Source organism: Grus americana, chromosome 1, assembly GCF_028858705.1.
Source record: "Grus americana isolate bGruAme1 chromosome 1, bGruAme1.mat, whole genome shotgun sequence".
Lineage (NCBI taxonomy): Eukaryota > Metazoa > Chordata > Aves > Gruiformes > Gruidae > Grus > Grus americana.
The window spans coordinates 184799933-184872021 of NC_072852.1; the positions used below are offsets into that span (position 1 = coordinate 184799933).

The 72089-nt window shown below is 42.3% G+C and overlaps 1 protein-coding gene across 1 annotated transcript; it reads right to left on the reverse strand.

Moving 5' to 3' along the window:
- Window positions 1-18053: 18053 nt before the first annotated feature.
- OLFM4 (olfactomedin 4) lies at window positions 18054-42050 on the reverse strand. The gene is made up of 6 exons (XM_054812610.1): window positions 41807-42050; window positions 39461-39538; window positions 35566-35718; window positions 29318-29530; window positions 28216-28369; window positions 18054-20292 (listed from the first exon to the last, which is right to left on the reverse strand). The coding sequence occupies exons 1-6, from the start codon at window positions 42017-42019 to the stop codon at window positions 19499-19501; spliced, it is 1605 nt and encodes a 534-aa protein (XP_054668585.1). The 5' UTR covers window positions 42020-42050; the 3' UTR covers window positions 18054-19498.
- Window positions 42051-72089: the final 30039 nt, after the last annotated feature.

Below are 72089 nucleotides of genomic sequence, written 5' to 3' on the forward strand. Positions count from 1 at the left end.
GTCTTGATTCCAGTCAGAAATAAACACATATACGCATTCATACACAGACACACACACAAAAGATGTGCACACTTTTCAAAGCTGTAGAGGAATACAGAAAGCATATGAAATTGTTCTTTCAGTGGTCACAGTGACTGTAGTCTCCACAAAGAATATAAAAAGAACAAGATAACAGATCTCAGGAAAACTGTCGAGAAACATTAGGATTGTCAGACTGCATCTTTCAATCAGAAAGATCAAAAGACGTTTTAACTGAAAATACTCTGTATGCTACAGTGAGGTTCAGGGTTGGAGTAGGAGGACTCTGTCTGAGCCACGAAAAGAAAATAAATCAACTGTTGAATCAGAAGGTGGTTTGGATGTCACAGTGAAGAGTCAATACACCCTGACACACCATGTAAATCCAGACGGTTTGGACTGAGAGATTACACATGAGAAGGTTTTCTTCTAATAACAGCAGAGAAAGCAGATGTGAAAATGAACTACCTTTGATGAGTTTCTGCAAATGTCAGCAGAGGAAGCAGAAATTCTATCCTGCTCTCTGATCCGGGATAACAGGTCATCCGCCAGCAATTGGTTAAATAACAGGAACGCACTGCTTTCCTGAAGAGTTTTACAAATACTTCAAGACTCCTTTTCTGAAGAATTTTCTTTGCAGTCATCAAGGAGAGATGAAATACTTTTCAAGCGTCAATGTGCTGGTAACAATCTGAGCTCTACATGACACATCTGATTGCTTGGGTCAATTCTGAAACAGTCTCCAAAGCCTTGAGAAACCCTAACTGGGAGCTAATTGGGACAGATTAAAGATTCAAGATTAGAAATACAGAAAAGCAAGGTAGGTCACTGTAAAAAACATCCTAACTAGTCAGGCTGCTACTGTTTAGACCATCGAGAGGTATAAACTGATGAAAAAACAAAGCAAGATGCCTCATGAACATAGATAACACAACAGTAAGTGGCCACAAGCAATATTCAGGAGTAAAGCTGGATATCAGTATCAAGTCTAATTCCAGAATTTAAAGTCATGGCTGTAAGTCAGAAGGGGAAAAACTTATTTCTGAGCTACCAGACAGGAGATGGACTCAGAAACAGGACACCTGGCATCACAAGAGGCTCTTCAGACTAGTCCCAGCACCACAGCATGATCAACCAAGTTTGTGTTATTCTTCACAGATGTTTGTTCAGCCTTAAAAACCTTCAAGACACTTTAATATCCCCAGTCAGTCTCTTCCATGCTTGACTGTCCTTCCAGTTAGAAAACTTTTCCAAATCTCGAGCATACTACTCTCTTGCTGTAACTTAAGTCTGTCACTCCTTGTCTGATGTCCTGCAGACATGTAAAACAGTTCATCCCTTTCCCAGCTGACACAGCCCTTTGCCTATTTACTTTTCCCCTCAGTCTTCTCTTCTCAGCACCATCTATCACCAGAAAGGAAAAATCACTGATAGAATTGGAGGTTTTTCACCCACTTTGACAGTTAACACATGTTTAAATAGGCCAGGTGGGCCATGGAAAGTAACACTTGTGCATGGTGAAGTGGAAGGAAGCACCCAGCATACGGCTGAGAAAATAATAGCAGAGAAGTTTCTCAAAGATAGCCAAACACGCCAGCTATTTGTTCCTTGCCAAACATACAACAGGTCACTACATAAAAAGAAAAAGCAAGTGATATGCCACAGACCGTGGCCTGGTGACAATAGCCTTTACACATTGCAATTAGTAAGGTGGCAAGTATATTGTATGTGCGAAGAGCACCATAGAAACAGCACCACGAGACAAGATTTCATTCTTTTCCCTGCCTTTTTAGCTAAGCCACAGCAACAAACTAGTCCAGGCTCCATTTGTACTGCTGCAAGATCCTGCCCCAAGCGCCTTGTTGGAACATTCAAGACGTAGCAATGTCTGTTGTCTCCGCTCTCCACACCCACCAGCTGCTGGTGGTTCCAGTTAAGGTCAGTCGATGGGTAGAAGCCAAGTCCTGCAACATACCAGTAGCACTGCTATTTGACCTGCACAGCTGCAAACTGGAACTGTGGCTAATATTTTGCTGAAAACTTGGTCCCAAATTCCAAGCCAGCACCAATTTTACACTAAATTTTCAGAAATTTTCCTGAGGTGGCTCAACACAGTGATGGTTTGTGAAATGAGAGCTGATAAGGGCCTAGATGGGAAATAACTGGGGGCAGTGGGGAAGGGAAAGGACCACTATTATTGATATTGCATAGGAAGAAACAGAAGGATTTTAACATGACCTGTATATTGGGATTTGGAGAAAGGGTTCAGGTGAGAAAAAAAAAGGTTATACAATGCCCAGTGGCAGGGGAAAGGAAGAGAGCTTCAGGGGGGTTGCTAAAAGCTCCATTTTGTCTGCATTAAGCTTATGCTGATGGTTTCAAAAGCATAATTGCTTCTAAAATAGTCAAATTATGCATTATGAATACATTATCTCATGCATTTAGCCCTCTCTTTCTGCTGACAAATAATTCACAAAACAATCCTGATTTCTGCAAATGTATCCACTTGAAGCTCAGAAATTGGTCTAAAACCAGATCTTTACAGCACTGAGAGAAACACCTAAGCTAGTTCAGCTACATTAGTAGGTCAGATAGATCTTCCATTAGAGAGTCTTTCACACACACATATACACACTCAAGTCAGTACATACTATCCTGTGTCTATATTATGGCAGCCTCCTGAACGTTTCTCAGCTTTCAAGAGCAATTGCCATGGAAATGTTGTGACAATCCCCTTGAGGCAAATGAGTGGTCTACACAACAGCATTTCTGAGCTCAAGAGGTCCCTTTTCAAGCCTATATTGAATTGAGTAAGTCACACCATTACTGAGGCAGTCTCAAGACTGGCAGTGCAAAACTATACAGTGATTTGCCAGTCTTAATCGCTTTTCAGCTCTATGCAGCAGCCCTCTGGAAGTCCTGAGACATGCTTTTCCAACACTTGCGCAGTATAACTGAAGCATCCATTGTTAAGGGGCTGTTTTCAGTTTTTCTTAGCAGTCCCTTTTGTAGCAGGGTCAGCTTTTTACGGAGGGCTAACACTCCTTCAGTGTCAAAAGGACCCTGGTTTCCAAGAAAAAGATCCCACAAAGTAAAAAGAATTAAACAGATTATTTAAATAAAGTAATATTGTATAATCACAGCTCAGATTATTTCTGTGCTCATTCTTCAGGACAGCTAACCTCCTCTCCCATTTCATACAGCTTTCAGGTATGAGCTTTTTAGGGATTTAGGATTCATTTTATCCTTTCCATTCTTTACATCTTCACATCTTTTCTCCTCCCAGGTCTTCTCCCTCTCCTATCATTTGTGTGGTACACGGATACTAAAAATTAGTGCATATCACGACCTGCTGTGTACCATCATCCTCCCACTGCACTAGAAATTATATAACCTACCCCAGTTCAAAGTATTGTCCTATATGGATGCATTTTATATAGGAGAGACTTAAGCTTTCAGTTATTGCTTCTAACCAATACTCCTAGCAGACCAAAGTTCAGGAGCATTGAACCAAGGAAGGGGAGCTTGCTGGTTATATAGACCCAGCTGCAACCTCTAAGTTCATGTACGCTTACATTCCTGTCCATCTCCCAGAATGGAGCACAATCTATGTCTGGGGTCTGGTTCAATGCCACCTCTCTCTGTAAGGGGATTAGCTGCTTATTAGAAGTGTGAGAATTACAAACAGGGAATGTAGGAGACTTGCTCCGGGACAGAAATGACATAGCATAAGTAGGAACATGACAAGGACTTCAGTTCATGGTATGCATCAGTGCTGAGTTTGAGGGAACATGCCCATAGGAACGATACACATTCATTCTGCCCTGACTTCTTTGCTGATGTGACCAACAGTGCAATGCGTTGTGGTGACAACACTGATAGGGGGATAACTGTTCCTCTAAGAACCAGGCTAAAAAAGAATTAATTTTCCATGAGCTGCCAAATGGCCATTTCCACAGTCACAGCCCATGGCATGTACATGGAGGCCTTCATATTCAAAATGGACTTACAAACACCCTGCTCATCACTGTTAGGAAATTATATATACTGACCCTGTTTTAAGGAGAGGAATAGCAATGACAACAAATGTGAATAACTTGCCCACAATGAATTGATTCTCATAATTCACTCTCAGGATGTGCCTCCTGCATTGTCACTGGAATAGTCCCTCCTCACCAAGTGGCAATGACTTCCTACATCATGGCCCACAAAAGAACTGCCTGCCCCTTCCCACTCAGCAGAACTATTCTCACCCCTCCAATGTCTACAAAGCCCATGCTTGCATCCTTGAGGTGGGCAGACCTGAGACAGTCATGATAAGCTCCACTATCCATGTGTCCTCTGCCCGCACTCATAGAGGTGGTCTCAGCTTAGTGTGTCCACCCTGTGCTTAGCCAACACCAAACTCCAACCATCCTCTGTTGCTCCAAGCTGTCAAATTCCCGGTTCCACTGCAGGCAGATCCATGAGGAAAGTGTGAGCCCATCTTAAAGCCATGAGCCCGCTCAGCTGTCCCTCCCCAGAGAAATGTGTATCTCCACTTTCTGATTATAAACAACGTGCATGAAGGGGGAAGTGGAAAGCAGTTTGGACTTCTGTGACCAAGCTCGGATCTGCAGTTTTCTGATGTTTCAAATTTGCCTTGCCTGCCCAAATCCAATATTGTTCTTCTTGAGAGACTCATTGCTAATATTATAATCCATGCTGGCAAATAAATGTCCACATCTCATTGATTACTAGAATGACTGCAATGAAATTGCTTCCTCGTGTCTTTCTGTCGTCTTTCTTAGCTCTGCACATGTAATTTTCCACGCTATTGTACTTACTCTGAACTCCGCTTTGAAGAGCTTTTCCATTTACTGAAATACTAAACAGTCACAACAATTTATTTGCACTTCTATTGTGCCTGCCTCCCCTTGGAGAATATCAACACAAATTACAAACATCAGTGATTTTAGCCTCCATTCATTGCAGCAATATAATCCCCAGCCTACAGATGAGGAAACTAAAGCGTGACTTGTCCAAAGTCATATAGGAAACTCACTCCAGAAATCAGCAATGTCTTAAGGATGCTGGAGGCCGTGGGTACTGTGAGCATGTGCAGCAGAGACACTCTCTGTACATGCAGTGAGACCAGCTCCCTGAACAGAAGGTGTGGATTCACTCCATCTGAGTCTCCAGACTTCCAGAGCCATTGCCCAGAAAGTCTGACCTATTTGGCTGCAGGGCTGCCTTTGAAGGAAGGGCTCAGAACCTGAGCCTTATGGTGCCATAATTTAAGACAGCACTGCCAAAAATAAGAACCCGATTCTTGCGCAGGTTCCTGCCTGCAGGAGTTTTAGGTCACAGTTAAGAAAGCAGTGTGCACATCAACAGAAACTTCTTATTTCAGTTTCTTTTCCTCCTCATCTCAGCAACATCACAGGATGCAAACAAGTCACCTGCACCCTGCAAAGCTACTAATGCTCCCCTAAAAAAGGTCCCATTAATGAATGCTGCACTTCCACTGGCTTTTGGGTTATTTTAGAGCAAGGAGAAAAAAGTTCTACATGAATCATGGAAGACTCAGCTACCATTATAGGAACATGCATGATACAGGTGTGTAGAGTCCTACCTCTAAAGCTCACCAGTTGGCTGGAAACAATGTCGTTAGGCTGTTAGAATAAAATCCATCTTGCTGATCTTGGCCCTTAATTTAAGCTTTAAATATTAGGCTTATAATGAGTCGGTCCTCCTAAATTGTTTCTGTCCATACATAGTAAATATGGAAAAGTGAAAGCTTCAACAGGGAGATGATCTGTTCAACTCAAGTGATCAAGTATAGACAGACTAATAACTTTTCAGAGTTTTTTCAGAAACACTTATCATTCCCAAATATCTACACAGAGGGCACCCATATAAAAACTTAGATGACTACTATAGAAAGATCATTTAACAAGCAGCTTAAAATTTAAGCTAAAGTTAAACAGACAAAGTAGGAGGACTAGACCTTACCTTTATCTTATATGCCAAGTTCAGTTTCTTTTTGTTTTCAATTCAAGCAAAAACATAGTCCAAAATTATTTCTTTGGAAGTCAAAATTAGTTTCCATTCATAGTTTATTCAGTAAAAATCATCATATAGCCAACCTTTTTAACACAAATATTGTGGGACCTGAATTTTCAGTCATTCTTTTACAATGTTCAGAGTCACAGAGAATGAATTTTCATCTTCTTCTTCTAACTGAATTCACACTGTGCTAATTTTATAAGTTGTCTGCTCACACATCAGAAATAGACCTATCCTGAAAATATAGGTGAATAATAGATTTGATAAATATGTTGTTTTCACATGATAGAAACTATGTAAATTTGATTTGCATTTATTTGACATTTCATCTGAAAAAACAGGAATGAAACTTCCAAAATGGCACAACATTTCATTTCAACATTTTCAAAAGGAATCTTTTGCATTTTTTATTTTGAAATGGCTTTTTCATATAAAAATTGACCTCATTTAAAAATAAGGGGATTCAACCGTATGTGGGACATGGTTTTAGTTGACTACACACTTTAGTTATGCCAGTATGGAGCAAATCATGTTATTTTTGGGTGCCTGCATCTCCCCTCAAAAAAAGAAGGAGACGTGCTCCAGTTTGATGTGAGTCGTGAGTTTTATTCTCACAATTATTTTGGCTCAGCTTTCAAGTTGTGAACTCTATTACTTGTTATTTTCTCATTAGATACAAAACCCTTGGATCACATTTACCTCACCCAACTTTGTTTCCCTCGAATGCAACAGTGGAACTCAAACACTTGCCCACAGATGTCCAGGATGCAGGTCTGTACGTGTGAGGTGGGCTTCCTCCATGAGGTAGAGTGAATATAGCCAACAGAGTCTAGAAAGGTACTGAGCACAACCTAGAGTAAATGCGTACATCTGATCAGATAAAGAAATCTCTAGCTTCATTGACCATGATGACTGAGGGACACACGTTCAGGGATTCAGTTGCCCACCCTGTAAGCACCTAGGGCCATTCGAGATGCCCTAGAATAGGTACCTATGACACAAGGGCTACAGGAAATGTGCCTCACTAGACCAGCTAGAGGCAAGGCAGTATACCCTAAGGCACTTCAAATAGCCCTTAAAATATCGGTATGGTCCACAGAATTAAACCCCACATGTTTCATCTAATCCAATTAACTTGCCACAATAGTCCAGAGCATTATCCAGCCTATTTTTATTACCACATTTCCCTTAAGGAGAGGGTGAATCACAGTTGGACAGTGCCTAACTCTTTCTATGGATAGTGCCCACGCAACTAGCTTAGAGTAAATACATCTTGTAGATTGATAAAGATGCATAAAATAAAATCCACTCCATCTGATTCCTGTGGCTTTGCAGTATAATAGCGACTGTGAACTTCAAATATTCACAGCAAACTTATCACACTGAGAGGACCATGAATGAAACACAGCCAGTCACAACGAGTACTTCATGGGCTATTCACTAACATTTTACAAAAAGGAAAAGTGTGTTCAGTTCTATAATTAAAGCATCCATGCCAAATCATTTGCTCTCTTGAAATAAAACTACTCGTTATAGTATCATAGGCAGCACTTAGCTTCACTTGTGGAAGCCCAGGCAGTGTTCTAACTGGCACTTGGGGGATTCACATTGCCAGCTCTAGGCATCCCAATGAAGCACCTAAATTATGAGGCCAATTTCCCTGGGCTCCCTGCATAATCCACAGAGAAAGAACAAAAGGAAGCAGTCTCCCTAAATGCTACCTAAACCTCAGACAGCAACCCATTCTGCAGACTTTAGAGGCCTCCCAACCCTATAGATGCTTAAAATCATTAATAAATTGGGTTTGGTTGCTCTCGCATGGATATTTAGGAACATGCAAGATACCCTTGGGTATCATGACTATCAGATAGGAAGCATAGACCCCTCTGGAACATCTGTGGGTCCAGGCACAGTACTATTATGCACCTCAGACAACTCTAGACCTAAATTACATTAAGGTCTAAGTGACTTCCTACTGCACCTCAAAATTCCCAGAAGTTTAATTACCCATGCACACTGAAAAGGACCTCTGTTTTGAGGCTAAGCATTTATTGACTGCTTAAAGCTCTATTGCAATCCAGGATTAGGAAGACAGGTGACGTTCAGAAGACTAAATCTCTTGGAAAAGCTCAGTTTATTCTGATCTGGCAGAAATTCCATGGGAAGCCAAACGTCCCTCTTGCTGAAAAGGCTTTTTGGTGGCAGCCGAAAAAGGTAATGTAACGATTTAACGGTAATATTTGAAATTCACTTCACTGTGATTCGACCTGTTCCCCCCACAATTGCCTCCCCCTTGTCTGGACTGAACAATCCCCCTGAGGTGACTATGGAGGTCCTTGAGATGTGCACCATATTTGGGGCAAAATAATGCTATTATCATACAAATGATGCTGAAGAGCTGCCTCTGTTGTGCAGGCTACACTAAAAAATGAATGAAAAAAAGATTAGATTCTGTGAGATCCTTCCTTGCAGGAACAATGTATTGTAAAGGAGATTTGCTTCATTTCCTTCAAAATCCCTCAGATAATGCAGGACAACGCTTTTCAATGGTTCCCACTATAAGCACTGCGTGTCTGAGTAAATGGGAACATGGTACACTTCAGAAATCATTGTAAAGAATTACTGTTTATCTGGATAAGGAAGGGTAGTCTTGAGACCTGATTATGCCTGCTGATCCGAATGCATTGAAAACTCTGTTCTCATTTTCACATTCCTCAAGTAGCAAAACTTGACATCTGTGCAAAAACTGTCCCGCTGAACAAAAAATATGGCTGCTACTGCAACTAAAAGGGCTAGAGTTTGTTGCTAATGAAACTTTCACCACATTTTTATCTGTCCTTCAGAGGAGTTTGCGGTTATTGTTTTTTTAAAGTTCCCACAGGAAATCTCAGCGGTTTTATCTGCACTTTGAGGGTCATGTAAAAGGTTGGGGCGTGTTTGAACGCTGAAGAAATTATTCAGAATGCAGATTTGTAAATGAGAGCGATTATTTACTCAGAACAATTGAGCCTGGGCATAAAAGCCAGGAAGCACATACACAGCGAGAAGGCTAGATGCCAGCTCTATGTGTTCGCTGCCTATATGGGTTTCTGAGCAGCCGTATCTCTCGGTCAGTGACACTAATGAGGGATGAGGATTTTCAGCATGTCACACGCTCTGACTGCTGCAGGGCTGTTTGCATGGACCATCGTGGGGCTTGCACGCTTGGCATAGCTCATGGAAACATGGCAGTGGGGATATATCACCTTGCACCTGGACCTCTGCTCTAGTCTTAAATATGTGGCACTGATTCTGACTGCCGTTATTTGTTCATCTCTTTAACACTAGGACTGCCACAGCCGTAGCTATCCTGTATGACTTGACAGTATCCTGGCAACAATTTTCGTTAAAGGATGTCAACACTGAATTTTCCTAAACAGCCCTTCCATCCTTTATAACCTCACTCACATGCACAGAACACAGCTGCTATCTCCCCAAAAGATTTGTATCTGTTTCATGTAGAGAAATTCTGAAGTCAATTGTTTGGTCATTTGTGTAGTGAAATCAGTCATCGACCGTAGTAGGGAGCAGGCTGCAAACAGTGCTGTTTTCATTATGCACAAAGAGCAGGTATTGAAATGATGGAGCGTTCAGCTCTGCCTCCTAAAGATTCCCCACCGCACAAAGCAGAGTAATATAATTGTTAAGAATGGAGGGGTATATTTTCAGAGTGCATTGCTCAGCAGTTTATTCTCCTGACTCTGATTAAAGTTAATGGGAGCCATGCAGCTGAAACCCCATGGATTGCACATGGTTTGATGACACAATACAGCTGCAAACGAAGGCAGGATTCTGAAGAGTCAGGTACAAAATGGCAATTTTTGCTCCATTTAACCATCATCTCTTTTACAGCTCTCAGCACATTAACCACTTTTCTGCTGATCATGTCTGCAATGTCTAAACTAAGCACCCTATTTCAGCAGTGAAACTGAAACCTTGTCAATACAGCCACTAGTACCTATGGTAACACCTATCGTGTTTTGTTACCAAAAGCAGAAGGGTTTTTACAACGTGGGCTAATGCAGGATGGTTTTCACCCTGTTGCAGACTACTAATAATTCCTCACCAAGGTATGTGAAGGATTAACTCCTGGGAATGCTCCACAGGTGCTATTGCTAAACCCTGTTCAGTGCATTGTTCGATTAACAGCATTTTTTACTGTATGAAATAAACTTGTATGATTTATGGGTACAAAATAATTCTTGGCCAAAAGTATATTGTAAGCTATTTTACAAGCTGTAAACACAGACTATTTATTTAAAGGAAAATCCACTAAAAGCTGACTTAATGGAGTATATAAGTGTCAGGAAATTTTGGTCAAGCATTATTTCTCTTGAAGACTATGAGTCCAGAAACCTTGTGGTTTGTCATCATTATTTGTTCACCCCCAAATGCTTTCAAAGCCAAGCCATTCAAAACCCTTCTTTCTGTTTTGGTAACATCCCTTTGTTTACAGCTTTCACTTTTATCCCATTAATATCATCTTTGGACTGCCTTGGACATGCTACTTAGGATATCCTGTCCAAAACCCTACCATAGGCTGCCAGTGGAAAAACTTCTAGTTCATTTTTTCCAGATATATTTCATATGGACCTCAGTTTCCATGACCTGCCTGTGAGTCATAGAAATCCCCGTGCTGGAAGCTGAAGCTATGCACTAAGAGAAGATCTATACTACTAAATAATGGAGGATGAGGAACCATGCTGGACTGCTGATGATCCACATCGTGTTTCCTCACTTCCTGGCTCTGCTCTGAACCTCTCTAACTAGATTTCTTCAAGACTTAGCTATAAAAGTCAGCTTGTGCCACTTGCACTCAGACCTATTTCCCTTACAGTACAGACAGTGCCAGTTATTTTTCTGAGGGTTGCAAATATGCATTTTTGTGATCTGCTTATGAACCCACAATTCCATTTCCAGGACATGAATAGCTGCACTTAAAAGGCCATTGATTTATGAATCTAATAATATTAAAATGCTTTTTGGAAAGTTGTTTTACAATAGAAAGAGGTTCCTTGCTCGTATTTCTCCATACGGAAACATGAAGAGTTAACCCCGGATAAAACTAAAAATCAACAGAAGATCATTCTTGTATCTTGAGGTTCTTATGTTGCATCACCCCAGAGTCTCAACATCACTCCAGAAGATCAGAATGAGAAAAATAATTGCCATCCTCCTTAAGCCTGATTCTGTGCCTGCAGACGCGCCTCTCAATCTCTCTGGGCCGCTTCTCTTACTGCCAATACAAAGGGAAAAGCAGAAATTAGTCTGAGCTAGGGAAAAGAGAAAATACTTCCCATCTCCCACAGAGAACAGACACACAGCTAAAGCCCCCAGGCCCTCAATAAGAAGACATCAAAGAATCACTTCCAAAACATAATCCGGTTCCCAAAGATTTGCACTAAGAAATCCCTGCAGGAGCTGGCGATGCCAGAAGCAGTACCAATCCCCATACCCGTTCCTGTCCTGCGTGGCAGGGCATAGTGTGAAGCTGCACAGACTGCACCCCAAAGTTTTTAAGGGAGTCAGGTTGCTCGAAGGGAAAAGACCCCAGCAGAGAAGAAAGCCCAGATGTATGCCCTTCGTTTGACCTACAGAAACCTGACTGTCCCCCATTCTGCAAAGCTACACATTCCTCAACGGGAGGAAAGCTATAAAAGGAATGTTTTGCAGATAAAGAGATCTTTCACAACTTCCAGCTGACTTTTTCTCCTTACTCATTTGTAAAGGCACAGAATTTAGCATAAATATGAAGAGTATTATTATATCTTCCCCTTCTTCGCATTGAGGTTTCCATGCTAAATTACTGTTAGTGAAAGACTCTGTGGCTCACAGATAAAAGACACTATACGAAGAGCTAACCATTATTATTCCCATTTAAAAAGCCAAACGAATCTCTTCCCCCCTTTAAAACACACCAAAAAGAGAGATGCAGAAAATGTTAAATCAAGGTGCATTTGATCACTCCAAACTTTCCTGAGTTCCAAAGACCCAGCATCTTTAACGTCACTGTTTCTTGGGGGTATTTTTCATCACAATAAAACGATTCAGCAGAGAATGTTTCCATTCAAAATGTTTCAAATTGCTTTCCTGTCAAACGTATAAAATGTCCTGCATTATGCATAAGAAAGATTTGTACCTCAGCTTTGCTAACATAAACAGTATTTCCAGCATAGGCAACTAATAGAACAGGTTAATGCTCTGGGGTCTGTTCATAATACAGATGGTAATGATTTGTGCAGCTTATGTATGTGCTTCCCACACAAACATCAAGAATCTGAGTTCTTTCATGCCAATCTTTCAAACACTGATCTTCCATCGCACGGGCAATGGCAGCAATCCTCCATCTCCTCAATCTCTCCAGAGTCTTCTTTGGCCCACCCTGATTACAGATCAAGAGCTAATCAATTCAGTCGCACAGATGCATGTAAAATTAGCCAAGAGCACAGTAGGCAAAGAAAGGTCACTGGGTAGAGCCCCAAAAGGCATTCTTACATCCAGTTGCAGAGTGCCCAGCACTGAGGAAAGGGCCTGTCGATGTACCCCCGCCACAATGCACAGAGGGGTTTGTCAGGTATTTCTAAACAAGCTGGGTCATTTCTGTGGCACAGTGCTTGCACTCTGGAAGCAAGTTAGTCACATTAGCATAGTCTGCTAGCCAAGTGCTCATGTTAGCATCATGCTAAAACAGCTATTCTGTTTTTCAGTTTAAAGAAGCTGTCTATACTGCCAAATGAAAGATGGCAAAGAGATTTCTGTCCTTGGTTCAAGAGGCGCTGGTGGCTTTACATCATCTCAGCTTAGGGCCAGCACTCAAGTGTCACTGTAAGGAGTTGCACCGCAGGGCACAGACATATCCTCAGTTCCCCATGCAAGCCGGTGAGAGACCTAAGCTTCTAGGAGGAGGATACGGAACAACTGACACACTAAACCAGCCAGAAGGAAATGCCAAAAACTGAAATCAAGTTAGTTGCCACTGCAACACTAGGAGTCAGAGCCAAACCCTGTACAAATCCATATAGCCCTCAACTCTCATCACAGCACCAGCCAGGAGTAATACAGGGGCTGGGGTGTGGGGTTTGGGTGCAAATTCTCCATCCCTCCTCTGAAAACTGTATTACTATGAAGGCAGGAATGCAATACCCCTGGAGCCTAAGGGATAATGACAGCCCAGTTCTTCTGTGCCTCTCTGATGAAGAGGAAATCTCAGGGCTAGCTCCTAGATCTTAAACAGCTTATGTACATCTCATGCACATCTTTCATGAACATTAGGCACAGGAGGCAGACCGTGGGACTCTCCATGTTCAGGGAAGTTGCTTGGACTTGGGTGTTAGCCTCCTTCTTGTTTCTTCTCTTGCTAGTTCCTTAGTGCTTTCCTTTCAAACCAGATGGGGCCCAAACCCATCGGCAATAGAAAAGATGATGCAAGTTCAAAGTGTTATACATGAGTTTTAGAGGTAATCAGTCCATTCTCCTCAATGACGATGAAAAGAGTTGTATGTCAACTAAAAGGAGAGATCAACACAAATTTTGCAAGGTTTAGAAAACATGACCTAGGAGGAAAGGGTGGGAATCTGGGCTTGCTTTATCTAGAAAAGAGCAGACATCATAGATACATGAAAAGCATTTTCCACTACGTAAATGGTTCTTACACAGATGAGAGTTAACTGCGCTTTGAATCTGTTGCAGGCAAACCAAGAAAACATTCCAAAACTTCAGGCTAAGGAAGTCCAGTGGCAGGATTATCACTGCATCCTTGTCCTGCTCCTATACACTTCTCTGAAGCCTCTGGTATTGGCCACTGTTATGTAGAGGATGCTGGGGAAGCTGAGCCTTTGGTCTCAGCAACATAGTCATGCTTATCTTCTTAAAGCCACTTAATTTGCAGCAGAGGAGGTTTATGAAAAATTTCCTCATTTTGAGGGTAGTTAAGTGCCCAAAGAGGCCACCTAGGGAGACTGTGAAATCTCCATCATCAGAGGTTTTAAAGAACAGATTACAAATGGCTGTCAAGGGCAGCTCAGACATACGTGATCCTGCCTTCAAGCAGAGGGGTGGACAAGGAGATATCCTGGGATATCTGTCGAGGATTCTGCCCCTCTTCTGCACAGCTCCAGCTAAAAGCAACACACTCCGATGTCTTCTTCCAACGGCCCCTTCTGCCATCGGCGGATCCACTAGCTATATAGCAGTATTGTCCATTTCTTTCCCTCTCTAGCATAATACACGTACCAAAGGCAGACAGATGTATGTGGGCTACTGCTGTGTCCTGCTAGGACACACACTCCCTGGGAATCACACGTAGCAGGCAGAAAATAAAGAAGTTTGGGAGCTGCTGAGCTGGGGACTGGGCCATCACTTTCCAGCCTGATTGCCGAGGAAGAGCAACAGTTTAAAGCCAGATTTGCCTTCACCCGTGGCCCAAGGCCAAGTACAGCCCAACTGGCCTGGAGAACGTAAGCCAGTGGCAGGAGCCATTCCCTGAAGACTCAAAAGAACAGTTGCCCGTGCAGCTTCGCTCACTTCATTTGCTTTCCTGTACATGGCTAACAGCTTGCAAACTGGCAGCAGCCCAGCAAGTACAGGGGAAGACAGGATTCCTGCTAGACGCACACATTTGCCCTCACACGTGCTCACTTTTACAAACCATAACGTTGCAATTCCTTAATTCTCATCTCTCCAAACCCAGCTCAGCTACAAAGCGAGTATTTTGTTCTATTGGAAGAAGAATTCCTAATCCTGCAAAATCACAGGTTGTTTTTCAGTATGAAAAAGATCATGGCTGCAGGCTCTGTGCATGGTGTACACTTGTGCCACTGGTCCTTGGCTTTCAGGGAGCAACTCCTGTGCAGTCACAAAACCGCAAAGAAAGAAAGGAAAGAAATCAAATATTTACAGGAGGAAAAGTGATCCTGCCCCACATGGTACAAATTTAGGGATGCATTGTAGCTACATTATGTGCACATAGCTACTGAAACAGTTTCCAACAGAATGTTTACACAGTTGTCTGGAAGCATATTGTTTGCCTACTTTTCAAAGCCAATTTATATGCAGCACACGTAGCAGCATGCATGAAAATTCAGACAAAAACACAGATGCATGCAACAATCCCTGGCCAGCTCTTGCTGCTCTTTGTTGTTTGCTGCTCAGAAGTACCTAGAACAGAGGAAGAAGGTAGCAGCTCGTTGTGCTAGGTGCTCTACTACCCCAAACTAAAAGACAGGTATTTCCCTTGAGGAACGTAAAATCGCCGTTTAAGACAAGATACAACAAGTGAATGTAACAGAGAATGAGGGAGTGACATACGGGAATGAATAATAAGAGAGTTTATATGTGCCAGATTTATGCTCTCATGTGCCAGATAATTGAATACATGATGCAAATAAATACCAATCTCCTACTGAAGGCAACAAGTTAGCTGTAATCAGTTGGCAAATTATCAAGATCTTCACAGAGAAATTCATGAGAAATTTGGAGGAGCCCAGGGAAGCTGATAGATCTGTTTGGAGAGGGCATCCTGGAGAAAAGTGTTGGTGTGGGATAAAGGGAAGGGTGTGTGACAAGGCAACAGGAGGATGAAGGAGGTTGACATCACCTAGGCAGCAAAGTAGGGAGGTTCAGGTAGCATGGTTGCTAAGAGGGAAGGAGTGAAAGCCCTGGACTAAAAGTTCTGGAATAAAGAGCTTGTATCTAACTCGTTAAAGAGAGGGTGGAAGCAAGAAGGACTGCAAAAGGCAAAAGAGGATGACTTTGTCACTGCACTTTGAACAGACTGGTGGGAATGAGGTCAGTGGTTGTCAGGAAAATCTGGGTGAAAAGGGTCAGAGTGAAACTTATGTCACTGCAGGCAAAAGCCACATCAAGCAATGGTGTGGAGCCACCAAACCAGTAACAGCCCATGCTGGGAAGCATGGGGGTGAGGTCTTCTCTACATCCAAGGAGGAAGGAGAGGAGGAAACACCTCCAAACCAAAGCAGAGATAGCACCAGCTACAGGATAGTTGTCAACAGGGACACAGAGTGAAGCCTGCTCAAGACTGTGTGCCATGGCCAGCTCAAGAACACTCTTTGATTTTAACAGCCAGCTCCACTGAATCACCTTTATCCAAGGCCCAAAAGGACAAGCCTAAGGGAAGTGAAGTGCTCCTTTGCAGAAGGTCCCTCTCTCCCCACGTGCAGTCGTTGCATGGATCAGAGCTGAGTCTCCCACCTCACATCCCTTGAGTTAGGTGGCGTGAAAACCACTCATCAACAAAATTGCACCAAAGTCCCTGTACTGCAGTTCCCTGTATCACCACGCAGACAGATGTCCTCTCCTCTGGGTTCTGTGACAGGTACTATTTATGTTCAATATTGTTTATATACCCCAAAACCTCCACGGAGAGATGCCAAAATCAATAGCTGAAATATAGTCATTTTGTGCCTTTATTTTTCTGTTTTTAAAAGGACAACGGTCTTTCTACAACTCTGCAAAGCCTCTTATAACACTAACAGAAGCACTGCCATCTACCAGGGCCCCAGGGGCACGTATGTGCTTCACTGCCCACCCTGCCCACTGCCCTGGGGCTCCCCCCCACCCTACTCAGGACCCCATGTCAGCCCCTGGGGCCACCAGCCCCTGCCACAGCAACGCTGCAGCAGGGCTGGTCTCCATCTCCCCACAGCCCTGCCCTGCCCATGTCCCAGCCCAGCCTCAGCCTGTCCCCATCCCCATGGAGGTGCCCGTTCCCTGGGGCTGAGGCTGCCCTGGTATGCCCCGGCTGCCCTGCTCCTGGCTGGGGTGGTGGGACGGGTGTTGGCTGCCAGGCCCTGCCCTGATGGACCCCAGGGAGCCACTTCTGCACCCTGGCACCAGCCATCAGAGAAATACTAGTGCAGGACAAAAATCAAAGGACAAGCTCAGCCTTACCAGAACCAAAACATCCTGGCCCAGCACCTCCACACAAGATATTTTAAGGATTTATAAGTGCTGGGATGTTTCTGCTTTCCTTCTGGTACTGAGCTACTGAGGTCTAACCTGATTGCGTTTTATCTTCTCTGCAGCGACATTGTGGGGTACCCTGAAGAGATGGCCACTGACACTATCTTCCCACCTCTGGGCCACCTCAATGAGGTCCAGCTGGAGCCCGGCACCAGGTCACACAGGGTCTGGGCCACACTGCAACCGAGCGAGGTGGGTAGTCATGGCATCTCCACCTCCATCGCCACTGTGAAAGCCTCCAGTCCAGGCTGACTGCTGTTTCCAAAGGTGAAAAAGCTAGACCACAAGGACCTGTCCCCAGGAAGGACTTGAGAATCACAGTCAATTCACCAGAATCAGTCACATACATGCTAGCATCAACTCCATCCCTAAACGGTGGTAAGCTGAGGAGCTTCAAGGCCCATGCTGACAGCATTTCTTAATAATAAGTAGAGAGCTGCTTACCTTCCATGACACACACGGATGTAGAGGGAAAAGATATTTTTTGCAGTATTTTCTTCTTCCTTTCTCAGCCAAATCCTTACTAGAGCTGTTACGGATTATTCACACTGCAGCCCTGCCTGTGCTGACTGATCAGATTACTGCACCAATGCCTCCATGGCTTTCAAATTCATTTCACAGGTTTCCAAGAAGCAGATGCTGATACCTGATAAGTGGCAGCACCTGGCTTCAAAACTTGTCATCAGTTCATCAGCCTCCGATGTCTTGAGTAACATCTCAGCTTGGTGGAGAAATGTTACCCTAACCAGCTAACATATTTCTGTGTGGGGAAATAAAGCTCCTCTTACGTACTTGTTGACACACTGATTCACACCTTTGCATTGTTCCCAGAGCTGTTTAAGCACACGGAGCCCAAGTGAGTGCAATGATCCTGTTTCAAACATTTGGTGCCCTGGCTTCCCCATTGTGTCCCAAAAGTTACCTGTTTGTCACAAGTAGCTTTACATGGCTCTATAGCACAACTGAGATTCTTTGAAATATTGTTTTTATTAAAACAAAAGCAATTATTTGCATATGTACTGATTTTGATTATCAGAGGACACAGACATGACTGCACAGGTAACAGAAGAAAACGAACCACATGAAATGCTTTCTTCATCATTGTAGAGCTCTGAATTTCCGTATTTCAGCCTGCTAACATAATGAAGGTAAGACATTGATACAGTGCACACACTCAAAAACTATTACGCAATACCCATTTTACAAAAAAAACCAAAAAAATCCCACATATCCAACTAGCTTGACCAGACTTCTGTTTTCCACAAAACCTCTTACCTTGCTGTAAGACAGAATTACCCGGGGAACAAATTGGTCTCTACACTAACAAGGTTTTCAGGAATCTAATTATGGAATGGCAAAAATGCTGAATAGAGGCACATTAAACACAGTTGTAATTCTATGGCAATGTATGATATATACCTAAAAGCCGCCCATGGCCAATAAAGTCAACAGGAGGATTTGCATCATCTTAAGGAAAGGAAAACAGCGTTTCTTGCACTGCACTGCTAGGAAAATGGAGCCATGGTGACCACAAAACATGGCTAGATTGCAATAAAACCATTCATAATGCCAGGTCTAGGCACAGGAAGTTGCTAAAGGCTGCAGAGTGGGACAGAAGGAAAGTTGATGAAAGCCCTGCTGCCAGTTTTGCCATCATAGTCACTCTGGGAAGCCAGCCTGGTGCTGTGGCACCTTGGGAGAGGCCTGAGCTGAGGGGCAGCAACCATAGGTAAAACCCCAGGAGCTGCTGTCCCATGCATCAATGATGGCAAGGGCAGTGAGCTCTGTCCCTGCCCCAATGCCTTCTCTCCCCTGCCTGTAGTAGGGCTTCAAACAGCAAAGTGCATTGCTACCAGCTCCCCTGAAGCCTTGAGCCAGATACTACTGCTTCTACCTAAAAAATGGGTTGCCGTCTTCCGACCGAGTCTACTTCCTGTACTATTTTAACCCTTCGATTAGTTTCTCTGAGGCTTCAGATCACTCTGATGAAGATCAGTGGAAATTCATTCTCAGTTTCTGAGTGCCTTGCCAGTGGTACACTGACAAATGCACATCAGTAGGTAATTAGCTTCTTGGTCCGTAGATAGGCTGTGCCCATCAATTTCTGTAAACAAAAAGCACTAAATCTATGCAGTAAATCTACCCTTAGAGGCAGGACAATTGTAAAGCACCAAGCACCAATAAACACCAATCAAAACCTAAAGAACCCAGTACTGCTAAACTCTGCTGCCAGCAATATTACTGACCAGAGTGGGAAATTCCTTTAAAGAGTATAAGTAATATACATAAGACCCACAGATACAGTACATCAGACCAGATGAACCCTAAACTGGCAATAGCATTGTCTAAAGGCATACCGGATCTCTCATTTTAGTTGCTGCCAATGTTATTGTATGCTTATTTCACTGAGATACTAAGACTGAAAGATCGCATCGTATCTTAGAAGGTAACCGTCATTGTAAACATACAGTTTCTGATCTGTGGGGTTATAATCAATACTATGTATTTTATCTAACTTTTTATCCATAACGACACTAATACTACCTTCTTGGCCAGTACTCGTGTCGTACATGTAGAAGATTTCCTCTTTCCTAGTGTTCATTGGCCTTGTGGCATACAGAACACCACATAACATGAAAGCGTTGGAAACAGATGGCTTGTACTGTCTTGTCTGCCAAGTATTTAGCACATCAAGTGTGGTCTCATTGAGTTTGCTAATCACAATGTTGCCCATGCTATTTTCTGTTGCATATATTACCCATAACCCACTTTCATCCACGGCAAAATCTATGTCTTTCCATGATGCACCTGCATAAGAGAAACGGTTACCAACAGCAGCATCTGGAAGCTCCTTTCTCAAAACCATAGTGTTTGTTTTTAAATCATGCTTCACCATATATCTTGAACTATAAGAATGATAGTACAAATAGCTATTATAAAGGGCAGCACCACTTCCTTCCCCATATCTTATGGTACTTTCATACATGGGTTTAAACAGCAGCAAATTATCAAAGGAACTATAAATTCTGTAGTATTCCAAGTATCTCCCATCTGTGTTCAATGGTGCAACCCAATAGAGTTCTTTCTCTGGGTTAGAGGGAGAGTAATCTCTACCCCAGGAACCATGTGTGTAGGAAAATCCTCTCCAGTTCAGCTTTACAATATAGGGCTGGCTAACATTCAGCAGTCCACGGTGAAGGCAGCTACCTGTAATTAAAGAGAAAAAAAATAGGTTTTCCAGATGTTATCATTAGGACAGAGGTTTTGCATACTGTAGCCTCTAGAGTGTACTTACTAGGGATTAGTTTTGTGGCAAAGCACAGACATAAATGCACAGTTTCATGTGTAAAAAGCTCACTGTTGGCCAAGGTCAGCAACTGGTTTGTCACTAAGTGTTCCAAGTTGACTCAGAAAGTTAGTAAAAAAAAAAAAAAAAAAGATAGGGACATCCATCCTCCGTCAGGATTAATTCACAGAAAATAAGTGCTTGCTGTGCTGTTCCAGACAAGGGACAGATTTCTGTTTCTACCCATTTGATGCATGCCAGCCTGATGCACTAGGAAATCCCTCGGAAAATACAATTTCAGAAGCATTTTAGGTTATTTGCTACCTCAGTGGAACTGAGAGCAGGGGAGACAGGAAAAAAAGAAAGAGGAGCATCTGACTTCTGTGTATTTCACTGAGGAGGGGAAGGAAGGAGCAGCAGCAGCAGTAATTTCAGAGTCACATTTCAGATTAGCATTCTGCTGCCAGAATCACAGCTTTACAACAGTGCGTCACAGCTGCATGGCGCCTTCCACCTCAGGCCCTCAAAGAAATCTGCAGACAGTAACAATCACAGCCTAGGAAATGGAGGCAGGTATTTCTCCAACTTTTCATGTGAGGCAACTCTAAAAAGAATATGAATTCAAGCTGAACCAGAACAGCTCTGTTTTCCACATATCAATTACAAAGCCGTTTCAGGATCATTAAAAAATCCTTTTTTTTTTTTTTTAATTTTTCTACACAGAATCTTTGGGGTTTTGCACCTACAGAATATTTTTCAAGATATACTGCTGGGCTGAGTAGAATTTTTTCCACACTAGGAGCAAACTGTTACTAGGAACAAACAATGAAGCGAAATGAACATTCAATTATGATGAACACTCTTTGGAACAAAAAAGTCCAAATTAATTTAGATACAAGAAATACTTTCCATTTACTCATGCTGAATAGCAGTGACATTCCTGTTTCTTGATAAATTCTCAACAACGTAAGTCACTGGTAGAAAAAATCCTCCACTCATAAATGTCCTTGGGCCTCTGATGAATCCAAAGCTGCCACTGGCAAAAACCAGCATGTTTTTTCCCAAGTTTAAACATTAGCTTTTTATATTACTGCCACAAAAGTGTCCCAGATTTTTCATTGTAAGGATATGCTCACCTGAGGTAATGAAGACAGAGATGTCAAGTGACTAGCACCGGCTCACAAGCTTAGTGGTACTCCAATATTTCCCAGTTCAGTGAGGTGCTCTAGCCACTAGACATCTTCCTTATTAAAGATGGAGTGCAATATGAATAGACCCAAGTCTCACACATCAGTTAATGGATAAATTAATGGTCACAACTGTTTGATGTTACTACTACCTCCCTCAGCACAGGAATTCCGTGCACAACCAGCTATGGCGTCAATGACAAAAGTCAAACTTATCTTTTGAGATTTTAATACTTTGCATGGGTACCGTGTCACAATTGCTTATAGCCTGTATGAAAAGAATGGCTGTTCACAAGCTCAGTCATATGAAGGAATGTCTAGTGTATAAGTAACCTATATCTTTGCACAAAGAAGAAAGAGAAATAACAAAGAGAGAATTTACCTTTTGCCCTCAAAGCCAGCCATCCCTAAGCAAGGCCAGACAATATTTACAGAGGTGAATTGAAAATTTCTAAAGCCACTGACAGAAAAAGTCTAGGAGGTATCTTGTGCTCAAAGGCATCCTAGTCTATCCCACAGATAGAGGGAAATGTGGAGACAGACCAATCTGAAGTACTCTACTTGGAAAAAGACTGGGAAACAAGCTATTTGGTGAAAAATGGACTGTTGCAAATGCAGAGAAATCTTTTTCAGATCTGCTTTGCCCAAGGGGAAGGTGCTCTACCGCTGCGACAAGGAGACCTGTGCCCTGAAATGTTAGAAATGTCCAAGCAAGAGGGCAACATTTGTGCCAATGTGTAAAGTCAATTTGGGCAGTGAAGCTCTCCATGTCTCCTCCTTTCTCAAAATGTAGTATTTCTCTCTTTCCACTACATAACACCTTCACCCCTCACAGCCTTGTGCTGTCTTGAGGGAGATGTGATTCACCTGCAGCCTTATATCAACATCTATGAGGCAGGTGGGAAAGAGCTTTCTATTAAATACAAATCACTATGCTGAGCTAAATCCTTGTGTCCCCAGGCCACACTGTCAAATTCCTTGGGGTCAGTATTGCCCATGAGAGTAGCTCTGCATCACTGAGTGCCCAGCTCATGGTAAAGAGAACGACATGAGTTGTGAACAACCTCATCACCTCCTCCGGTCCCTTTTGTGTGCTGGGATTCTCACTGCAGAAACATGGGATGACCCTGGGTGAATGTTGCTTCCCTCCATGTCACCAAGAATCACAGCAAATCAGCATTCCTGGCTCAAAGCAGATGAGCATTTAAGCATGCACTTAAGTGCTTTACAAAGGATGAGGCCCTGGAGCAGAACCCTCATTTCCAAATATAGCACACGGGGAAGGCACTGCTGTATGGCGAGCCAGGCTGCATGTCTGCAAGTGGCACGTAGCATGGCTAGGAACATGGCCTCACCACTTGGCACAGATACCAACGTTTGGAGGTGCTTATACCTCAGCCCATGCAAAGGAAGACAGGCAGACAGTGCAAAATGGCTTGCAGCCTGCCAACTCCATAAACCAATTTGAACTGTTTTTTTCTTATATATTCTTATATCTCTAGTATTGTTACCTCTGGCATGAGGGCTTCATTCAAGCTGGTGACATATTGAATATATTACTGTGTTTAAATCTCAATAAACTTATCTCAGAATTAAATGGCTATTAAATGCTCTAAAACTCTTGATTTGTTTAGAAAAATATAGCACTGAAGCTTGCAGGTAGTGCAGCACTACTAAGCTCATCTATATGCGACCTCAAATAATTTTTCATGTCATTAAGCAGAACACAATTCCAGATTTATTTTAATAATTCATACATTGTTTCATAAATAAAAAACAAACGTGTGTTCAGCAGAGAGACCTTTTTTTACAAAAGAAATAATAAATTATTATTTCTTCCCTTAAAGAGATCTCTCTGCTGAACACTTGTTTGGTTTTTATTTATGAAACAATGAATTATTAAAATAAAGTTAGAAGCGTGTTCTGTTTTAATGACATCAAAAATTGTCTGAGGTTTCTATAGACTATGTGCTTCATTTTGATTTCCTTGAAAACTCTCACAGAATTTTTTTTTTTTTTTAACCAAAAAACTCTGTGGTAGTCAGGGGGTGATCTGTCTTCTGCACAGGTTCAGAAGAATTCATTGTTGTTTATTTAATCTAAACTTGCCTCCCTGTCTGGATCTTGTGGGGAAAAAAAATGCACAAAGGAAATAAAGTGTCATGTAATTTTGTAAATATTAGAAGGTACTTGAAATAAATCCATATGCATTATTCAAACTTTCAAGTTTTTAAGTCCTTTCTCCACTGTTTTGGGCCACTGATAAATAACATCCTGGTATTTTTGCCTTCCTTTGTTTCATGCTTATGTAGCAAATAGGCGAGAGGAGGACTAACATAGATACATACGAACATACTTCTTCTCCATACATAAAGAACCAGTATCTCAGCTCCGTTTTTTACTAATCCTTCTGATTCACCAGAAAAGGACCTGGCACTTAGCTGGCAAGTTAGACTTGCTTGGCTGACAGGCTGCAGAACTGAGCATGAAATGCCTCCCGTTGGGTCTCGCTTCACCTACTTCACTCTGAAGCACTCATGGAGGACATCAGCTTCTCCCTCCAACAATACAGGTGCCAAAAAAACTCCAGCAGCCTCCCCCCACCAAGCAGCTGCATTTGATGGCAGAAGAGAAGGGACCACAGTTTGCCTATGCATCTGAACACCATGAGACAAGGTGGGACCCACATTTAAAGGAACTTCCATGAGAGGCACAGAGACCTGCAGCAGGCTGGTGCTACACTCTCACACGTGCTCCCAAATCCCAGATGTGCACCCTCCTCTCCCATCAGACGAACCACTGCATCCAGACGTGTGAGCTGTTACCAGCCTTACTGTGGCTTGAGACGCAGGAGACAGAGCTGCCCAGGGAAAGGTTCAGCTTTGCTCCTACTGTTTCACCGACATAGGAAGACCCACACAGGCACCTCAGTCTTCACCAATGTCACAGGGCACAGACACAGGCTGACAGCTGTGTCAGAGAAGACTTATGTCATCAGCTTCTAGCAGGGGGTAAGATAGAGGGCTGGAATTCATCTGACCTACCTTCAGGCAACTAAAAATTCAGGTGCCTCAGCTAAGGTCCCTCCATTGCCAATGGAGAAATGCATCTGTCTCCGGAGGCTATTCAGACAGTCCTAGAGAGGCGGCACTGGTGAGCTCTTTTCAGGTGTCTGTAGGCATGTGTCTCTCTTTGTGTAAGGACATACTCATTTCAAAACACAACCCAAAGCACTCAAAAAACACAGACATCTTGGGTACATAGGAGGTCAAATATAAGGTAAAAGTGAAATCACTGTAATAAGACTCCAATAGGATTGCCTGAGTTTCAGCATTAGGCTACACGAGGTCTTCCTCCTGCTGAGACCTATTCACCAATAACTTGAAATCCTTAATTTTTAAATGTATAAAAGCCAGAAAAACCAGCTTTGCTCTTTTTTTCCTTTATTTCTTTTTTGCCTTGGAGAGTTTCATCTGACTCACTTCTCCCTGCTGCCTCTCTCAGATCATTTTAGTGAGAAGTGACAAAGAATCTGCTGCAGAGTCCTCAAAGAACCATCCTGGGGTCTTTTCTCTCTATACCTGCCCTGATGCAACCAGATGAGATCAGCGCAAAAGAAAAATGAACGGATGAATGTATCTTTTCCACCGGAGTGGTGAGGAGCAGGAACTGCTGCAGATAGGAAAGCTAGTGATGATGGTGAGGATGATTATATATTTACTGAGCCCCATCTCAGACACTCAGATACCCACCTACCTCTCTAGTCAGAGAGAAAGGCAAATGGAGACCAGTGAATTCTTTCTGCTATGTTGTTTGAGAACCGGCCTGCTCACTCCAAGAAATACAGCGGCAAAAGCCTTGGGGGAAAGGGTCAGAAGGGCTGCATACTACAGCACTGAGAAGCAAGAAGCTTTAATTAAACTTGCCTTTAGACTCATGGTCTTAGATAGCTTGGGGATTAGCCAAGCTCTCTCTAGTTCATGTTGTCTACCCAAAATATGCTGGAGAGAGGATGAAGGGGGAAAGAAAATGCAGTCTGAAAACAGGACAAAGAGTCAGTTTAATACAAACATCATAAATATAAAATGAATATAAAAGCAGGGCAAGGCCAAATGGTTTGGCAGGAATTCAAGGCATTCAGGCTTGCAGAGAAAACATATGGAAATGTGTTCAAATGCGTAAATGAGTGCTAGAGAGCTTCAGAGGCCTAGGTGTGAGCATCCGTGCAAAGCCTGCAAAATGACCATCTAGAAAATGCAGCACTCTCACATACTTACTCCATCTTCCCAAGCAATAACCTCTTCCTACTGCTACTTGTTTTCAGATACAGTCTGCAGGACAAGTAATTGCTCTACAAAGTTCTCTGCCCAGAGAATATTTCCTCCTCCCTGCCAGGCACACAAAGTCAGGACACACCAGTCCTGGGTGGATTAGCAGGTATCTGAGCCTACATAACACCTGGGTTATCTGTATAGTTGGCATCTCCCAACAGGCTGGAAACTTGCCAGCGCTCTGCAGTTGCTCTGCCAGTGCCTCGTGCCAGCCTCGGAGATCACCCGCACCCTAAAGGTGGCCATGACAATACACCCACACACATCCTCCAACCCCTCCAGGGTTCCTATTGCTGTGGGCAGAAGATAAACTCACAGACAACATCAGAGGATGTCCTCAGCTGATGTCAGTGGTGGTAATTCTCTGGAAGTCAATGAAGCTGTCGTTGTTCATACCACCAGGATTTTGTCCTTCTAGTTTATTTTCCATTCTGCAGTTCCCACACAATGCAGCCACATGCAAAGGTGCCTGAGCTAGGTGGCACACCAGTCAGGAACAAGGCAATGCTAAAGCAATACAATTTCGGTCCAGATAAACTCTATCCATCTCCCCACCATGCCTTGAGAAATAATGCTAAGTAATTCCATTATGGTCGCAATCCTATGCAGTTCCATTTACCCATCCCGGAGCTATCATCCTGCTCTAGACATGACTTGCCTACGCCTGCATGGACCTGCACTGTGAAGCATAGACCTCCCTTTTCGACTCCATGAAAGCTCCTGTGTCCCACAGATGCTCACTCGAACCACCCAGGCATAAAAGCAGCCCCTTCCTCCATCACTCATGGACACAGTATTCTTGTTCCAGAGCTCAGTACTTTCTCACCAAAACAAAGGCTTGCTGTAGGCTTGAAGAGAAAGAGGCTGTTTCTTTCCACACACCGTCACCCTCAATAAATCAATGAGATGCCCTTCAAACACTTTTAAAACATTGCTTTTTTTTTTTTTTGCTTTTTTTTTTAATATATTGAAACATTTTAAGCCCTTCCTTAAGGAGCAGAGAAGGGCCTTGAGATTTTGCAATGCAGGTTTTTGTTTCACCTTTCTCTCCTGCCTGATCCCCCAGACAAGGTGTTACTCGTGCATCCCATCAGAAAAGTGCAGCAGCTGCCCGCACTGCTATGAAGCCCTAAGGGGATCACAATGGGAAAGGCTGCTGACCCTGAGGGAAGATGTATTTCTGCCTCTCACCTTTCCAACGAGATGCTTGAACCCAAAGGTGAGGAGACATAAATGCTGGTAGGTGCAAATCTGTGCTCCTTTGAGGCAGGACACCACTCCTCCTGTCTTATGGGCTCCTCTGGCTGACTGCTAACCAGCTTATGTGAAAAATCAGGATCCTTCCCCTAGGTACTGTATACAACAGAGCACTTTCTCTTTTACAATACACTGTCAGAAGGAACCCCCTGTGTATAAAACACTAAGGGATCAACACACTTTGATAAATCCTCCTGTCTGTTAGCAAGTGGGATGCTTGACCTGGCATACCTAAACTAGTGGTTCCTAAATGGTTTGCTCCAGTATATCATATCTGACTCTTAAAATTTCTCAGACTATGATTCATTCACAATGTGATTTTTCCAACTGAACACACCATCAAGACAAAAATTATTCCAGTTGTAAACTAATTACCACATGCCCTGTGCCTGTTGATACTTTTACATGAACTGCACTCTGGGACCCACTGATCTAAACCCCAGAACATAACCTTTCCTAGTTAAGACAATGGTAAAATCCTAGTTCCACCAAAATCAGGAATAAAGCTCCCACTTATTTCCCTGAGACCAGAATTTCCCCCCAAGGTTCTTGACCTTCTGATTTAGAAAAACCTTTTGCCTGTGAAGCAAAAGCAATCTTCATGCAAAGCTACCTTCCAGAGCTTGCATATCAACAGCTTTAGTACATCAACTGTTGCTCATACATTTCCCAAGCAGCATTAGAGCAAAATTACCATGACACAGGTCACTTTCACAGGAATTATTAAAAATCAAAGCTGATCAGATAAAAACATAGTTTCCCACAAAAAAAAAAGGTAATTGTTTTGAACAAGAGAAGAGGGGTAGAGATTCCCTTTTTGCACTGCAGGTGAGAGGAAGATTACAACTTTTTCCAGTTGAATACAGCTACTCTGTCTGGAAGAGTTTGTTTCCTGCCCTTGTTTTCCTTTTGAACCCGTTGATGAAACATTAGGAGCTGTCTGCTCAATTTTTCAAGAGCTAAGTAGTATCATTACAATTGTATTTAATATTAACAAAGAGAAATCTGTGCATCTGTTCTACCCATGTATTATGTTGTTTCTTATTTGATATACAAGTGAAATACTTACCTGGTGGGAAATAAGGGGGTATTGTGGTTTTGTTCGTGCTCTCTTCACACTCTTTCAATCGATTCTGCAGGGACACAATTTGTCGACGAATTGCAAGGATATTGTTTTTGTCCAGTGATTCTAGTTCATTTACCAGTATAGTCAGATTTCTAATCTAGAGAAAAAGAAAAAAGAAAAAAAAAAAAGAGAGGAAGTTTAAATTTCTTTCAACTTTATTTTACAGATATTTGTAGGCGGGGTTGATCATACCATAGAAAATGCTACAGAACAGGTTGAAAGAAACATCCCTAAAAACAGACCTTTTCCTGCTAGCCTGAACTTTACATTTACAGCAGAGGTATGTGACCACAAGGAAATGCTTTAACATTCCATTTTATATCATAATGCAAAAATATAGTGTTATATTACACATAGTATAAAAATATCCAGTAAGTCTTAGGCAAGTGCTAGCTATTATATATAAAAAGTACTTATTCCAGCCTTACAAAAGTATCTGGAAATTTTATTTGCGAAGATAAATAATGTTCTCAATCACCTACTTGATGATCTAGAGGACAATGGAGAAAATTATATTTCACTTTTCATCTGAAGTAATTATTCTCTCTAGGTGAGTGATTAATTACAATTTTGAAAATGTGATTTATAGTCTGCTGGGAAGGTGATAGTCTTTCCCACTTCTTGATTTCATATTGATTGGGCCACTGCCCTAGCAACCAGAAGCTAATTTTGTAATTATCTAAGTTAAAGCACAGAGGCTTTCAAGCATGGGGGTCTATAAATTAGTATTTATTATAATAATTTAATCAGTTCATGTACTTAACACTATGCAAAACTGTTAACTTTCATCAGATAGTTGGCAAAAACAAAGAGGCCCCCACTTGTTTTGGGGTTTCTTTGCTTTTCTGTGCTCTATATCAAGGAAAAAGATGATAATACATTTAAGGTAAAGCTTTCTTTTAATTTATGCTGATGAAATGCTAAAATAATTCCACTGGCTGCAGTAGAGATAGATAGGCTACATTTCCTCAACCTAAACATTAAAAAGAGAATAGACTATCTGTATATTTGAACCCTCTGTGGCTAATTAAGTCTCTGTCAATACCTCCAAATATATCTGCTCAACGATGACGTTGCTTCCAACAAGGCTGGATTTCAGCTGAGTGACCAGTCTCTCCAGGTCACTGATTTCCACTTTCAGTAACTGGAAGTCCAGTTCTGTGTAAGATAAACTGCTGTGCTCCATATGCTCCACTCTGAGGGTTAGATTAAGGATTTGCTGCTGATACAGTTCAATCCTTTTTGAGTACTCTCTAACCTTAAAGAAAAAGAGAAAAAAAATACACATTCAAGTCCAGGTTAGCAAATAAAATAAGTCTGTTTGACACCTTTATTATATTTCTGAGTAGCCCATTCATAACTTCCACATACTTGACATATATATTTTTCACATAAACTACATAAATGAAATTCTCATCACATACATAAAAAATGTGAAATTTAACCCTCATTTATTGTTGGCAGTTCCACAAAGTTCCCTTAGGAACGCCTGGGGATAACTGAAGGCAGAATTTTACTTGCAGTCTTCCATTTTTTTAAATTTTTTGCCAATATTGTCTCTATGAGCTAATTTTATCCTCAGTATGCCAGGAACTTACATCGGCGAAAATTTTATTAGGAAATCTATTATTTCACAAAAGCAACCCAAGGAGGCTGAAAAATGCAATAAAGGATTCCCAAGTTTTTCAACTTCATTTCCTATTAACTCTGAATCCAAATAGTATTTTACCCTGTGTACATTTGAATTCTGTCAAAAGTCGGCAGAACTGGTTGGGGGTTTGTCTTTGGACAGGGGGGGAATGTTTAAACACAGTGTTAAAAATCAAATCTGGTTTAAAGGAAAGTGTAAAATTTATCGCAGGCTTTAGCTAAAGTAATTTACATAGCAGCCTTTTCAGCCTTTGAACTATTAAACAGTTGTCTGGATAAATATATTTTCACACATGTATCTGCTGAGGTAAAGGTCACAGCACAAGCATTGTGATGCAGAATGTTAGGAATATTATATGGATTCAGAACATTTCTTGGAATACATTAGTTCCCTGAAAGTTAACGCTTTGGGAAAGACACATAATTTCTGTCCTATATGCTTCATAAAATTCGTGTCTGTTTTCCCTTAAATCAATATAATTATATCACAAAAGATAAGTAGGAATAAATATAATTAGTTTGCTGCACCAGTCGCTTGATATTTATACTCTCAGCTGGTGTTTGCGGTATAAGTCCCTTTCTACAGCATTGTGATTTCCATAGCTATTACTTCTTTGACTGAAAGATTTTTAGCCCTCATCATCTCAATTGTTCTTGCATTCTCTTAACATAAACTGAAAGTATTTTTCCGCATTTGGCTCTGGAACGACCTCTAAAATCCTGTGATGGTATGAAGACCATGGACTCCCTGTTCTCCTTTTCTGGCAGCAGCACCTGGGATGGGGACCCCAACAAACACACTTCTCAAGTAATTCCTTTCGATTTTGACTGAATCGCTTGTGTACCAAAGAGGCGTGGAAATTCATGAAGGGCAGAAAGGATCTTTTCAGATCATAAGATATTCAGTGATGTGGTTTAAGGAGAACCATAAGTGAGAAGACCATAATTTTAAATAGTGGCACTATTCAGATTTATAGTAACACTATACATCTGAACGAACCCCTCTGCATGCACATACATAATGTACACCAAAACCAGGCTGCTCAATCCTGCGCATTTAAATCAGGGTTTGAAACGGATCTGTTCTAAATGTGTGCAGCCCAACTTTGAGCTGCTCTGATATAAACTGGCATGTCTCCATAAGCTGCAGCAGAAGCACCCTGACTCATAACACTGGATGCTCTAGATCTCCCAGGTCAAGCTTGGGTAACTTCAAGCTTAGGAATAACTAAGTTATTTATCACGATTAAGACTGAAAAAAAGTAACAGCACATAAAAACTTAGGCCTAGCTCCTTGTATCTGGCTGACAACAAAGCAACTGGGATCCCTTGCCCTAATTGTCGCCATCATCTGTTCAGGAGGGAACAGTAGGAAGAACTGGACAATGTTCTTGGAAAAGGCAGATGTAGTTGTATTTCACACTTTCATTGATCACCAAAATCAGTTTGGAGTTGGAAGATAGCCTCAAAAAAATCTTCCGACAAAATTCTTCACAGGTCAGCGTTTAAACTGTGTGCCTAGAGTTTGCATAACAAAAAAGCAAGCATATATGATAACAGCCTGAGAAATATAAAGCAAGCCCATGTCTGAACAAAATTGCACTGCTATGTGAAGCTGTATGTATTATAGAGGTATCTGGAAATCTATCTAGGTATTAATAACCTTTCTGACAATAATATTAATACTAATGCTGCAATATAGACCAAATCTACAAACCACTGAAATGAACAGACTGCTGGAACTAGTGATGGCTACTCATTAGTGAGAAACCTGTGAATTTGGAGTTTTCTCCAGGGTCCTGAGAGCCTGGACAAAATGCTGAGGGCTGGAACAAGGTGTACATAGTTTTTTCAGCCCTGATTGCAGAGTGCTGCAGGACACAGACCTGAAGTTCTGCTCCCACATCCCAGAGTTTTCACTCAGTCAACCATCTAGGTCATTTAAGGACATGTCAACACCATCCAGTGGAGTATAGCTGCAAGATATCCATGCAAGTTGGGCCTGAACTAGCCCCAGCACTCTGCAGTGCTCTGTGCAGCCACACCAGCATCGCAATGAATTTAAGCTAATGGCTCCTCCGGTGAATTATTGGACAAATATAATTTTCTCAGCAGCGCAGCTCTAACAGGTCTATACTGCTTTTGCAGACAAATCCAGCACATACGTCAAGCATTGCAATGCCCTGTGTGGACATTCCCACCTGCTCAGATCTGGCTCAGGAGTTTCTCTAGTTTAGAAATATCAGTTGAAAAAGGAACATGATGTTGTTCTGCTGCTTGGCAGACAGATTCAAGCAGCTTGTAATCCCTGCTCCTCTACTGTAGCTACCTGCTAGGAACTGGCTGTTGTCTCTCGACAGACTGGCACAGAAATTCTGTGCATATCCCGTATTTAGGGATACAGATCAATAACTGGTACTGATTGCTGCCACATTTGTTGTAAAAGCCTAAAGTATGGTATGATGAGTGCACAGGGCCTGCATTAGCCCTTTATAGGAAGAGAATGGAGCCATGTGAGGCATATGTAGGAAAAAAATCGCTCAATTTCAGTTTTTCGTCCTTTCCAAGCGTTGTCACCCTGGTGGAATGAAAAGGGCAGGAAAAATCTGCAATGCTCATTTACTGTGTCATTTACCTGCAACTGGTATTTATCAACACAAGTTTTGCAGCATGCAAACAGACACTTCTCCAGCACGCATTTGGAGAGTACAGAAGTGGGAACAAAAGTGCAAGATGAAGATGTAAAAGAAAAAAAAGTGGGACGACTGAGGGAAGATAAGAAAGAAGTGACAAAACCAGCATCCCTATAAAGTGACTCGGCCTAGGACACTGGCTTTGGGCAGGCCTGACCTCTCTGGACCTGTAGGGAGCAAGGTTGGCAAGCAGTCTGCAAGCTGACACCAAGAAGAATTCCACTGCAGGTTAACCTATTTTGAAAACAGCTGCTCCTGGCTGAGGGCAGGCATGTTTTTTTTCTCCTGTTTCTGTTACGTGAGGAGGTTGTGGCTGTTGTGAGCCAAGTTCTGAAAAACACTTTCTCTCCTTAGGATCACGTGCTGATCCATCCCTGTTACGGAGGTGTCCTCTCCCCTTTCTTATTGAGAAGAGCAGCCAATTCCCGCTTTGCTTTGAAAGGTTAATTTTCTTCTGTAATCATAATTATGCTGGCAAAGGTTGATGTGACAGAGGAAAAATTAGTCTGGTATTTTCAGCCTACGGTTTGTACTCATTTGGCACATGAAAGCATCTCTTTATCTGCGAGCTTCCTTGCCTGCTGATTCTATAAAAGGACCCCCTTGCTTTTTGAATTAGCCTACAATCAGGGAAAAGGTTAACGATTCAATCAGGTTGTTTATCTGGGACTTCTAGCACATGGAAAGCATCCTTAAGAGGGTCCAATCCTGCAGCTCTTACCCAGGAAAAGCTCCCATGAGTTTCAAGGGCGTTTTAGAAGAGAGAATAAAGCGTGTGTTCTCAGAGTGAAAAAAAGTAAGCACTCCACAGAAATTCCCACCCCTGCGGTGCGACTAGGTTATGATGAGCATATGAGGATTTTGCTCAGGATCATTTCTAATAAGGATCAATAATGAGAACTGGGCTTTCCTTCATTTCCTTATTTCCTCCTTTCTATGAGTATTATCATGACTAAATCAGTGTACAGGATTGTATAAGCAGAATTTTTTCCACAACTGGAAAGGAAGAATTTTTAAACATGGAGACTCATGCATCACGAGATCTCAGGATACTTGAGTTCAGATATCAATAGGGCAAAGTTTGACAGCTTTCTTTTCTACAGAAAAACAACATCTTAACTGAAAAATCTTACACACACAGAGTTACACCAAAATGCAATCTGTTCGTTTTCATTTCTGACCCAAAGCGTCTCTTTGCCTGGATCACACCAAAGTATATGTCACACTTCTAACTGGATGCATTGTAACACTGCTTGGCTGATTGGTCTGGACAGGATGAAATTCAGTGAAGCCTGAGTTAGGTCAAGAATTCTCGCTGTCTGCAGCGAGAATTGAAAGCCAAGGTCAGTGTCTACACTGCGGTACACTGCTGGGCACCTAAGGATGACAACACAGTTACACCACTTGACACCACCTGGCAACTTAGACATTAAAGTCCACGGCGGGGATTCAGCTTGCCCTGACTTTAGAGGTGAGTTTCAGATACAAATCTGGGCATCTAATTTTAGATATCTATAGTAACCTGTGTCTTTATATGAACAAGATGTCTGAACTCAATGGTGATCTGAGGTTGTCAAAACAGAGTGGTCAAGCAGCACTTGAGATGCTCTGCAGATCTGCATGGCACTATCAGATATGTCACAGATCCTAAAGGAAACATGCACCATTCTGAGGAAAGTACTGGTAAGAGACTGGTTACACCAGGGTAAGTGTCTGGGAAAGGTGGTACACAAACACCTTGAAGAATCATGCTGACTTTCTGGCTGGGGATCATGCCCCTCATCCTGTCCCAGTGCAATTAGCTTAAAATGCTGGCACCGACCACAGTGGGAACAGTATGGGGACCTGAAATCCCAGTGATTTTCATGGATCATTAACTCTGAGCCACATCTCTATGCTGCAAGGGATCAGGTAACTCCTGTGCTTGAAGGCAGTGGGACTTCTGTCAGCTTGCCCTTCATATCCCTGCTGACAGCCGAATGTGTTTCATTGTTAGCTCCAGTTCTTTCAAAACAAATTATTTGAACTGAAAGATCTTACCACAGGATCCTCCGCCTGTTGTTGTGGGTTTTGTGCACAACTTCTTATCTGTTCTTGATTATACCAAAGGAGAGTTATGAATATTTATGGTTAGAATTTATAATTTAATGCTGTGCCTTTTCTGCTGATTAATTCAAGGACGCTTCATTTCTTAAGATGCTTGGTTCCTGAAGAAAACACTTTCTGCTGGACACCTAATCTAAATCCTTAATATTTATCCACTATCAAAAGTCAAAGACAGATTTCTGTCTTCACCGGCAGCTTTACTCAGTGCACTGTAACATATGTAGTTTGCCAGAGATTCTCAAAAAATGGATCTGAATTCATGCAACAGGCAGCCAAAGTAGTGTAAGGTGTGTTCGTCTTCAGCAACACTGCAGAATTCAGCAGCTTCAGAGGCTGGCAAGGAAGATACTTGATTTTATATATTTTTTTTTTTAAATCTGTGAGAGCAGAAGAAGTGAAGGGACAAATATTCACCTACTTCTTCACTCTGGGCCATGGTGACCTTTCTCCTCTTTCCCTTCATTTCCCTCTTACAATCTGGCTGGCTTGATACAAATAATAACACATGAAAGAGCAGGAGGCTTGGCTTCCTATAGCTCTGTGTAGCAATCACAAACCAATAAATCTGAGCCAAAAGAGGAAAAACATAACCATTCTTCCAAAAATACCATATGCCTCTAGCTGGAAAGGCCTAGAAAAGAGACCTAAGGATATTCAAATATATGACATGATACAATGTCAAAGATTTGAGATTTAATCACCCTTCTCCTTGTTCTTACAGAGCCCCCTTTCCCGCTGTTTGAAAGACAGGTCACAGCAAAGCACTGACTGCTGTACTTTTTCACAGGCAACCATTTTTCAGCAAAGATACAATTGTTATATTTAAGAGAAAAGAACACCTTACTTGAGAAAGCTCCATCTCAAATTTCTCCGAGAGCGTTGTGGCTATAATTTCCAATTGCTCAGCCTTCTGCACTGGAAAGGTGGTATCCGGCAAGTACACAGAGCACTGACAAGTTCCCTCCTCATCCACTGAGCCGGTCACATTGGTAAAGAGCTGCAATAAAAAAACAGTAAGGAAAAAAGTGTTAATAGTCTTCTTCGGAATCAGTAGCTAATGCCTGACAATAATACGAGCTATGACAATCATGAGGTCAACAGCTTTGTTACTAGACATCTTTTACCTTTTTCTTCCAAGGAACTCAAAATATCTAGCAATTTTTATGACTCAGCCTTACGAATCTTTCTGAAAATAGCTAAATATCACTGTAAAGATTTTACCATTGAAAAAACAGAGGCATATCATAGTTCTTACTTTCCCAATCTTGTGGACAATGTTAATAAGATATGAAAAAACTTTTCTAGCAGATGAAAAAGCATACAACAGCAGGAAAATAATAACTTAGTAAGTAAATCTTTTAGTTTCTGTTCTGTTAATCTGAATTAAATTGATCAGATCATCTAGTCATTTCCATCCATAGAGATGAAAGCATCAAAATAGAACTAGTAACAGGGAAAGTTTTGAAAAGAAGAATGCTTCATTTGAAGTTTCTCAGGCAGCCCCAGCAAACAGACATATGCATTTAACTGTACACCACTGAAAGGTGAGAAATTCAATATGCAGGCTCAGCCCAAAGTAGAGATACTTATTTTGCCACAAAATATTGCATGTAACACCCGCACATCAGAGCCCACTCATCCACGCTTGTGGCTCATTTGCAAAGCTATTGCTCATGCCATTAGCATGAATGGCCTTGTCCTGGCTGTCTGCATGTTCAAAGCATCACCGTTGGAGCAGTGTGTATGGTGTATGGAAAGGTCAGGGCTGGCAATTCATGATCTTGCCATAATTCACAGCCAAAGCACATAATTTCCTATAAACACTGGGCTGAATACTGAGTGTGTTTGAAGCAGTTCTTTTTTGTTTGTTCACAAAACGTTTCTTAGTTCATAAACCTATCACGAATTTATTAATAAAGATATTTGATGTTATTTTAAAATATTCTGGCACACACTGCAACACAGCTGCATATTTTAAAACTACAGGCTTGCTCTTTAAATACACTTCTTTCTATTATCTGTCCTCCTGCCTTGCAGAAATAGGAGTTATTAATGTGTTTTCTCTTTCTCTCTCCCTCTTAAAAATAAACAAGGAAACAACAAAACTATCTACTGAAAGCTAACATTTCAGCACTTCTTCCCTTGCTTTTTCACAGTGATTTCAACCAACTTCCTCACCGCCAAACCAGCCCAGAGCATGCAGTGATGGCCAGCAGCAAAGCTGTCTTGATCTGTGAGACCAAGAAGAGAACAGCAGAGAGCGGGAATGATCCCAGTTCACACTTCAGGCAACCTCTTTACCGCAGCCATAACAAACAGCACGCATCTCATTTTGAAAGAAAGCATGAAAAGACGTTTTATCTGTGTTATTCAAGCACCATGGGCCTTAAAACTTCACTCATAGCCAGACTGCTGAAGACATTTAACATGAAAGGAAGCAGAGAAGTATCTCATGGCATTCCAGAATGTCCCAGCATATTGATTTCCCTGCCAAGTAGGTTATCAAAGCACTTTGGAATATCCCACTGAGAACATACTGCAAACTATTTCTAAGTTTCCAAGTACTTTTGAGGATATGGCTATCAGCACCTAAATTACTATGAAAAATAGGTTCCTAAGTCACTTAGATGCTTCTGCACCTCTAAGTCCTCTGTGTATGGGCATGACTGGGATGGAAAGTTGCTCAGCAATAACAAAAGAAACAGATGGGGGAAAAAACCAAAAGAAGAAATAAATGTGACTTAGTGAGTACATAGGACTTTCTATAAGACTGTTGTGTTCTGGAATGCTAATTTTTGTGTAGAAGGTATTGTATTCTATCCCTTCTGTGTATAACACAAATATAACATATATGTGTATATGTATACCAAGACAGAGAATACTATACATAGTATAGCATAGTATGTACTATATATATTTCCATATATAGTATAGTGAAAACTATACACTGTGTATTCTGCTATATACTACAGTCTTGACTATACGTAGCCATCAGCTTATTTAGAGGTACCATGCTTGCTCCCTGTGCTAAATAAAACGTTTATAAATGTATTCTGATGATCTCCCCAAAAAACTCCAACTTGTGCATTTAAACTCCCCATGAAAAACAATCATTATATTTTAACTTTTGTGTTACGAGAGCGCCTTGAATTGAAGGCAGAGCTTCACTGCGGTAAGTGCAGCTTATATCTAAGCCAAGAGACAGTTTTCCCAAAGGAGCAGACAGCCTGGGCAGACAGAACTGCTTCCATTCTTCCATTGATATTACAAACATTGGGATCACGATGTTCACGAGAACAAGAAGTATAGTTTAGTTAAAAGCCCCTTGGGTCTTTGATTTACTTCAGTCAAAATATAATACCAGTCAAATGATAACCATGTAACAAAAATGTCTTCCCTCACGCTGTACAAAAATGCACAAGATACAGACTTTTGATGGAGTTGCATGGGTTTTAAAGTTTAATAATTTGCACTGAATGCTTAAAGGAGAGCAAATTCTCCAGGTCTACATCAAGGACTTAGCAGCAGCATTTCACTCTGTAAAATTAAGCTGTTACATATACATATTTGAAGCTATGAGAAATGTTCCTTTTCCACATCACTTCAATTTAAGAGAGTAGGAGCCAGCAGCTACTTGGTTTTCTGAAAACCAGGACATTTATTCAGCTACCTACATGTGGACTTAGGGTTACATTCTCAAAACAGCCTAGCCATTTCAGTGCTTAATTTCCAGGTAGACTGTAGCCCAGTGACATTCACATCTCTGAATTAGCTATTTGCTCTTCCTAAGACAAAGAATGGGATCCACAGAAACCACATGGCAGAGAGAGAGGCCACCTCAGCTGGGCAAGGAGATAGATGAGGTTTGGGTCCTGCTACTGAGACTCAGAGAGAGGCTCCTAACTCCATTTAACTTCCTAAACTCTCTACTGGTGCCAGAGACTTAACTCTCAGAAGAGGTCCCTCCACACATCCCAGGTGCCACACTGGGCTAGCCTGGACAACAAAGACCTGCCATCGAGCTGTCTACCATCTCTGACCTGATTTGGAACTGTGTTTTGGACAAACCTTGTTCTTGAAACTAGGTTGCAGGACCATTCAGAGCAAGTGTGTCCCATTGAATCTACTCCTGAACAAACAGGTTATTAAGCAGTCACTGACAGAAAGAGGGAAAGAAACCAAATCCTGAAATCCACAGACTATGGACTTGAGCACCGTACCGGAAGGCACAGAAATCAGATTCAAGTCCCTATACCAGCAAATAGTTGAATAAAATTTGAGCTAAGTAGAACAGGAAGAACCAAAATTTTCTAACCCCCAGCAACCACAAGTGGGCACTTCTCAGAAGATAGTTTTAAGGCCCTGCTCTGGTTTAGAAGGGAAGACAGAGTTGAAAAGAAATCTTCTCCTTCCTCCAGGGAGGCTGTTTGGTACACTGCCGTCAAAGCCCCGTGGGCTCAGCTGTTTCATGTCTGGGGTCCGGTTCAGTAGTCACAAAGGCAATGCCAGAGCTTTGGATGTGACTTAAGGCATTGACTCAGCAGCGCTGATGGTTTTGGGAATTCACTACTGCCTAAAATCCTGGATACATAACACCTAAATGCCTTTTCCTCAGCAGCCTAACTTAAGGCTGTATTAAGGTTGAATTTCTGAATGACTGTGTAGAATTTAAAAAATGGGACACAAGTTGCTAATTTTATTTTTTTCTGGACTTCACTGAAGAACAGTAATGGTCATACCTTTGGGGGAGTGCGCAGGTCACCAGTCATCTTGCTAGGCTGAGTCAGATATGAAAGCACCGTACTGAGATGAGGGGGCTAAAAGACAAAGCAAAGCCTTTTTCAGTGTGAATTCCTGCATTTGGCATTGTCCCTTCCCCACCAGCTAGCCGCCATCCTGCAGCTCCAAAGCACTTTGATTTTATTACGGGAGCCATACCCAGCAACTGTAAAATTAATTGGCTTTTCTGATCTGCTGCTGAGGCGACTAACGTTTCCCCGGGCACCGTGTCACGTCATAGACACCTCTTCTTGAAGAAAGGCTCTGTGTGACCAGTCCAAGGCAGGCGATGCTCAACCTGCCCGGGAGGTGTGAGCTGGGGCTCTGACAGGCAGCCCTGGCAGATTGTGTGGCAATCTAAACCGACAATACCGTGCCCCCCTGCCCCAAATCCAGAGACTACTGTCCTCCCAACAGGGACGTCGGCTCCTCGCCGCCCGGCTCGCACTCCAGCCTCTTGGCGCGGGACTTGCTGCCCCTTTCACGCCAAGTTGTCAGGCTTCAAGCTGTGACAGCTGGGGCACGCGTCCTGCTCTGCTACTGGCACCACGGAGAGGACAGCATCCCACCGCGGGGAGGGAGCGCCGGAGGGAGCAGCCACGCTTGCCAAGGATTCGGCTAGGTCCACCTTGGGAATCTTTTATGTAGTAAGACTATATACATCCCCTTTTAACTTTCATCTGTGGCTGGCGACTGCTTTCCTGTCACAACAAGGAGAGCAGCTGTCACCCTGGCACTCTCCTGTGTGTCCCTAAAGTTCTACCACATCCCCAAGCAGTGTGCAGAGCACAATGCATCGCCGTGATGCGGCACACTGTCACCCGTAGTGGGGTCTCACCAAAATCTGTGGCAAACTGGAAACTGCAGCAAGACACCCTCAACGTCAAATGGTGTGACAGACGGAGCATCAAATGGGCTTCCCTTGCAACAGGACATTCACCCCCGCATCTTTCTGCATTTCCCAAATCCCAGCTGGAGCCCCATTCCTGAGCTAGGGAATGGTGGGGAAATCCAAATGGCCAGCAAAGGGCAGGTCTATTGAAGGGCACAGCATAAACAAGCTTTTGTGGGGCAGTTTGTCAAATGAACCCATTTGAACAAGCATTTGTGTGCTCATATCACCACACAGAAGATGGAGGGGAGAGGGGAAGGCAGCTAGTAGCAATTAACAGTGGTAGGGCAGAGAACGTCACAAATTGTGTAAATTACACAATTACAGCTAAGCAGACTGAGGAGAAATGTCTCCCATTTTAAGGTTTCTGCCCTCAGCTTATCAACATATATTTACACCTCTATCTTGGCTTTTGCAACTTTCTGTTCCTTGAGCAGATAAACGCACCTTCCCAGGAGATGCTGACTTCACTGCCTGCACCCACAGTGCCCCCAAACTTCAAAAAATATAACTAGGGGCACACAGGATTTTTGTTTTGTGACTAAACCAGACAAATCAGAAAGAGTCATTGGTAGCCAAAATGGGGGGTGTATGTGTGTGTGTGTGTGTCCATCCAAATTTTAGCTAAAAAATACCAAAAGGCAGTCACTTTGGGTCTAACAAATCCAAAATATTTTGTTTCATTTGGAAGAGCCTTTAAGCTATTCACAAACTTTTTCTTCTGATAATTTAAGCCGAGTTCTATTGTATTTTTTTTTTAAAAAAAGATGCAATACAAAATCAAAACATATCTTTCACTAATGTAATTTTTTACATTTTCTTTTTTTTTTCAGTTTTCTCTTCCTTACTCTCTGGATTTGTTGTGGGTTTTGTTGGGGGTTTTTGTTTTTGTTTTTTTCCCCAAGTGATGGCTTTTATTTGAACTTCTCTCCTGCCCAACCAGATACAGTTTTATGGGGAAGAGGGAGAGCACCCCACATAAACCACCCAGCATGGCTTTCATGTGCCTGGTCACAGGGTATGACAGCAATCATGCAACTGGGAAAGCCCCCACCTCCCAACTCCTTCCACATCAAAGATGAGGATCCTTTCCTGCTATAAGCCCTTGCTAATTAATTAGAAGCTACACAGAGCATTTAATATCCACTCAGATCCTCACTGGGAGTTGCACGCATCTAACCAAAGGCAGAATTTGACTCTGATTTTAAACCTGTGCCTCACTTTTACATTTATTACCCAGTCCCTATGCATTAGTTGGGGGGGAGGATGGAGGAATACTTTAAACTTTTTCCATGCAGAGATCTCAACATTTGCCTAATAATTTTCCAGTAACCTTAAAAGAATTTTCAGCAATCTAAATTACATGAGAAGACAAGAAGGCACCAAAGCTCAGGTTATGAGACCCCCATCTTACCAATTCTGTGGTTGCTGTTGTTCCAGCCAGAGCAATCATACATTGCATGAGGAGCAGCACAGCCACCTGCGTGTGCTTCATCTTCTCAGCCGGCAGATGTGACAGCAAAGGGACAAAGGAGGTCTTATATAGTACAGTCTGGGGATTTCCCCAACCAAACCTTAAGGAACTTGCATGATTTTTTTTTTTAAGTTTTTGGAGAATTGATGTCATGCAGTTATATAGTAATAGGTGCCAAATTACTAATGTACAAAGAACATACAAGTTACTCACCATCAGAAATTAACTACATCCAATTTCCTAACAGGAAAGCTTTCCCATATGGTGCAGTATCTAATCTTAATCTTGGTTATGCAGAACATTGGGTGCTTATTTGCTAGTACAGGTAGATAGACATTTCCTCTTACTGTGAGTCAATCACAAAAATTGTACAGGTTCCTTCTAAGTTATGCAGACAGTACAGGTCTGGGTGGTATTTATTACTTCTTATAGGTACAGAGAAAGCAGGTCAGGTTAGACTTTGCACACACCAGAAACATCCTCCAACAGACCAACAGACCTTTGACAATAAGCAAAATGCACAGGGGTCTCTACAGCTTCTCCATTCCCTCAATTCTCACATAGCACAGGTGGGACACAAACAGACTACCTCCTCCCATTTCCTTCCCAGTAGGTTTATGTCTTGTACATTAACACTACGTAACCATTAATGCTTACTCGTGCATTAACACTGTGTACCCATCAATGCTTACTCACTTGCTCTCCTTTCACAGAGCTGCATGCCACCTGACCACAACAATTCACTGTCCTCTCTCTAGAGCACTGACCCAGAGAGAGGTAAAAAAAGGCTGCAGGCAACATCTAGTGTGGCCCTCACACTCCCCAGCTGTATCATGTACAGTATGACAGGCAATGATTTGCCTGCAGTGCAAAGCCCACCGCAGGATCTCCCCTCTTCCAAAAAGCTACCGCCTCAGTGGAGTCAGTTGAAAGCCTCCATGTGGTGCAACAGAAATTAAAATTTCTCTCCAGACTTCTTTGGATCACTGGGAAAATAAGCTGGTGTTTGGGAGGAAGGTTCCAGTCGCGACTAAGGGGATGGCCATGTCTGTGCACTTGTAAAAGAAGTCAAGAAGTCCCTACACCAAAATGTGTCATCTCTTGTCCTGTCCTGTGCTTGTACCCTCAATGCAGCATTTGTCCTTTTCTTCTTCATTTTGTCAGACTCAGTTCTTCTACTGTGTCAGCAGCAAATGGTTGCAGTTGTGTGTAACTAGAGAAAGTGGTTAGGAGACCTTTATTCCCTTCCAGCATTGGATGGCAGTGGTAAGGGCAGGAGCACCGGTACTTCTGAGCAGCTTCTACCTCATACAAAACCCATGTCCCAGCTGAGGAACTCAGAAGGCTTTCTTGTGTTACCATAGAACGATCAGCTCCAGGTGGCAAATGGGAAAGCTGAGGCTTAGGGCAGATCCATACTAGAAAACCCTTCAGAGCAGTCAAGTCCATTGAGGTAACATGTTTTTACCACAGCTTCGCATAAACGTTAAGTCTCCTGACAGATTCACAAGGCTGGCAGCAGTGTATTTTTTGAGGAGTAGCTCATTTTGTAAGGAATGGATATAACGTGTTCTTGCAAAAACACTTTTTCACGGCATGAGCTGCATCTCCACTGGAGGATTTCATGGCTTATAATTCAATGTAAGATAGACAATACTTGGAAGGCATGTGATAATATCTAAGCAAAAAGAACCACAACCATGGTGATAGAGCAAGAAAACAAACCCAGGCCCCTTGCTCCCAGGTTTATAGTGCTTTGCTTTCCAGGGGCAAATCATAGTACTTTCAAGGGAATGGAGAGACTGAAGCTGTAATTACAGTGTCTTTGTAAGGGCTCAGGCCCTGAGCTCCAGACCGAGAAGAGCAGACTGGCCCACATCAGAGCAGCTGTAGGCTATGAACTATCCTCCTCACTGTAAGAAAAACGCTTTGGACACTCCAGAGCAGGGCTCAGGTGCAAACAAGCACATACGTATTGCAGATAACTGGTAAGCCTACGCTGCCCATCAAGTTAACTCCCAGTTTACTCTCAGGTTGTGATATCCTGGTATTGCATAATCTCCACTTCCTTCCCAGACTCTTGTTTGGAGTGAACCAACTGATCTTTTCCATAAAAAACAGAAGTTTTGGAAACAGATCACTCCCAAAAGGTGGCATTGATGAGGGTCTGTTCCTTATCAACCCTGCCTGGTCCTAACCAGCCCTCCAGCAATATCTCACCAGGTCTCATACTGACAAACACCTGCCATAAGCCCTCCTGGCACATCCCTCGTTGTGGAAATATCACTCTGGCAGACTGCAACCCATGTCTCAGGTTATTTCTGATGCTCCAAACAAAAAGAAAGAAAAAAAAAACAAACCACAGAAAAGCCAAAGGGCCCAGAAGAGACCCAAAAGGACATGTGCTTCAGCATGTGGAGACAAGGGAAACCACCAGGCTGCTGTGAAGGAGCCAGCTCTGAGCAGAGTGCAAACAGGCCACTTTTCCTGCAGACCAGGCGTCTTTCCCAGGGGTGGATGCATTTGGCAGGATAGATGCAGCCTCAAGGGAAAGCCTGACACAGAGAAGTAGGAAAACAACCTGACAGTACAGATGCATCTGTACGTACGCAGACCCCAAATGAGCAGCACGCTCCATGCCCCATCCATGTGGCACCACCTTGGCAACCTGCAAACTGCCTGAAGGCAGCTGGCTATGGCACATACAAGCCCACTGGCCTTGCTAGGGCACCTGGAGTCCTGTTGGCTACAGAGAGGGCAACCTTGCAGCACACGTGGCCACACTCTCAGGCTCCAGCGGGTAACAAGCAAGTGCAGGTCTGAAGGCAGCTTTGTGCGGTCAGCATAGACAGCCTGTGAGTTTGGAGCCTGGATCTCTAGTCAGGAGGAAAACCTGTTTTCTGAGCGTAACAGTGAGTATCTGTTCCTTCCAGAGGCTGGTACTGCAAATCACCCACAAAGCACAATAGTTTCTCACCAGTTTTTCTTTTATGTTGAAAAGCCAGTTCCGAGATAGGAAGCAAATATTAGCTAAGTAATGATAGTTAATCAGTTGCTTTGGCAATTTCTCCTTTATTTCTGTTTGCACATGACCTCACAGAGACAAAGGGGGCCTACATTTTTATTCCCAGTCAAAGCATAATTATTACTAAATAAAAATATCTTCTTTAGACTTTTGTAGAGCCCTTCATCTGAAAAATAAGTAGGATTCATTGCTTGCATTTTAGAGGAGAGAAACTTTACTTATATGTCAAACAGGAAGGTTTTGCTTATTTAGGAATTTCCACTTAGGAAAACAGCAAAATACAAGGATTTTCTCTTTTGATTTTCTCTCACACGGCAGCCACCAGTACTTCCTTGTTGTGCAACAGACCTCGTGGGCAATCCAGGGCAAAGTCCTTCTCTTTTATTTCAGTGGGAAATTATACATCAAAATGTCTTTGCAAAAAAAAACCCCTTTGTCTCTCAGAGGTCTGCTCAGCAGAGCCCTTCTCAGACCCAGCCTAACTTAACCATGGCGTTTGTTACAGCAGAGATTATTGTGATTGTTATTCAACAGAGAGATAGGTGATTCAGATCATCTGCTCTCTAAAACTGCTGGCTCTATCCAAAGTCATTGGAGTCAAATATTATTTCATCATGTTTGATGGTATGAACATAACTATCTACATCTCAGTTTCCCATCTACATCTGGAGAAGAAAGTATTTCCATGCCTCAGAGTCATGTTTTGAGATTAGATGCATTTAACAAGAATAAAAGGCACTCAACTATTACAGGAACAGGGACCCCATTAAGCATACAAACAGAAAGGCGAAAGAAAGGATATAACTTGTCTCAGCTTAGTAGGCCAATGACAGGATGAGGAATTGAATGTACGTTATGTATCTTTGTTCTATCTATCAAACAATCATCAACTAATATATTTATTCTAGCTGATGTGACAATTTCAAATTCTCTCTGAACTGTTAAGGACATTCCCAGGACAGGTACGTGACTTACACTTTCTTAAAACAAAAACAGAAAATAAAAAGAAGATTCAAAATAGGGTGTAGTACCTAATCATGCTAACTTGACAGAACAGTTCAGGCAGACAGTATTGCACTGCACGTTACATTTTGCAAGTCTAATGTAAAAGCGTTTCTACTCTTTGCCTGCAGACGCGATAAGACTCCGAGCCTCATGGAATCGGCATTCTAGTGCATGTCGTCCAGTACCCTGTATACTGTGGATGGATTTAGCAAAGCTTGCCTAAAGCTTGTTAAATCCCCCCTCCCACCAAACTGTATTTCAGAAGTAAAGCCAAAAAGATGGAGAAAATATTAATTCAAATTCATCTTGTGATACAAGAACGTAACAGCTAATATTCCTTTTTTTTTTTCCGAAGGTAGTGCAAAATGGTTCTTTCTGAAGCTAACCAGTCTGGGCTCTTCTGGTTATACGATCATCCTGTAGTGAAACAATGAAGTTAGGGTGGGCATCTCTCTTCGGTAAGATGTTGTGTAACAATTGACATCATGACATCCGACTATTTCACAATATCACTGTCCAACATAGGTCTGTTCTACTCTGCTAATCTCAACAAATTACTTGCACTTTTTCCCCCACCAGGAGGTTCACATTCTTATGCAATATATTTTGGTGTCATCTATCATAAAGCCCATCTTTTTGGAAGACATTATGCAAATACTTCCATTTAATCCCTTTATCAGTAGAATGTCAGATTAGTGTTTTAAAAAACATCCCCTGGGCCATGTCCAAAATAGGAAAGCATATGAGAAATATTAACACCTAGTTTAAAAAATGGTGTTAGTAAGGGTGAGCCTCAGTTTTCTGAGACTGTAGGAAAGGGGCATCTTCCTGCAGCAAAATGAAAAAATGAGTCCTATTTGCAGAGAGGGCAAAATTTCCTTTACACCTTTAAAAATGCTGCTGACACAAACTGAGCTGATCGAGCTGCCAAAACTGAAAGAAAAAAAAAATATCCATAATGTCAAAAAATAAAGACCTTCACTAAGAAAGATGTAAGAGTAAGAAGACAGCAGGTGAGGGACACGCCAGACAGAAGGATGAGAAATGATTTGCCACAGATTCTGTGGCTCGGCAGAAGAACTTGTTACGCTGAAACAAAGCAACCTACAGACTCTTGGATAAGTTAATCGTGTCTAGCCATAATCTGCCTGTGAGTTCAAAGCCAAAAGAAATCAAGGAAGTATAGTCCTGGTCTGCAAGAAAGGGAAGACAACAGACAGAAGGGAGAGAGGATGGCAAAAAGAAGAGAGCATAGATGAAAACTGGCACATTTTGTTAGAGAACATCAGAATGCATGGAAAGCAAAATCTAGAAGATGCGTAAGTGTGTATATACGAAACACGGACAGCAGTATCAAAATATGCTGGGGTGGTGAGTAAGAATGAAATCCCATTGCAAGGACACTTAAGGAAAAGTAATAATTACTTCATTAAAAGAAACAAGAACAAAACCAGAGAGTAGGGTATATGCATACAGAATGGCAAAGAAAGGCAGAAGAAAACATCTGGGAGAAGGAAGGTCAGAGGACAGTCAGGCTAGGAAAGAGGTGTACTGTTGCACTGGGATTATGATAGATTTGCATGGATGGCTACCCACATGTATAAAGGCAGAAGAAACCTGCATGCAAATGCTTTTAAAGAGGAAAGACTAATTGCTCAACAATAACCTGGGGCAATGACAAGGCAGGGGGCACGTTATTGCTGACAACAGATAACTGCTCCTTCAAAAGGCATCTCGGAAACACAGCCAGCATGACATTGAAAGAAGTTATTTACTTTGGCATTATGTTGCAGATAAATCTATTTTCAAAAGTAAAAGTTGACACACAATTAGGAAAGACCCCAGCCTAATAAGGGTTGTCTTCTCATCTGAGCAGCTATTTGTTTAGCCCTTCAGTACACTGCAGGTGAAGCTCTCAAGAGTCTTGCATATAGTTCCTGTTCCTTAAAAATGTATCCAATTATGAGAATGCCTACTCCTCCAGAAAGACTTGTCCTTCATACATATGTCTGCAATCCCAGGGAACAGAGAAACATGGTCTGAGTCATTAATACCAATCCCAACACTTGCAGGCACCTATGTAATAAAGACTTAATACAGAAAGGTCCTTGAAACATCTGCTCCACATACCACCGTATCACACGTCCAAACAACAATAAGACTTTTATTTAAAAAAAAAAAACAAAAGCCCTTTCTTTAATGCCTGCACATGCCTCTAGTTGGTGAATATAAATACAGCCACTTGGCCAGAGGGAAAAGGCTCCCAGCTGCTTTTATGGCTCTGCACGTTCCAGGCAAACTGCTGCCTCTATCAACTCGCAGAGCAGCACCAGCCTCATGCACCGACAGCCCCGGCTGCTCCGTGAACAAGAAATGTGGCTAGCCCAGCCAGGAGGTGGCAAGCGTTTAGTGACCACTTGACTAAAAACGCACACACCGCGTTATGCAGAGTGAAGGGACAGGAAAGCAAAAAATCTTGTTCCCCACGATAAACCCATCTCCAAATGATGTGGTCCTCTGCTTCTTATCCTTTCTAGCTGTTTTGAATCTCAGCCTAGAGTTGCCTTGGCCAGCCTAAGGAGGTGAAGAGAAATGGCTTTTCACGGCAGTTCTGCTAATACTTTCCTTCTCACAGATACAAAGAGGATCTCTTCCCCCTATATGGGCCAAACAAATGTAAAGTGCAATATGTTCAATAATACCAAAACCATTAATGACCACTTAGTCTTCAAAAGACAAAATCTTCTGGGGTTAACATGGTAGGAAAAAGGTCCTCCTTCAGGTCTTCATCTTCAGCCAGGTATCGCAATGAAGAGGATATGGAAAATATCTGAGTTGGAACAAGACATGAGGAAACCTATAGACTATCAGCTGGACACAGCTGCAGCTTTATTTAGCCATTAGCATTGTGAATATTTTCACATCAATATTAGATATGCCTAAGGAGGCCTGTAACATATATTTCAAAGGCCTCATTGCTCCCAGGCAAGGAGAATATTCTCATGCCTTTCCTGTGGCATGCACACAGAGTGAAACTCACCCTACACCTACTCAGCCTCCTTGGAGCATCATCAGAGCATTAATATATCCAGGATCAAGGTGTGGCCACTGTATCTTCAAACAGCCCGACATTTTGCGGCATAGACATGCTGCATTCATATGTGCGATAGGCTATATACCAACTTGACCATGATCAAACAGACTAGATGAGCAGCTATTCACATGAGTAGTCCCTTCTCTTCAGCTACATTCATCACTCAGGGATCAGTGAAAAGAAAGCTCACATCCAGATAACACTTGACCCTAGAAAAGAAAGTTGTCATTTGGTTTTATAAACTATTAAAATGTTCTATTTTGCTGTACCTGTAGACGTGCACATGCATGCTTTGGGCTTTGCAATGGACACAATAATCCATTCTGAGCAGATACGCACTTTGCATAATGGTAACTGCAAGCGATGCCAAAGCAGCCCTGCTCTCCTAGAAATAAATAGATGGACCACAGGAGAACGTGCATATTGGGCAGCACAAAGGAGAGTCATGCTCAGAGATGTTCTCTGCAGCTGATTGACCTGAACTGTAACTATAGTGGCAAGCCAGATTTCTGCAAACCTCAGGATGGGATAGGCTCTGTATCACCTGCAGTTGCTATTATGCGACTCAGCCTGCTTCTCAGAACAAATTAACATACCTGCTTTCAATTTTTGAGACAACTGAAGCAAGAGATTCTGAAGAAAATAGAGTAGCCCAAGCAGCCCACCCTCTCCCTGCCCTGGGGACCCTTGTGCAAGGAAAGCCTTCCTCCAGTAATGCTCACACTATAACGTGCACGCTGATTGCTTTCCCCACCGTTGACTACTGCAGGCTTTCTATAGGCTTTGGAGTTTATTAGTCCAATCCATCCTCAGCTGCAGTGAGCTTAATCCAGTCATAGAGAGAGCACAGGTAATGACCCCTCTATTAAGCATTTACCAGGGCAAATGCCTCATTTTCAGTCCTTTGTAATACAGCTGAATTTCAAGTGTCTGAGCTCAGTGCTTGCCTTAATGTTTTTTTTAAGGCTCAGGAGGACCAGAACGATTTTTTGTTGCTGTTGCTTTGAGAACAAGGTTAAAAGAGAACAGACAGTTCTCCTGAACGCTATTTTTTGGCAGAATTCTGAACAGCCTCACTGGCTTTCAGAGGAACCTGATATTCAAATTAACCTAGTGCAGGGGTTGAAAAAGCTCTCTTGTTGATCTCAAGAAAAATCTGATCCAATTTGGCCAATTTATAAATTCACCTTTCGTAGAAAAATATCAAAGACACTATGCAAGGTCACTCATACAATGATGGGGGAAATAACACAAACCTATAATGCCCAGAGCCCAGGGTGAGCTACTGAGCCACACCACCTCTCAGGCATCTTCTGGCAAATCTTTGTGCCTGGTTAATCTCGCTGCAGCAGCTGAAGAAGGTGCTGCATCCAGCTGCCCCCCTGCAACAGTTTAGCACCCCCAAAACAGAGTCAAAGGAACGGAACGTGCATCCTCAACCACATTCCAGTTCACAGTCTGGCGTAACTAGTGAGTGAAACCGGCACCCTTTGAACTGGAGCGGTAAGACTTGAATGAGCCAGTGCTCCCGTCTGCTATCTGCCACCCTGGCAGGAACTTCTGACAGAACCGCTGTGATAAATAGCAGAAAAGATGGGGAACTGATAACATCTTGAATTGCTGTAGGTTGAATTGCACATGAACATGAGTTGGAGTACTCACAAAAGCTTGCAAATGTAATTCAGAACACATGGCATGCTCCCAGGGCTTGTTTACACGACAAAGTGTATTTAGACTGAGATAGTGTCAACTATAAAGAAAAGTAAGTCTTTCCTCAATCAATTTTTGGATAGGCTCTCTTATTGCAAAATAGGAGTGACTTAGTCTGAATTAGTTTAAGTCCACTCTGACTTGAACTAAGCTAATTCAAAAAAAGAGACTCTGTCGATGGAATTAGAGCACCTGCCTAGAGAATGCATAGCTATTAATAGATCTCTATGTAGACAAGTCTGGAGAAATTTCTCAAAACATGTATCAAAACCAGGTAAGAATGTAGCACCAGAGGAAATGATGGTAAAAAGGAAAGAGAAGCAGAGAGAAAACCTGAGTTGTAAAAAACCCCAGAATTATAATGTTCACTTATCTAGCCATAAATTGCCGTAAATGCACTTCTTCGCATGCCTTTCAGAATAGTCAAGACCAATATCTGAAAACAAATATGTTTTTTCACAGATCCTGTTGGTGGAACCTGTTTTTTCTTTACAGTTTGGATTTCAGCTTCTCCCTGAAGGTAAACGAGTGTCACGCCATAAACTCGACAAGGACCCATCTGCACATCTACATATTAAAAACTCAGTCCTCTTCCCATAAGACATACTCCCAATCACTGTTTTAGTGGAACAGCAGCTAATTTCCAATAGCCTGTGGAAGTTTGCCATTGGGTTTGGAATTTCATGCCAGGCTGGTTTCTGCCAGTTTGTAACAGTATTTGTGCTGCTTTATCATTATGATCTCACTAGGAGTCTGAAGCAGTGGTAAAATGTATTTGCACAGAAATAGACGTTCTTTCCTCACAAATAAACTATATGACATCAGAATAGTTCATTTTGTCCCACCATCATGAATGATTCTGTGCATTTCTCTATAATAATCATAAATCAATCCTCTCGATTTTCTGTTTCAGTCACAGTTTTTAAAGAACAGAATTAGCATCCTAGTCAAACAGGATCTCTGTTCTGATCTCTTCAGTTGTTTAATTAAAAAGTAGATCTTCACCTTTCTTTCATATCAAGTTATAAACTCAAAATGAAAGTAGAAAGCCTGCCCCTCCTTTAAAATGCAATGAAAGTTTCTCAACTCATTAGCTTTTACTTAAATCAAAGTAACATTTCTCCCTGGGTTGTTTAAAATCAGGGGTCAAACATCCATCTTCTTACACCCCTTGTTCAGTATTTGCCCATCTGGACTCTGTTTTCATTATCAGAAGTATATCAGAGGGATGTCAATAGAGCTTCACCAGTGCAAATCTGAGGAGAAAGGAGAATAACTCTCACCATCTGTACATACCAAGAAAACATAAAATTTCTGATAGGCAAGCTCTGGCAGTTCTTGACGCTTTCAGAGGTTTCTGCCTCCAAGCATCCACCACATCACTCTGCTGGTAGTACCATGTGGTGGTAACACAGCAGAACGTGTGACGCTCCCCAAGCCTTCTCTGCTCACATCTCAGCACCTCAGCTTAAAAGGCTGGAGGAGGACATGTCCGCGTGCAGGGTGTGCTACCCTTTGCTTGCTGCCTCTTTGGCTGAGGGAGCGAAGCAGAACAGGAGGCAGAAGTGGCAAGGACTGCCGCGCTTCCCACATAGGTGACAGCGATGGACCCGAGCCTGTGTGAAACAGGGTGTGCAAGAGAGGGAGCAGGAGCACCTGAGGCAACACAGCTCTCAGAAGAACAAGGTGCAGTGTGAATTGAGCCTCAAAAGCTCACAGCTGGTTCAGTTGAACTCAGCCGCGCTACCTGAGCCGGGGTGAAGTCACCTCACCGAGCCCAGTAGCACTGCTATCTGATGGCAGAGCACGTGGCAGGTGTCAGACCATAAGAGGGGAAAAGCACGGCTGAGAGATGCTTCCCATTTCCCTGCTACGCTCTCACCAAATGCTGTATAGATATTATACAAACAGCTTCCCTTCTGTTGGATTTGCTCGCACCTGTTATAATCTAATTAGGAGGAAATTGGACTTCTTTTGCTCACATCATAAACTGAGGCAACATAAACATATAAATCTTTTTCTTAAATTCCTTTTTCTTCTTTCTGAAATGCCAGAAGCCTGCCCTGTGAACCCAATGTGCAATTCTCTTTTGCATAGCATGATGAATAATGGATCAAGCTTGTATCTACCACAGATGAAAATCATGCCTTTCTGAAATCCATTCACTGCTTCACGGACCCCAAATCCTCTAGGTGCTATACATTTCAGCTGTCATAAATCCATGTAATGTTCCTGTGCATGACACTATCCATTTAGACCACCAATTTAGTTAAAATGACAGATGTGAAAAAAACACATGTAACCAAACAACTCCCCAGCGATCGCACAGCTGCTGATGCTGAAGGGACTGTGTGCTTTATTCAGCAATAGTCAGGCACTTCCATCCACGTTTACCACCTGCTGTCAATATAATGTCAGGTGGAGCTGTGCAGTTCTCACTCAGCTTACTTTTATTCAAGCCGTTCTTCTTAAGTTTTTGGCAAACAAATTAAGCGCAGTAGTTGGGATCCTGCAGCCACTGCGGCTCCTAGGAATCTCCCCACTGCTGGATCAGGGCCCAGAAACCAGCTCCTAAAGATGAGGAAACCTAGCAGCTGACCCTCATTTCATCTCTGCCTTTGCAAAAAACCCTTGTGTGTATCAGGAATAATTCAATGTGAAAACAGAAAATAGGACAACATGCTAAACAAAGGGTCTTTATCACCCTTATCTTTAAAGTCTAGATCCCACCATTCACACTGCAGTTCAACAGTCCTTATTCTCTAAGTAGTCGTGGGCATCCTCAAAGCAGTTTAGGGACCTTCTCAAACTCAGCTAGACAAGGTATAGCAAATCAGGCTATTCCCCTCCTATTCAGCAATGCCCTTAAGCAAATGCTTATGACCCGTTAATGTAAGTAGCCAAGCGCTTTAATGAATCGAGTCTTTAACCAGCAAGGAAGCCATATTTCAAAGTGGAACCATATATCTCTAAAATGAACATATTGCTCTTAATGTTTTCTGAAAGGCTTTTGTTTTACAATATGCGTCAATTTATTGTGCAGTACCCAGTTTTTCTCAATTTTTAACATAATGAAAGTCATCAGGAAAAGCTAAGTTTGGTTTTCTGATAGAATGAGCAAAATGTCTTCAGATTATATTTCTCTTTGGCATACGGCAAAGAACAACCAGAGGATGTGCTTTCTTCACAGAGAATTCACCATTGTCTTGATATGAAATGGGAGAAATATATGCTTTTCTGTTCAAATCACTACAAATCAACTTTCATCGTGGACTTTGTGCATAAAATTAGCCTGCTCAACCATGTAAACAAATAAATGAATCAATGTAACATTGTTTTTATATGGCATATTGTCATCATTCATTAGTAATCTAATTCTGCATGTGTTCTGCAGTTTGATAGGCAAGTTATGCACAGGAAAAAAAAATAACATTCTTAAGACTTTGGCACCTACAGCTAAGCTATTAAATTCATATTAATGCGTCAAAATAAGTAATCAGCAACTCTGAAAATCAGGTCATTCATTTTTGTGCCTTAATATAGATCTAGATGACTAACTTTAGGCATTCACAGTTGAAAAATGTTCATCCAAATGTGTCATCAGGGAGGGTTGAACAGATTTCTAGAAGAAACACTTGAGAGAAAAATTCTAAACGATAACAATTTAGATGATAAACAGTATTATAATTTATTATTCATATAGTTCTATTGGTGTGCCTGGCATCCTAAAGGCAAGAGAAGAAATATAGCTAAATATGCTATTCTAAATATACTTTAAAGAGTAGAACTGAGGCCATAAAATTTAGAACACAATTACTGGTGTTCGGCTGATCATAGTATTTTTCTGAGAAAAGGATTTATGTAGAGAATTTTCTCCTCTGCCCTGTGCAAATAAAAGGTAGGATGATACTTGTGAACATAGAAGCAGACAGAAACATCACCAAACAAAATTTTCCACCTTAGATCTAGATCCATAAAGATATTTAGATGCTTAATTTCCATGTCAACATCCAACTTCCCACTGACATCAAGGGGAAAACAATGGGAAGCAGGGGTGGAGGGGGGAATTCATCTCTAAAATCAGTAGAGAGAAAGGTAATTCCAAATAATTACCTACATGGCACTAAGGTAAGTGTCTTAGAAAGAGTTGTGATATGGCTCTTTCCGTTAATTAGAGAGGAAGAGAGACAACTAGTTTCAAATGGACATCTGACTTTTAGAGGTGAAATAAATCCTTTTCTTGGTGCCTACATCAAGGTATGTTTCCATATTTCTTTTAGATTGAAGCACTCAAAAATTCCAACATTGGTAGATACTGAAATCCAGGAATATTCAGCACCCAAAAATCCCAGGGCTTTGTATAAAAATGCATGACCAAGAATAAGGTATTTTAGCAGAGACTTTAAAAGGTCCAACAAACTTTTTGACATAGTGAAAAGTGAGTGTACATTTGAACAGACGGGAACAGGTATGAGCACCGAGAAAATATGTGCTCCTTTGTAAAGATGTGTTAAACAACTCATATATTCCTGGTGAATCCCACTCCTGGCAGGCTGCGTAGTAAGCAGATAGTGACCATCTGAGTTCCACTCTATGCCAGCTTCTGTATCTGGCATCTCAGCCAGTTAGTGCAATGAATTGCTCTTCCTAAGGATCTAACAGCACTAATGAAGAGTTACTGATCAAGTCTAAATGCAAAAGAAAACACATTATAGCAGGGACATTCACAGAAATAACTTAATAATGACTGCCCATTTTGCAAAGGGGAAGATGGAGGTTGTTTAACAGGGTCTTTTTTTGGTAAAACACTCATCTTTGTCCCTCTAGCGAAATGTGTCATCATATGTTACAGACAACCCATTCCTTTTGTGTCTAGGGAGAAAACAGTTGCAGTGTAAAAATCTCCCATGAAGACAGCAATGAGGCCAGAATTTGGAAAGCACTTTAAATGTGCACGCCTGGATTACATTTAAGAAAAAATGTTTATAGATTAAATTCCATCTGTGCTACCACTCCCTGACATGAGAATGGCAGCAAACCACCTCCAAGTCCATCTTCAGCAGGGACACTTTGTGGAGTGTTTCAATGTTGGACAGCACATCTTTTTAGTCTGGTAAACACACATGGCAAAGCTGAGGCTCAGGCTCTGGTAACTATAAATGATGCAGCCACCAAATCCTTTCCTAAAGAACAGAAGCATGAGGCGGTTCAGAGAGGGTCAAGTCTGTCTATATAAAACAGGCTAGATGGATCACCTCTCTCTCTCCCTCCACTGGCAGTAGGGTCTAGAGGCACGTTGTCTAACTAGTTTAGGCTAGACACTTGACTTTTAGATAGTTATGGAAATAGTCCTAAAGCACCAAGGTCTAAAAGATGTGCTGAAAGATTAAATGAAGTTGGCTATGTGGAGGTAACTTAGGTCCTTGCTAGCTCATCTGCAGAGTCCCCCTCTTGGTCCTGCTGTGGTAAGTCCTTCACCCTTAGTCCACAAGAACAGAGCAGGTTCCCCAAACAGTAGTCAACCAGGAACATATGTGATTTTCACTTGGATCTGACAGCCAGCCAGAGCAAAAATGGTATCTTTAAGTTTGAGAGAGGTGCTGAAACAGACGTAATTCTTACAATCTCCTTCCTGAAACAAGAAGAGTAATAAAAACATATGCAAACTTCAGCAGTAGCGAGGCAACCAATTTCTGAGAAGTATACATTTAACTAGTTTCACCACCACAAAACAGCATGTAAAGGCCTGCTACCCTCATAGCACCACTAAACAAGCCATGCATCAGCTGGTTACCAAATCTGAAAAGCACAGGCTGTCAGTGCTTTCCTGACATATCTAAACTTCTGCAGGACTCCTACCATGCCAGTGGTGCCTCTGTCTTTGTACAGTGTGTTTCCCACCAGCAGGTCATACAGCAGTAGAGTTGGGGGAGGGTGCGACAGATTCAATGCCAGCTCCTGATCACCCCCGTCACCAACAAAATTGACTACCTTTCCACTGCTCCCAAGCAGTCCCTGATGAGGAACTCCTACTGGGAGTTGTCATTTTGATAGAAGGCATCAATGACCTGCTTTCTCCCCCTGACACCTCTGGCAGAGGTCCCACTCTTCCTTCTATTGTCTCTGCACATCCTTAACAAGAAATATTAAACTCTCACATTCTCAGAGTCCTCCCCACTCAGGCCCTTCTTGTAGCAGGGTGAAATAGCAATAATGAGACTGAATAAATCTCTGATGCAGTGAATATCACTTTCCTTAGGACTGCTCAAGAGTAAGCACAAAAATAGGTTTGCATCCCGCAGCCTCCATCATCCTCATGATTTGGGTCCAGCTAATGTAGGCCCAGAACAAATATCATGTGTCAAATCTGGCAAACCACCCCCTCCGCATGATAAAATCAATCAGATAAGCAACTGATCTCACAAACAGAAAACACTGTTTGAAAACTGTCATGATATGTTTACAGTAAGCCTATTAGGAAGAGAGTAGAGAAGTCATATTTAATTTATTATATGTTTTACACCATTTTTACTAACTTTTCTCATTGTATGGACTGGAGAATTTTTGACCACTTAGAAAGGCAAATATTCTTCCTTAACCTACTCAGTGTTGATAGGGAAACAGAATAAAGAGGATGCTTGCAGTTTATGGGTACATCTGGTGATGCTGCAGCTCATGAGCCAAATTGATATTATTTAATTGAGTGCCATCTACCACCAGTTAAACACAATCCCCACAGTTCCCAAGTTAAAGAGCTTGAAACTGGGCATATTTGAATCCATGTTTTAAATTTAGCCCTTCACATTTTTCCAGCCATTTGAAAAGAAAATTGTAATTTATAACCATATGGGTTATTCTGCTACCAAGCCACTAGATGAAAAGGAAGAAGTCTTCATATTCATAGAGCCTTCACATAGTTAGAGCACGTAACCTCAGTGACCTGCAACATTGAATGAGAAAAGACAACACTCAGTCTTTCAGCTTTTAGCTTTAAGCACTTTGAATCTACAATTAACTCAATTCTGAGCATCTGGTCTTTTTAACCCCTTACATTCAAAGGTCATTTGATCTTTCAGCAGTCAAGATTTGTCAATATGACAAACATCATTTCACAGTTATTAAAAATGGAGACCAGTTTGTGACATGGGAAATTGGCTATAGTGGGGTTATATGTTTCTCCGATCCTTCATTTGCTTTAGCATGGAAATGCTAAAAATAAAAAAAAAAAAAAATTCTGACCATTGTATGACACCTAACAAACATGCAGTATGGTGCATGACAGACTTTGCAGACGCTGATGAGAGTTACCAATTTACAAGTAGCTCAAGCTGCCTTTTGTCTTTTCTTCAAGCATTTATCGTGGAGGTTAGTTTAGTGTGACTGGTTTGGTTTGAGCCCCTGCTACTTCTTTAACTTGGTCAGGTTCTGATGATGATGAAAGCAGGTCCCTGTTGCCACTGAAATCAATAGCAGAGTCCTGAGATATTCAGCCTGTAGAAATAATTGGCTGAGAAAGAGTTGCGACTCTATATTTTCACATTAATATTCTGTGCAGAGATGAATCCACCTCTCAGAATCCCAATGTGAAATTTAAATCCAAACTTCCACCCATTTCACTGATATCAGGTATAGTACATCTGCCTGGATCTCTGCTCGAGATGCGTGGCAAAATCCAGGTTTCTGTCCCAGCTTTTTCAAATATGAAGCTTTCTCAAACAAAGTCGGGGGGGGGGGGTCTTAATGTCTGAGATTAATTTTAGGCATTTCTTTAATTCTCCAATATTATGGAAGTATTTTTGTGACTCTGCTTCAAACACTAAATGAGTCAACTTGAGCATCCATCCAGCTTGCTCGGAAATCAACTCCTCAGTTTATACTATAAAGCTGGTAACTATTAAAGATCCACCAGACTTACAAACATTTAGGCTTTGTTGAACTAACTCACTGAAGCCAATCAGACTATTAGGTGCTCAACTTCAAGCACTTGAGTTCAGCACCTTATTTAGAAGGCTGGGAAAGAGGTAGGAAAGAAAGAACCAGTTTCACCTAATTTGAGACAACTCACTGGGGTAATAAATAGGGAATTCAGTAACCTTAAACGATTTTATACAATGAATAAAGCCAAGAATATATCTCTAGAGAGCAATTCATGTTAAATCACTCTTAACTGGCGTCGTCACATACCTCCAGCCCAATACTTCAGTTCAGGATTCATAAATAATACCCGAATCGAGTCATCTTTTTCAGCTGCTTCTTGATTACCATTCACACCAGAATTAGCATATCAAGGTAGGAAGAAATGCATGAATATTTATTATCTCCATTCCTACATGGAAGCTTAAACGAAGAATTTGCAAGAATGTGAGGGACAGACCTACAAATATTATTTATATGCTTAAGCAAAACCTTTGAGCTAAAATTCTGATGGCGCAGTGATGACTTTGAAGGAGTGAGAAAGCTGTGTCTGTAAGCATGTTATTTCTGTGAGATATCACTGAAATAATGGCAACAATTACCCTAATTGGCTGTACTGACAATGAGTGCAATCCACGGAGCCCTTGAAAACAGGCAGCTAGGAAACAAGGGGAAGAGCGCAGCTGAAGCCAGCTGAACAATGGCAGCGCACATGAGCCAGCCAGGCAAGCATTGCTTGGGCGACGTTTTGGCACGATGGGAACACGTGAACTCCCAGGACTTTCTTCCTTTTACCCTGAAAACTTTCAGTGGCAAAACTCCCAACCGCTGCCCAGCAGCTCCTCCCCATCACCAAGCCCTCCTTCCCCCCAGCCACTGGCCCAGACGACTGCAGGGAAGGCTCTACCAGTGGCTATCCTGCTATCCTCGGGCATCGGACTTTCCACAGAAAGGTTTAAGGTGGAAACCAGTCTGTCTCCGTTATTCCCCCGGCTAGGTCTCAGACAGCCATGCGTAACCATATACACTGTCTCAGCACCATGTGGCCCTTCTCAGACATTCCTGTATCTTAGAAAAAAATGGGAAATCTGGTGTACTACTCTGAGACTCCTTTCATTTTCTTGAATGAATAGAGGAACACCTATAAGCCAGGAGGTTTTCAGAGGTGTCCACCTTTCTCAGGTGTCCACCTTTCTCCATTGATTAGAGAGAAGCTGTTCCCTGCAGGAGGACAGGATTATCCCTCCCTCCCAGGCATAAGTAACAAAAACTTCGACACATCTGCACTCAGGTTAGGTAAATATTATAATCATACTGGATCCCACCTCTAAATATTTCACAGGGGTACAATAATGTTTTATTACATCATTTATGATTGTCTCATCATGGAAAATCCCCAGCTGATTACTACATTTTGGGTAGTAACCTGTGAATGGACTAAAAATAATGGTATGCATTCATCACATCAGAGCAGCTGGTCCACCTCAGACCACGCAGCATCTGTTTTGGTTCCAATAGTGGTGGGTACAGGGAGTATGAGAAAAGGGAGTTTTCCGGGAAGGAGAAAGAAAGGGAGGAGAGGGAACATAGAAAGGAAAAACACAACAAGGAGGGAGAGATGAGAAAGAACATCACTGAAAGCAACTTTTACTGCAGCTTAAGATTAATGATTGCTCATTCACAAGCACTCTGCAATCTGAGGTAAGTGGAAAAAACTGGAGATGCTACTCAATAGCCAGTGTAGCCCTTTGCAGACATAAAAAGCAGTACGCTGATGTTCCCACTCAGACGTATAAAACCAATGTGATGTATGTAGCTTTTAAGTGTTGGTGCGGTATAAAAGTTTTATTGCTGCTTTGGCTTCAAGATAGCTACAAACCTCAGTTTAGGAATTGCAAGCCCCTGTAAAAATGGTTATGAAAGGCATTTTTCCTAATCACGTTAGCAAACCCTTCTCTCCATTTTCCCTCTCATTAAAAAGCTTAAATATTTTACAGCTATAGTGTGCAGGCTTATGTCCAGATTACCCTTCATTAAATGACTTTTACAGTAACTGGATACAAGCCTTTTCTATTATTACACACCAGCTAATTATGTCTCCTTTGTTTTCATTTCATCGTTTTAAACAAAGCTTTTAGGGACCAAGCTACTCTGTGAGAGGTGTTGCCAAGCTGAACACATTTCCAGCAAATCCCAGCTGGGCTGCATTCATTTCATCTGATGATCTTTGCAACATGAAGTAGCTTTCTGAAAAGGAAAAAAAAAAAAAGGGGGGGGGGGGGAAGGGAGGAAGGAAAAAAAATAACAACGATGTCCAGCCTACAGTGCTCTTTCAGTGGTTTAGTGCAAAGACAACTTCTCACTGGGGAAAATCCAGCAGGATGTCAGTGAAGAGTGAAATATGATGTACAGTGATTCTAAACATCATAGCTAAACCATGTGAATGACTGGTTCTATCAGGCATTATCTGATTTCTGACAGTGTTGCTGTTTTCAGATTACCCCAGTAATGTTTCCAAAGTGTATTATTATATTCATGGCAAGAAGAAGGGGAGGAGGCCCGAAAATTACTTCCCTCCTGGCAGTGAGTTGTCATTTAGGTCCCACGTTGAGCCAGCTCTTTGCACTGCCTGGGAAGCCAAGGGAGCCAACAAAAAGACATGATTTCCCCAGAGTTGGGGGGGCCAGGGGAAATGATCAGGCATCTGAAGTCTCCCCAGGGTGTAAAGAGCAATAGCAAAAGGCTTTGCTAAAGAGAGATATTTTTCAGTATCTGTGCAAATAAAATCTACATTTAAATATTATTTTAATTACTCATTCTCATCCATGACACACTGAATAATCAAAATAATCATATCAGGAATTATAATAAGATTCATTGTGTGTATTTGCACATACAAGGCAGTATACCATTCCTTGTGAACAGTATGTAAGATGGCTGGCTCTTGCTCTGCAGAGCCTAAAAGCCTACATGTGACATGATGCAGAAGTCAAATGGGAAAGGAAGCTGTGCAGCACTTCATAGGAGTCCCAGTTCTCCTCCTTTTCTCGTGGACATTTAACTTTTTTTTTTTTCTCCAATCCTTTTAAGCCTTCCTTGACCATGTAGCTTTCTGGCCTTCCTTGAGCAGATGGTATTCAACCAGCCCACCGAGGGAAGTTTTGCATGTTCCTGCTATCTACATTCTTTGGGCTTGCGAGTCCCACCCTTTACTTTCTATATATTTGCAGTTTTGGCCACAGGTGAAGCCTTCTAGGATTTAGTGGATACAAAATCCCAAAAGACAGTAGGTTTGAAGGTCTTGTATTGTTATTGGTCTAGAAATGTATAGGATTCTTAAGGGACTGTGCTAACCTTTCTAAAAGTTTTTAGAAAAACACGTCACTGCTAAGGAATTCAGTAGAAAACTCAAAGGACTGAAAACATGACCTTATCTCTACAGACTATCACAGGATGGCTCATCTTCTATTAAAATCTGTGAAGTTTTTCCGTGACTTACACTGCCATCACATATTCTTACTATGTATGGAGCATCACATATTCTTACTATGTGTCAGTGGGGAAACAGTCCTCCTTTGCCTCCTAACTGCTTTCCCATGTAGACAGGGGAAGAAATGAGCTGGCAAAGGCAGCAGATATAACAGCCTTTCTTCAACCTTCGTATCTTGAAAAGAGGCTACACGTGGATGGTTGTCTTCATGCTTTCCCATCCCAATTCCAGGTCATTCTTCAGCTAAATAGGATCCAGGCTAACCGCTCTTCCCAAAACTCAGCCCCAGCTGCCTAACTAGTCCATCGCTGCTCTTCATCCCAAATATTGCCAGAGCAATATGACCCAATAAGATCAATAGTCAGTAAGTACAATGTATGCACTCTGCTCCAGAAACTCTCTTCTCTCCACCCACTTCACCAGCTCTTCTTTTCTAATACCTAACTTGATGGACTGTTTCAAAAAGACCTGCGAGGTGAGAAGGCACCTTTATCTCCCACCAACAGAAGGCAGGAAGCCACCTCCCATCCTATTAATCCACAAAGTTCCAACCCCATTTGCCTTATACAACAGCAAAAAGTAAGCACAAGCTCCCTGTTCATGTTTCAGATGCATGAAATGTAATAGGAAAATGAAAAACAGTCTGGCAGAAATGTAGCTCTGCAAGCTCCTCAGCCAGGTTACCTTTCCAAATCGCGCTTGTTCTTCAGAGGTATTTGTTCATGGAATAGAAAAATATGGAATACGCACCCACTTCAGCACATGTAGGTGTTGCCTTCATTTTCCTCCAAAAAAAAAAAAAATTTCTCTTCCCTCTCCATCCCAAAGGGAGAGGGCTAGTCACGTAACGGGACCCCCAAAAGCCCACGTCCTTGTCGCTGTGCTGTTGCACCGGCTTTGGCAGCAGTACAGCAGGGGTCCGCTGCAGCTGTAGGAGAGCCTGCCTTGCCTGCCCAGCTTTGCCTCTGCTCCTGCTATTTTGCTACTGTATATGCAGTATAAATACCAAAAAGAAAAACCTATCAAGCAGACCATTTCCCATTATTTGGAAATTAGCAATCTTTATGCTGTTTCGAAAACAAATTGTTTCCATTATCAGAACATTGCAATGCTATATGCATCCAGAAGAAATCACCACACAAATACATTTCTTGCTTTAATATACTGGGCTGAGTTTTGGGGGGGGTTTTCTGTGAACAATTTGCCTCCCTTTTTCCTGAGATTCCATTCAAGAGAAATATAATAAAAACTCAGGTACAAACAGACTGTTTGCAATTATTTTCTTGTGCCCTTCAGTACCAGGAGAACAATTTGTTCTCCTTAATTTCAAAAGAGAGCAACAATTAATTAAGCTAATGAGAAATACAGAAAAAAAAAATGAAAGAACTTCAAAGTATTTCTGACCTACGAAAAAATCTTATTTTGCTCCTGATGCTAAAAAAAAAACCCCTCTTTTTCTTTGCATAAATAATCTCATTGAAGCTTTATCTTTAAAAGGTATTCCCAGGATTGTGGATTTGGCAAATGTGGACTTCAAACTGCAGTTCTATTGATGAACTGATTTTGATATCTGCATTTGTTTGTAAAATCCTTTGTTATGGGAGGATATTATCACCAAGCTGGAAGCTAAGACATAAGCCCAGGACACTACCCAGTAGCAAACTGGGCAAATATTTGTATGTTTGACAACAGCACACAGACATAGACTTTTTGACTGTTGCTTTGCTAAGAAGAAGGGGGGAGGAAAAGTGCATTCACTGGTCCAAATATCCCCCTTAGCAGAAAAAGGCCTGGAGGGAAAAGAAAACACATAAAAATGCACTGAAGCAAAGTAATGCGCCTTGAAGCTGGCTGTGCCCCTAAACTATGCTCCTGAGATTATATCCCAGGGCAGCAGGGGGCATGGTTAAGAGCAATTCTCTCCGGCTCCGAAAGAATGAAGGCAAGTGTCAGCACTGCCATAAAATCAATTCATGGATGATTGCTCCCAGGATGACTCGAAGCAGCAGTGACATGAGTCTGGACATCGTGCTGGTGAGGAATCACCCCTAATGGCTTTCCATCTGATCCCTGGCTGCAGGGGTCAGCTCAGCAACTATGCGAACGCAGGGCTGAAACGCGAGGTCACAGATTCAATGTGTCAGCGTGCGGCCAGCTCGTGACAGTGACACTTGTTGCACTGTAAAGAGAAGGATGCCAAACGGGATGGTGGAGCTTAGGATACCGCACAAATCTGGCAGGCTTCCTTGTACCCTGTTAATCCACTGTTCCTGTACCTTATAGAGCACTATTGTGTGGGGTTTTCCCAGTTTTGAGGTCTGAATTACAGCTTGATCATCAGTCAGATCCTGTTACCAAGGGGCAGATTAACATGTACCATCATAATACAAAGGCACTTTTTACCTTTATATTATGGCAATTACCTTGTCTCTCATACTCTTTTCAGTATGTGCTAGGCTGGTCTAGAGAGCATGGAACAGTCTTACGCACCACTAATGACATCTCTCTCCTTGCCGCCAAGGAGATTGTGTGCTTGCTCACAAAATTTGCACTAGTATAATTAAAATTCATCTTCAGGTTGATTCAGCCTTTAGCTAGCACAGCTCCTCTGTGCAGGGACACTTCCATCAGCTTACCCTCAGGTTATAGTAGCTAGCACAGGACTCAACCCCATGAAGCATTCAAGATACCACTGCTCACCAGTTGCCATCTGTCAGTTGAACCGTAACAACAGATTATAAACCCATTTCTGGTCTGCCCCTAGTGCCCAATAAAATGCTCTTTAAAGGCCCACTCTCACTCCTCTGACCAGCTTTTCAAGACCACACAGCACCCTGGAGCATGCCAAGCTGTGTTGGGTTTGCATGGCAAGGTTTTGGTAGCGGGGGGGCTACAGGGGTGGCTTCTGTGAGAAGCTGCTAGAAGCTCCCCCTGTGTCTGATAGAACCAATGCCAGCCGGCTCTAAGACGGGCCCGCCGCTGGCCAAGGCCAAGCCAATCAGCGCCTCTGTGATAACATATTTAAGAAGAAGAAAAACACTTAGAGAGAGCTTTTGCAGCCGGAGAGAGGAGTGAGAAGATGTAAGAAACTCTGCAGACACCAAGGTCAGTGCAGATGGAGGGGGAGGAGGAGCTCCAGGCGCCGGAGCAGAGATCCCCCTGCAGCCCGTGGTGAAGACCATGGTGAAGCAGGCTGTCCCCCTGCAGCCCATGGAGGAAGGATGAGGGGGTGTAGCGATTCCACCTGCAGCCCGTGGAGGACCCCACGCCGGAGCAGGTGGAGGCACCTGAAGGAGGCTGTGGCCCGTGGGAAGCCCACGCTGGAGCAAGTTCCTGGCCGGACCGGTGGACCCGTGAAGAGGGGAGCCCACACCAGGGCAGGTTTGCTGGCAGGACTTGTGGCCCCGTGGGGGACCCACGCTGGAGCAGTTTGCTCCTGAAGGTCTGCACCCTGTGAGAGGGACTCCATGCTGGAGCAGGGGAACGATGAGAGGAGTCCTCCCCCTGAGGATGAAGAAGCGGCAGAAACAACATGTGATGAACTGACCATAACCCCCATTCCCTGTCCCCCTGTGCCGCTGAGGGGGGGAAGGTTGAAGCCGGGAGTGAAGTTGAGCCCGGGAAGATGGGAGGGGTGGGGGGAAGTGTTTTAAGAGTTGATTTTATTTTCTCATTCCTCTACTCTGTTTTGCCTAGTAATAAATTAGATGAATTCCCTCTCTAAGTTTGGTCTGTTTTGCTCGTGACAACAATTAGAGAGTGATCTCTCCCTGTCCTTATCTCGACCTACAAGCATTTCGTTATGCCTTTTCTCCCCTGTTTAGTGAATAAGGGGAGTGAGAGAGCGGCTCTGGTGGGCACCTGGCCTCCAGCCAGGGTCAACCCACCACACAAGCATAGCTGGGACTTCTCAAGCCTGCTCTCAGAGTCAGCACAGCAGCTCCCCCCCATTCCACTTACCTTCTGCCAACATGCTTAGCACCTTCAGATCTTTTCCTCTTCACCGCACTACCAAACAGACCTGGAAATTAAGCCTTTGATGGATACCAGTGGCTATTAAGAGTGAATGAGAATTCTAATTACAAGCAGTCACACTGCGAATAGGGTTAATTTCCCTACACTCCCTGAAGGGCATCAGGAGGTGAAAGAAGGGAGACATATGCCCTGAAATCCCCAAATGGCAAAACAATTTTTTTTCTGCATTGTATTCTGCCACTCCTCATGAAAAAGATGATGAGAACAGGATGACCACTGGTGCAAACCCACTTCTGCACTCAGCGGCATAGCAAGGACAGCGAGAGATAGCTACTTACACTGGATGTGTGAGCGGGAGGTATGCTGTGGGTGGGTAACAAGCCTTCTAGTCTTCTGCTCCTGCCATCTTTCTGTATTCTCTGCTCCCCAGCTCCTTGCATGTTCCTCTGGCCACTCAGAGTAACCACTGGTGGCAGTTCAACCTCAGGCAGCAGCAAAAGCAACAGGAGTCCAATGAGGAGTGTCAAGGACAAGGGAGAGGCTGTTTGAGACAGACAGTTCTCACCACTTCTTCATACACACATCACAGCCCTCAGCACCTGAAGCCACCTCTGATACCCCAGCCTGCTGTCTGCACAGCAGCAGGAGCCAGCCGGGCTGCTGGAGAGGAGGCAGGAGTAGGCAGCAATAGGACAGTGGCAGCTGTACGCTGCGAGAAGCACAGGTGAAGAACCACATCTTGTGGACTGAAGCAGATCTCGCATTTCAGCCATAGAAGCCCATAGCAGTGTAGTCCCCAGCTGCACATGGAATACCTGCCACAGTACACCATACAGCTACTGTAAAGCTACCTTCTGTCTAAAGCTGCATTCCATGGCTGTAATGCAGAGTTCTAAATCATAGAATCATAGAATGGTTTGGGTTGGAAGGGATCTTAAAGATCTAGTTCCAACACCCTCCACTAGACCACGTTGCCCAAAGCCCCATCCAACCTGGCCTTGAACACTTCCAGGGATGGGGCCTCCACAGCCTCTCTGGGCAACCTGTTCCAGTGCCTCACCACCCTCACAGTAAAGACTTTCTTTCTAATATCTAATCTAAATCTACCCTCTTTTAGTTTAAAGCCATTACCCCTTGTCCTATCACTACACTCCCTCATAAACAGTCCCTCTCCAGCTTTCCTGTAGGCCCCTTCAGGTACTGGAAGGCCGCAATTAGATCTCCCCGGAGCCTTCTCTTCTCCGGGCTGAACAACCCCAACTCTTTCAGCCTGTCCTCATAGGAGAGGTGCTCCAGATCTTCCTGTACATGCTTTGACATGGAAAGTAACAAAGTCACACTAGAAAACTCATCCTGGTAGACAAGGAATTATATGAAGAAGGAACTATAGTGGAATCCTAACATGATACCAGTTAAAATCAATAAACATTTTTATTTTTAATTAAACAGCAGTAAGTGTGGCTTAGATCCTGTGAGCAGTGAAACATTCACATGGTTTTTACTCATGTGAGTAGTCCCATGAGGTTGGAAGATCACGTCTCATGCAAATCAGCAGCAACTTTTCCATTAATGGCATCTGTAATTTTTAAATAGCAGTACCTACATGCTAAGAACAGGATTCATCCCACTTAATGCTGAATGTCTAAAATCGAGGTGTCTAGTCTGAGCTTATTGCTCCAGGCTAGCCTAGTCACTGGAAAGAGTTAAGCACTTTCAATTGGGTGAGTCGTCTCTCATACAACAGGTGTCTAAGACATGCCCTTTGGCAGTGCTCGTTTCCTTCTGCTGACTATAACAGGAGCCAAAGGTGACTAGCTCAGAAATAGACATCATTTAAACCGCAGGTTTCTAGAGGCAGGTAAGATGAATCCTATGCAATACATTTAAACAATTGGACCTGAATTCTTTGAAAGCTGCCCCTGTAATATCAAACCTGTCTGCTTCAACTCTTTCCAAAAGGACAATCTAATATTAATGATGAATAATTTATCCGGGGAATTAGATCAAGGAGCTCAACATTTTTGAAGTGGAAGAGGCTTGCAGAGCAGCCATATCTATGGTATGTCCCACCTCACTCCTGCCCAAATGGCTTCTCTCAGAGATCCTGCAAGCATCTACCATCAGCAAGCAGGATGACATACCACACTTCTTTGCTTGTGACAGTAGGGTGCTTTTAGCACATCCAAGACTGTACGTACAGGCTCAAAGCTCTGCTTAGCAGCCAACCACCCACTGACCGCACTTCTGATACGACATCCAGACATGACATACGTCTGCTGAACAAGAAATTGCTGTAGTGCACCACAACCATTCCCTACAAGGACAGTGAAAAATAAAGGTCTTCCCTCAGGAATGCCCGAGACATTGCAATCAGCATTCAAATCGACATCTGACCATCTACGTCTGATCTACTAAAACCAGCAGAGTGCCTTTCCCTTTCACAGACATGCGACAGCATCATAGTGGGAGAGCTTCACCTCAGCTGCCAAAAATGAGGCATCTGGTGTAAGCCAGTTGCTCCCTGGGCTTCATCCCTCCACGGTAACTGAAGAGAGACTTTTGTTGGTGCTCATCAAAGGCTACTGACTCCATTTCTCTTATATACCTCCATCAGGACAGAATATAGCACAAATTGGAGAAGTCTAATGTTCTTCATTGACTGAAAGGGAAGCCTAGATAGATACCTTATGCTAACAGCTTTTTTGGGTTGTTGGGGTTTTTTTTTTTTTTTTTGGGGGGGGGGGGGCGAGTTGAACAGCTAAAGCTAGGGGAGCTGAATCCCACCTGAAATTTGCAAAGTAATTCAGCAAGATTTACTACAAGACCAGAAACAAATATGATATTTATTATTCTCTGTTCACTCATCTCCGCATTAAAAAGACAAACCAATGTCCTCTCTTAGTTATAGAAAGTGGAGACCTTTAATAAGAACATAAAATACATAGATACTTAAGACTGCTAATTTTCACCCTATTTTAGTTAGTCACTTATCATAAGATGTAACACTCAAAAATTCTCACTCTGTTCCCTGGCATATGCCTGTGTTTGTTTCCATAGACTTTCAGGAACAAAAGTACTTCAGGACTGCTTTTGAGGAGTTGAAGCTTTTCCAAGCAAAGGATTACTACACTAAAAAAACCAAACAAACAAAAAAAAAAACCCCACAGGTTATTGCTAGGATGCTGGGTTCATTTTTGAGAGGCAATCTACTGTACTTAAGAGAAATAATGCTTTTACTGTGTTGGTGGGGAAATTCTGATGCAAGCCTTTTCCAGGTCACAGTTTCAAGGTCTGCAAGGGAAAGAAGGTAGGATGAAGCAAGACACAAATCAACCTACCTGAATCTGCATTCTCTTCCTGTCACCTACCCCCTTACTCCTTAGAGAGGGTATCTGTAGATCTAAGCTAGTCTGAAGTGCTAGCAGTCTAACTGCAGAAGTTAGTGTCCCCTGCAGTATAAGAACGATGAGTCAACCCACATTGAGCCCAGTGCTGCTGCAGCTATCAGCGAGCCCAACTCAAATTAGCTGTTTCAAAAGCAACGTAGGTCAAATTAGCTGTTTTGAAGGTAACTTAGATATATCACAGGTACTTATTAAATGCCACCAAGCAATAAGCACACTGTGGGTATTGCATTAGAATTCTTATTCCTCACGGTTACCTTTGCAGCTGGAGCTCACTAGCCAGAATCTAGCCCCTGATTAATTAATTCAATGAATTCTTTAAATTTGTTGAATTATTTTTAGCTTTAACAAGTTTGAGGACTTCCAAAGGACATCAAGCTCCTGCTTTTATTCTATTTTTAATTAGATTAGAGGTAATTTTTGTATTCAAATGAAGAGCAACAGATGTAGCTCTGTGTGGTAATGCTGAATCAGAAAGTAATCTTATAGTAAACAGTTAGGCTTTTTACCAATGTTGACTGTTCAAATCAAATTACAATACGTGCATTTCTAAATTTCATTGTCTCGGTTCTCTTCACTTTGACCTGAATATAAATATTGATCATGCATACTTTGATTATTCAAGTTCTGATATTTTGGCTTGTTTTAAAATCTCTTAATGCCATTAGAAAAATTCACCATTTAATGTGATGAGTAATTTTTCCCTTATTATTTTTACATCAAATTTTTGGATAATGATTAATAATTAGGTGTTTGCACCTCAGCTACAGATTTTACTCATTCTTGGATCATTTCCAGGGTATTTAATTCCAAGCCAAGTTCTCTCTCCAGAAGCCTGCAACCAATACTGGAGTTTGGCAAGGTCTTTCCTGAAAAATACACATAAACAAAACCATTTGAACCCTGCTGGGTATGCTTTTTGAGGCACCAGATATTTAAATGGCAGCTAGGATAGACAACACAATCTGTAGGAACAAGTGCATTATCCTACTTTGCTTTCTGAAAGTAATAGGTTTGTAGACAAGACCATGAATGTACTTTGAAAGGGACTTTGATCAAATTCCATTCATTCCAGTTACAAACATAAAAGTTAATTTAAGTAAATGGAGTTGCATAGACAGGGATCGAGGAGCAATAACAGTTTAGCTCCTGAGCCTCCTTAAATCTCTTACCAAGTTTTTTCTATTTTTGAACCGGATCCAAAGCTTGTTATAGCCAGCCAAAAGACTTCTACTTTCACAGAATTCAAGAGTAAACCTAAATACATAGGTTACCATCTGCAAGGGATGTAAGCACATATTTGACTTTAAGGAATAAAGTAGCCCAAATACAGTCAGCAGCATTACTGAGAAACTTCAAGACTGGCTTGTATTTCTATGCCTGACTGAATCAGGTTATCATTCCTAATTATGATCCTTATTATGTACCTGACCTGAAGACAGTGGGAATAAGAGCAGGGAGGTATGTCTCTGGAGGGTCGCATCGACATAAGAATTAAATCAATACTGTGCAGCTCCACTCCGATGAAATCACTGGAGTTAACACCAGCAGAGATGGGAAGCATACAGTGGTAAATCAGATCCAGAGTCTGTTACATGGTTTTGACACATCTTTCAATTTTATCAGAAATCCAAACACAAAACCTAGCACTCCGAAACATCAGTGGATTTTAGACACTCCCTGAAGGGCTTTGAGTACTGAAATCAATGAATGGATTGCAATGAACTGACCTATAAACGTAGCTTTTCAGCTGTGACAAATAAAATATTGATAACGGTCTTCATTTTGCTTAACTCTTTCCCACTCTTTAAAAACATCATGTGTAATAGACCATAGCAGAATGGAAATTACTTATAAAAATGTGAGATGGGTTGGCAGGGTTTCACAGAAAGCAGAAATGATTTTTATTTCCCCGAGAGACATGCCACATACCATGAAATGCAGCAATATATACTGCAAAAGGCTGCAGCAATGTTTGGTCCAGCATAGGGATTACTGTTGGGCTGTATCAGCTCACAACTCTAACATACGTAATTAGGTTCTTCATCTGGGGATTCATTATTACAGTGAGTATATGAGCCTTATCCAGCCATAAATGTTCTCTTACCTGAATGCCCCCCAAGGCCACTGTGGGAGGCTCACAAAGCAATGGTGAGATTTACAAAAGGTGTTGGGGGCCTTCCAGGAATCTAAGTGCCACCAGTTGATTCACCAAGACCTTGCCTAATCCCTAAATAATCTAATATCCTTAAGCATTCAAAGCCTTCTCATAAACAACTCCATGCACGTGCTAAAGCACCTTCTTCAGGCATGGGTTTCACAGCTGAACGGGGGCTACTCAAGCTTTTTTGATCCCAAAGCCTCCCTACTGCTGAACATGACAATATTACAGCACCTTTGTGGACATCGTCCTTAGGGACTAGTCCAAGACCATTCAGGAGGCTGAGTTGAAGCCAGGTGTCCTCGGTGCCACCATTCTTACTAGACTCCAGAGGCATCTGTGGGATGAAGGAAAACTGATGTTTCTCAATACAGAAATAACCACACAATTCCAAGAAAATCCATCACACAAGATATCGGGAAGTGCACTCTGGATTGCTTAGTCC

Excerpts from the sequence above, each read along its gene's own strand:
- OLFM4 (XM_054812610.1), bottom strand. The coding sequence starts at position 42,019 with ATGACATCAATTCTCCAAAAACTTAAAAAAAAAAATCATGCAAGTTCC. Across the intron at positions 35,719-39,460 it reads ACCTGCGCACTCCCCCAAAG|CTCTTTACCAATGTGACCGG; the intron begins GTATGACCATTA and ends TTTTTATTGCAG. Across the intron at positions 28,370-29,317 it reads TTGAGCAGATATATTTGGAG|ATTAGAAATCTGACTATACT; the intron begins GTATTGACAGAG and ends CTTTTTCTCTAG.